This window comes from Salmo salar, chromosome 24 (assembly GCF_965601325.2).
Source record: "Salmo salar chromosome 24, fSalSal1, whole genome shotgun sequence".
NCBI lineage: Eukaryota > Metazoa > Chordata > Actinopteri > Salmoniformes > Salmonidae > Salmo > Salmo salar.
The window spans coordinates 49,389,823-49,461,911 of record NC_138314.1 but is presented as its reverse complement, the minus strand read 5'-3'; the positions used below and the strand labels follow the sequence as shown (position 1 = coordinate 49,461,911).

At 44.4% G+C, this 72,089-nt stretch overlaps 2 protein-coding genes across 2 annotated transcripts in view; both read left to right on the top strand.

The window, feature by feature from the left end:
- Positions 1 to 34,755: 34,755 nt before the first annotated feature.
- Positions 34,756 to 49,596, top strand: LOC106585990 (E3 SUMO-protein ligase PIAS2-like). The gene is given in 14 exon segments (XM_082968775.1): positions 34,756 to 34,766; positions 36,539 to 36,656; positions 36,658 to 36,847; positions 37,189 to 37,276; positions 38,018 to 38,068; positions 38,180 to 38,270; positions 40,214 to 40,348; positions 40,493 to 40,598; positions 40,680 to 40,753; positions 41,210 to 41,370; positions 41,747 to 41,880; positions 44,585 to 44,771; positions 44,892 to 45,031; positions 45,702 to 49,596. Coding segments are annotated over 14 exon segments (1,716 nt in total). The 3' UTR covers positions 45,932 to 49,596.
- An 8,927-nt stretch (positions 49,597 to 58,523) lies between these two features.
- cfap299 (cilia and flagella associated protein 299) overlaps positions 58,524 to 72,089 on the top strand; it is a 259,519-nt gene continuing 245,953 nt past the window's right edge. The window contains exons 1-2 of the mRNA XM_045706947.2: positions 58,524 to 58,682; positions 68,951 to 69,081. Of these exons, the coding sequence (XP_045562903.1) occupies positions 58,572 to 58,682; positions 68,951 to 69,081 (242 nt within the window). The 5' untranslated portion in view covers positions 58,524 to 58,571. The remainder of the gene's footprint in view (positions 58,683 to 68,950; positions 69,082 to 72,089) is intronic.

Sequence of the window (72,089 nt, the reverse complement as noted above, 5' to 3'; positions counted from 1 at the left end):
GGGACAGTAGCTATATACAGGGTCAGTAGCTATATACAGGGTCAGTAGCTATATACAGGGTCAGTAGCTATATACAGGGACAGTAGCTATATACAGGGTCATTTCCAGGGTCAGTAGCTATATACAGGGTCAGTAGCTATATACAGGGTCAGTAGCTATATACAGGGTCAGTAGCTATATACAGGGTCAACAGCTATATACAGTGTCAGTAGCTATATACAGGGTCAGTAGCTATATACAGGGTCAGTAGCTATATACAGGGTCAGTAGCTATATACAGGGTCAGTTCCAGGGACAGTATCTATATACAGGGTCAGTAGCTATATACAGGGTCAGTAGCTATATACAGGGTCAGTAGCTATATACAGGGTCAGTAGCTATATTCAGGGTCAGTAGCTATATACAGGGACAGTAGCTATATACAGGGTCAGTTTCAGGGTCAGTAGCTATATACAGGGTCAGTAGCTATATACAGGGTCAGTAGCTATATACAGGGTCAGTAGCTATATTCAGGGGCAGTAGCTATATTCAGGGTCAGTAGCTATATTCAGGGTCAGTAGCTATATACAGGGTCAGTAGCTATATTCAGGGTCAGTAGCTATATTCAGGGTCAGTAGCTATATACAGGGTCAGTAGCTATATACAGGGTCAGAGGCTATATACAGGGTCAGTTCCAGGGACAGTAGCTATATACAGGGTCAGTAGCTATATACAGGGTCAGTAGCTATATACAGGGTCAGTAGTTATATACAGGGTCAGTAGCTATATACAGGGACAGTAGCTATATACAGGGTCAGTAGCTATATACAGGGTCAGTAGTTATATACAGGGTCAGTAGCTATATACAGGGTCAGTAGCTATATACAGGGTCAGTAGCTATATACAGGGTCAGTAGCTATATACAGGGTCAGTAGCTATATTCAGGGTCAGTAGCTATATACAGGGTCAGCAGCTATATACAGGGTCAGTAGCTATATACAGGGTCAGTAGCTATATACAGGGACAGTTCCAGGGTCAGTAGCTATATACAGGGTCAATAGCTATATACAGGGTCAGTAGCTATATACAGGGTCAGTAGCTATATACAGGGTCAGTAGCTATATACAGGGTCAGTAGCTATATACAGGGTCAGTAGCTATATACAGGGTCAGTTCCAGTGACAGAAGTTATATACAGAGTCAGTAGCTATATACAGGGTCAGTAGTTATTTACAGGGTCAGTAGCTATATACAGGGTCAGTAGCTATATACAGGGTCAGTTCCAGGGTCAGTAGTTATATACAGAGTCAGTAGCTATATACAGGGTCAGTTCCAGGGGCAGTAGCTATATACAGGGTCAGTAGTTATATACACATCAGTTCCAGGGTCAGTAGCTATATACAGGGTCAGTTCCAGGGACAGTAGTTATATACTAGGGTCAGTAGCTATATACAGGGTCAGTAGCTATATACAGGGTAAGTTCTAGGGTCAGTAGCTATATACAGGGACAGTAGCTATATACAGGGTCAGTAGCTATATACAGGGTCAGTAGCTATATACAGGGTCAGTAGCTATATACAGGGACAGTAGCTATATACAGGGTCATTTCCAGGGTCAGTAGCTATATACAGGGTCAGTAGCAATATACAGGGTCAGTAGCTATATACAGGGTCAGTAGTTATATACAGGGTCAGTAGCTATATACAGTGTCAGTAGCTATATACAGGGTCAGTAGCTATATACAGGGTCAGTAGCTGTATACAGGGTCAGTAGCTATATACAGGGTCAGTAGCTATATACAGGGTCAGTAGCTATATACAGGGTCAGTAGTTATATACAGGGTCAGTAGCTATATACAGTGTCAGTAGCTATATACAGGGTCAATAGCTATATACAGGGTCAGTAGCTATATACAGGGTCAGTAGCTATATACAGGGTCAGTAGCTATATACAGGGTCAGTAGCTATATTCAGGGTCAGTAGCTATATACAGGGTCAGTAGCTATATACAGGGTCAGTAGCTATATTCAGGGTCAGTAGCTATATACAGGGTCAGTAGCTATATACGGGGTCAGTAGCTATATACAGGGTCAGTAGCTATATACAGGGTCAGTAGCTATATACAGGGACAGTTCCAGGGCCAGTAGTTATATACAGGGTCAGTTCCAGGGACAGTATCTATATACAGGGCCAGTTCCAGGGTCAGTAGCTATATACAGGGTCAGTAGCTATATACAGGGTCAGTAGCTATATTCAGGGTCAGTAGCTATATACAGGGTCAGTAGCTATATACAGGGTCAGTAGCTATATACAGGGACAGTTCCAGGGTCAGTAGTTATATACAGGGTCAGTAGCTATATACAGGGTCAGTAGCTATATACAGGGTCAGTAGCTATATACAGGGACAGTAGCTATATACAGGGTCAGTTCCAGGGACAGTAGCTATATACAGGGTCAGTAGCTATATACAGGGTCAGTAGCTATATACAGGGACAGTAGCTATATACAGGGTGAGTAGCTATATACAGGGTCAGTAGCTATATACAGGGTAAGTTCTAGGGTCAGTAGCTATATACAGGGACAGTAGCTATATACAGGGTCAGTAGCTATATACAGGGTCAGTAGCTATATACAGGGTCAGTAGCTATATACAGGGACAGTAGCTATATACAGGGTCATTTCCAGGGTCAGTAGCTATATACAGGGTCAGTAGCAATATACAGGGTCAGTAGCTATATACAGGGTCAGTAGTTATATACAGGGTCAGTAGCTATATACAGTGTCAGTAGCTATATACAGGGTCAGTAGCTATATACAGGGTCAGTAGCTGTATACAGGGTCAGTAGCTATATACAGGGTCAGTAGCTATATACAGGGTCAGTAGCTATATACAGGGTCAGTAGTTATATACAGGGTCAGTAGCTATATACAGTGTCAGTAGCTATATACAGGGTCAATAGCTATATACAGGGTCAGTAGCTATATACAGGGTCAGTAGCTATATACAGGGTCAGTAGCTATATACAGGGTCAGTAGCTATATTCAGGGTCAGTAGCTATATACAGGGTCAGTAGCTATATACAGGGTCAGTAGCTATATTCAGGGTCAGTAGCTATATACAGGGTCAGTAGCTATATACGGGGTCAGTAGCTATATACAGGGTCAGTAGCTATATACAGGGTCAGTAGCTATATACAGGGACAGTTCCAGGGCCAGTAGTTATATACAGGGTCAGTTCCAGGGACAGTATCTATATACAGGGCCAGTTCCAGGGTCAGTAGCTATATACAGGGTCAGTAGCTATATACAGGGTCAGTAGCTATATTCAGGGTCAGTAGCTATATACAGGGTCAGTAGCTATATACAGGGTCAGTAGCTATATACAGGGACAGTTCCAGGGTCAGTAGTTATATACAGGGTCAGTAGCTATATACAGGGTCAGTAGCTATATACAGGGTCAGTAGCTATATACAGGGACAGTAGCTATATACAGGGTCAGTTCCAGGGACAGTAGCTATATACAGGGTCAGTAGCTATATACAGGGTCAGTAGCTATATACAGGGACAGTAGCTATATACAGGGTGAGTAGCTATATACAGGGTCAGTAGCTATATACAGGGTCAGTAGCTATATTCAGGGTCAGTAGTTATATACAGGGTCAGTAGCTATATACAGGGTCAGTAGCTATATACAGGGTCAGTAGCTATATACAGGGTCAGTTCCAGGGTCAGTAGTTATATACAGGGTCAGTAGTTATATACAGGGTCAGTTGCTATATACAGGGTCAGTAGCTATATACAGGGTTAGTTCGAGGGACAGTAGTTATATACAGGGTCAGTAGCTATATACAGGGTCAGTAGCTATATACACGGTCAGTTCCAGGGTCAGTAGCTATATACAGGGTCAGTAGCTATATACAGGGTCAGTAGCTACATACAGGGCCAGTAGCTATATACAGGGCCAGTAGCTATATACAGGGTCAGTAGCTATATACAGGGCCAGTAGCTATATACAGGGTCAGTAGCTATATACAGGGTCAGTAGCTATATACAGGGCCAGTAGCTATATACAGGGTCAGTAGCTATATACAGGGTCAGTAGTTATATACAGGGTCAGTAGCTATATACAGGGTCAGTAGCTAAATACAGGGTCAGTTCCAGGGACAGTAGCTATATACAGGGTCAGTAGCTATATACAGGGTCTGTAGCTATATACAGGGACAGTAGCTATATACAGGGACAGTTCTAGGGTCAGTAGCTATATACAGTGCCAGTAGCTATATACAGGTTCAGTAGCTATATACAGGGTCAGTAGTTATATACAGGGTCAGTAGCTATATACAGGGTCAGTTCCAGGGTCAGTAGCTATATACAGGGTCAGTAGCTATATACACGGTCAGTTCCAGGGTCAGTAGCTATATACAGGGTCAGTTCCAGGGTCAGTAGTTATATACAGGGTCAGTAGCTATATACAGGGTCAGTAGCTATATACAGGGTCAGTAGCTATATACACGGTCAGTTCCAGGGTCAGTAGCTATATACAGTGTCAGTAGCTATATACAGGGTCAGTAGCTACATACAGGGCCAGTAGCTATATACAGGGCCAGTAGCTATATACAGGGTCAGTAGCTATATACAGGGCCAGTAGCTATATACAGGGCCAGTAGCTATATACAGGGTCAGTACCTTTATACAGGGTCAGTAGTTATATACAGGGTCAGTAGCTATATACAGGGTCAGTTCCAGGGGCAGTAGCTATATACAGGGTCAGTAGCTATATACAGGGCCAGTAGCTATATACAGGGTCAGTAGCTATATACAGGGTCAGTAGTTATATACAGGGTCAGTAGCTATATACAGGGTCAGTAGCTATATACAGGGACAGTAGCTATATACAGGGTCAGTTTCAGGGTCAGTAGCTATATACAGGGTCAGTAGCTATATACAGGGTCAGTAGCTATATACAGGGTCAGTAGCTATATTCAGGGTCAGTAGCTATATACAGGGTCAGTAGCTATATACAGGGTCAGTAGCTATATACAGGGACAGTTCCAGGGTCAGTAGTTATATACAGGGTCAGTAGCTATATACAGGGTCAGTAGCTATATACAGGGTCAGTAGCTATATTCAGGGTCATTAGCTATATACAGGGTCAGTAGCTATATACAGGGTCAGTAGCTATATACAGGGACAGTAGCTATATACAGGGTTAGTAGCTATATACAGGGTCAGTAGCTATATACAGGGTCAGTAGCTATATTCAGGGTCAGTAGCTATATTCAGGGTCAGTAGCTATATACAGGGTCAGTAGCTATATACAGGGTCAGTAGCTATATACAGGGTCAGTTCCAGGGACAGTAGCTATATACAGGGTCAGTAGCTATATACAGGGTCAGTAGTTATATACAGGGTCAGTAGCTATATACAGGGACAGTAGCTATATACAGGGTCAGTAGCTATATACAGGGTCAGTAGCTATATACAGGGTCAGTAGCTATATACAGGGTCAGTAGCTATATACAGGGCCAGTAGCTATATGCAGGGTCAGTAGCTATATACAGGGTCAGTAGCTATATACAGGGTCAGTAGCTATATACAGGGTCAGTAGCTATATACAAGGTCAGTAGTTATATACAGGGTCAGTAGCTATATACAGGGTCAGTAGTTATATACAGGGTCAGTAGCTATATACAGGGTCAGTAGCTATATACAGGGACAGTTCCAGGGTCAGTAGTTATATACAGGGTCAGTAGTTATATACAGGGTCAGTAGCTATATACAGGGACAGTAGCTATATACAGGGTCAGTAGCTATATACAGATCAGTTCCAGGGTCAGTAGCTATATACAGGGTCAATAGCTATATACAGGGTCAGTTCCAGTGACAGAAGTTATATACAGGGTCAGTAGCTATATACAGGGTCAGTAGCTATATACAGGGTCAGTAGTTATTTACAGGGTCAGTAGCTATATACAGGGTAAGTAGCTATATACAGGGTCAGTAGCTATATACAGGGTCAGTTCCAGGGTCAGTAGTTATATACAGAGTCAGTAGCTATATACAGGGTCAGTTCCAGGGTCAGTAGCTGTATACAGGAACAGTAGCTATATACAGGGTCAGTAGTTATATACACATCAGTTCCAGGGTCAGTAGCTATATACAGGGTCAGTTCCAGGGACAGTAGTTATATACAGGGTCAGTAGCTATATACAGGGTCAGTAGCTATATACAGGGTCAGTTCTAGGGTCAGTAGCTATATACAGGGACAGTAGCTATATACAGGGTCAGTAGCTATATACAGGGTCAGTAGCTATATACAGGGTCAGTAGCTATATACAGGGACAGTAGCTATATACAGGGTCATTTCCAGGGTCAGTAGCTATATACAGGGTCAGTAGCTATATACAGGGTCAGTAGCTATATACAGGGTCAGTAGCTATATACAGGGTCAACAGCTATATACAGTGTCAGTAGCTATATACAGGGTCAGTAGCTATATACAGGGTCAGTAGCTATATACAGGGTCAGGGTCAGTAGCTATATACAGGGTCAGTAGCTATATACAGGGTCAGTAGCTATATTCAGGGTCAGTAGCTATATACAGGGTCAGTAGCTATATACAGGGACAGTTCCAGGGTCAGTAGTTATATACAGGGTCAGTTCCAGGGACAGTATCTATATACAGGGTCAGTAGCTATATTCAGGGTCAGTAGCTATATACAGGGTCAGTAGCTATATACAGGGTCAGTAGCTATATACAGGGTCAGTAGCTATACACAGGGTCAGTAGCTATATACAGGGACAGTTCCAGGGTCAGTAGTTATATACAGGGTCAGTTCCAGGGACAGTATCTATATACAGGGTCAGTAGCTATATACAGGGTCAGTAGCTATATACAGGGTCAGTAGCTATATTCAGGGTCAGTAGCTATATACAGGGTCAGCAGCTATATACAGGGTCAGTAGCTTTATACAGGGTCAGTAGCTATATACAGGGACAGTTCCAGGGTCAGTAGCTATATACAGGGTCAATAGCTATATACAGGGTCAGTTCCAGTGACAGAAGTTATATACAGGGTCAGTAGCTATATACAGGGTCAGTAGCTATATACAGGGTCAGTAGTTATTTACAGGGTCAGTAGCTATATACAGGGTCAGTAGCTATATACAGGGTCAGTTCCAGGGTCAGTAGTTTTATACAGAGTCAGTAGCTATATACAGGGTCAGTTCCAGGGTCAGTAGCTATATACAGGGTCAGTAGTTATATACACATCAGTTCCAGGGTCAGTAGCTATATACAGGGTCAGTTCCAGGGACAGTAGTTATATACTAGGGTCAGTAGCTATATACAGGGTCAGTAGCTATATACAGGGTAAGTTCTAGGGTCAGTAGCTATATACAGGGACAGTAGCTATATACAGGGTCAGTAGCTATATACAGGGTCAGTAGCTATATACAGGGACAGTAGCTATATACAGGGTCAGTAGCTATATACAGGGTCAGTAGTTATATACAGGGTCAGTAGCTATATACAGTGTCAGTAGCTATATACAGGGTCAGTAGCTATATACAGGGTCAGTAGCTGTATACAGGGTCAGTAGCTATATACAGGGTCAGTAGCTATATACAGGGTCAGTATCTATATACAGGGTCAGTAGTTATATACAGGGTCAGTAGCTATATACAGTGTCAGTAGCTATATACAGGGTCAATAGCTATATACAGGGTCAGTAGCTATATACAGGGTCAGTAGCTATATACAGGGTCAGTAGCTATATACAGGGTCAGTAGCTATATTCAGGGTCAGTAGCAATATACAGGGTCAGTAGCTATATACAGGGTCAGTAGCTATATACAGGGTCAGTAGCTATATTCAGGGTCAGTAGCTATATACAGGGTCAGTAGCTATATACAGGGTCAGTAGCTATATACAGGGACAGTTCCAGGGCCAGTAGTTATATACAGGGTCAGTTCCAGGGACAGTATCTATATACAGGGCCAGTTCCAGGGTCAGTAGCTATATACAGGGTCAGTAGCTATATACAGGGTCAGTAGCTATATTCAGGGTCAGAAGCTATATACAGGGTCAGTAGCTATATACAGGGTCAGTAGCTATATACAGGGACAGTTCCAGGGTCAGTAGTTATATACAGGGTCAGTAGCTATATACAGGGTCAGTAGCTATATACAGGGTCAGTAGCTATATACAGGGACAGTAGCTATATACAGGGTCAGTTCCAGGGACAGTAGCTATATACAGGGTCAGTAGCTATATACAGGGTCAGTAGCTATATACAGGGACAGTTCCAGGGTCAGTAGTTATATACAGGGTCAGTAGCTATATACAGGGTGAGTAGCTATATACAGGGTCAGTAGCTATATACAGGGTCAGTAGCAATATTCAGGGTCAGTAGTTATATACAGGGTCAGTAGCTATATACAGGGTCAGTAGCTATATACAGGGTCAGTAGCTATATACAGGGTCAGTTCCAGGGTCAGTAGTTATATACAGGGTCAGTAGTTATATACAGGGTCAGTTGCTATATACAGGGTCAGTAGCTATATACAGGTTCAGTTCGAGGGACAGTAGTTATATACAGGGTCAGTAGCTATATACAGGGTCAGTAGCTATATACACGGTCAGTTCCAGGGTCAGTAGCTATATACAGGGTCAGTAGCTATATACAGGGTCAGTAGCTACATACAGGGCCAGTAGCTATATACAGGGCCAGTAGCTATATACAGGGTCAGTAGCTATATACAGGGCCAGTAGCTATATACAGGGCCAGTAGCTATATACAGGGTCAGTAGCTATATACAGGGTCAGTAGTTATATACAGGGTCAGTAGCTATATACAGGGTCAGTAGCTAAATACAGGGTCAGTTCCAGGGACAGTAGCTATATACAGGGTCAGTAGCTATATACAGGGCCAGTAGCTATATAAAGGGTCAGTAGCTATATACAGGGTCAGTAGTTATATACAGGGTCAGTAGCTATATACAGGGTCAGTAGCTATATACAGGGTCAGTAGCTATATACAGGGACAGTAGCTATATACAGGGTCAGTAGCTATATACATGGTCAGTAGTTATATACAGGGTCAGTAGCTATATACAGGGTCAGTAGCTATATACAGGGTCAGTAGCTATATACAGGGCCAGTAGCTATATACAGGGCCAGTAGCTATATACAGGGTCAGTAGCTATATACAGGGTCAGTAGCTATATACAGGGTCGGTAGCTATATACAGGGACAGTTCCAGGGTCAGTAGTTATATACAGGGTCAGTAGCTATATACAGGGTCAGTAGCTATATACAGGGTCAGTAGCTATATACAGGGACAGTAGCTATATACAGGGACAGTAGCTATATACAGGGTCAGTAGCTATATTCAGGGTCAGTAGCTATATACAGGGTCAGTAGCTATATACAGGGTCAGTAGCTATATACAGGGTCAGTAGCTATATACAGGGTCAGTAGCTATATACAGGGTCAGTTCCAGGGACAGTAGCTATATACAGGGTCAGTAGCTATATACAGGGTCAGTAGCTATATACAGGGTCAGTAGTTATATACAGGGTCAGTAGCTATATACAGGGTCAGTAGCTATATACAGGGTCAGTAGTTATATACAGGGTCAGTAGCTATATACAGGGTCAGTAGCTATATACAGGGTCAGTAGCTATATACAGGGTCAGTAGCTATATACAGGGCCAGTAGCTATATACAGGGCCAGTAGCTATATACAGGGTCAGTAGCTATATACAGGGTCAGTAGCTATATACAGGGTCAGTAGCTATATACAGGGTCAGTAGCTATATACAGGGTCAGTAGTTATATACAGGGTCAGTAGCTATATACAGGGTCAGTTCCAGGGTCAGTAGCTATATACAGGGTCAGTAGCTATATACAGGGTCAGTAGCTATATACAGGGTCAGTAGCTATATACAGGGCCAGTAGCTATATACAGGGTCAGTTCCAGGGTCAGTAGTTATATACAGAGTCAGTAGCTATATACAGGGTCAGTTCCAGGGTCAGTAGCTGTATACAGGAACAGTAGCTATATACAGGGTCAGTAGTTATATACACATCAGTTCCAGGGTCAGTAGCTATATACAGGGTCAGTTCCAGGGACAGTAGTTATATACAGGGTCAGTAGCTATATACAGGGTCAGTAGCTATATACAGGGTCAGTAGCTATATACAGGGTCAGTAGCTATATACAGGGCCAGTAGCTATATACAGGGCCAGTAGCTATATACAGGGTCAGTAGCTATATACAGGGTCAGTAGCTATATACAGGGTCGGTAGCTATATACAGGGACAGTTCCAGGGTCAGTAGTTATATACAGGGTCAGTAGCTATATACAGGGTCAGTAGCTATATACAGGGTCAGTAGCTATATACAGGGACAGTAGCTATATACAGGGACAGTAGCTATATACAGGGTCAGTAGCTATATTCAGGGTCAGTAGCTATATACAGGGTCAGTAGCTATATACAGGGTCAGTAGCTATATACAGGGTCAGTAGCTATATACAGGGTCAGTAGCTATATACAGGGTCAGTTCCAGGGACAGTAGCTATATACAGGGTCAGTAGCTATATACAGGGTCAGTAGCTATATACAGGGTCAGTAGTTATATACAGGGTCAGTAGCTATATACAGGGTCAGTAGCTATATACAGGGTCAGTAGTTATATACAGGGTCAGTAGCTATATACAGGGTCAGTAGCTATATACAGGGTCAGTAGCTATATACAGGGTCAGTAGCTATATACAGGGCCAGTAGCTATATACAGGGCCAGTAGCTATATACAGGGTCAGTAGCTATATACAGGGTCAGTAGCTATATACAGGGTCAGTAGCTATATACAGGGTCAGTAGCTATATACAGGGTCAGTAGTTATATACAGGGTCAGTAGCTATATACAGGGTCAGTTCCAGGGTCAGTAGCTATATACAGGGTCAGTAGCTATATACAGGGTCAGTAGCTATATACAGGGTCAGTAGCTATATACAGGGCCAGTAGCTATATACAGGGTCAGTTCCAGGGTCAGTAGTTATATACAGAGTCAGTAGCTATATACAGGGTCAGTTCCAGGGTCAGTAGCTGTATACAGGAACAGTAGCTATATACAGGGTCAGTATTATATACACATCAGTTCCAGGGTCAGTAGCTATATACAGGGTCAGTTCCAGGGACAGTAGTTATATACAGGGTCAGTAGCTATATACAGGGTCAGTAGCTATATACAGGGTCAGTTCTAGGGTCAGTAGCTATATACAGGGACAGTAGCTATATACAGGGTCAGTAGCTATATACAGGGTCAGTAGCTATATACAGGGTCAGTAGCTATATACAGGCACAGTAGCTATATACAGGGTCATTTCCAGGGTCAGTAGCTATATACAGGGTCAGTAGCTATATACAGGGTCAGTAGCTATATACAGGGTCAGTAGCTATATACAGGGTCAACAGCTATATACAGTGTCAGTAGCTATATACAGGGTCAGTAGCTATATACAGGGTCAGTAGCTATATACAGGGTCAGGGTCAGTAGCTATATACAGGGTCAGTAGCTATATACAGGGTCAGTAGCTATATTCAGGGTCAGTAGCTATATACAGGGTCAGTAGCTATATACAGGGACAGTTCCAGGGTCAGTAGTTATATACAGGGTCAGTTCCAGGGACAGTATCTATATACAGGGTCAGTAGCTATATTCAGGGTCAGTAGCTATATACAGGGTCAGTAGCTATATACAGGGTCAGTAGCTATATACAGGGTCAGTAGCTATATACAGGGTCAGTAGCTATATACAGGGACAGTTCCAGGGTCAGTAGTTATATACAGGGTCAGTTCCAGGGACAGTATCTATATACAGGGTCAGTAGCTATATTCAGGGTCAGTAGCTATATACAGGGTCAGCAGCTATATACAGGGTCAGTAGCTTTATACAGGGTCAGTAGCTATATACAGGGACAGTTCCAGGGTCAGTAGCTATATACAGGGTCAATAGCTATATACAGGGTCAGTTCCAGTGACAGAAGTTATATACAGGGTCAGTAGCTATATACAGGGTCAGTAGCTATATACAGGGTCAGTAGTTATTTACAGGGTCAGTAGCTATATACAGGGTCAGTAGCTATATACAGGGTCAGTTCCAGGGTCAGTAGTTATATACAGAGTCAGTAGCTATATACAGGGTCAGTTCCAGGGTCAGTAGCTATATACAGGGTCAGTAGTTATATACACATCAGTTCCAGGGTCAGTAGCTATATACAGGGTCAGTTCCAGGGACAGTAGTTATATACTAGGGTCAGTAGCTATATACAGGGTCAGTAGCTATATACAGGGTAAGTTCTAGGGTCAATAGCTATATACAGGGACAGTAGCTATATACAGGGTCAGTAGCTATATACAGGGTCAGTAGCTATATACAGGGACAGTAGCTATATACAGGGTCAGTAGCTATATACAGGGTCAGTAGTTATATACAGGGTCAGTAGCTATATACAGTGTCAGTAGCTATATACAGGGTCAGTAGCTATATACAGGGTCAGTAGCTGTATACAGGGTCAGTAGCTATATACAGGGTCAGTAGCTATATACAGGGTCAGTATCTATATACAGGGTCAGTAGTTATATACAGGGTCAGTAGCTATATACAGTGTCAGTAGCTATATACAGGGTCAATAGCTATATACAGGGTCAGTAGCTATATACAGGGTCAGTAGCTATATACAGGGTCAGTAGCTATATACAGGGTCAGTAGCTATATTCAGGGTCAGTAGCTATATACAGGGTCAGTAGCTATATACAGGGTCAGTAGCTATATACAGGGTCAGTAGCTATATTCAGGGTCAGTAGCTATATACAGGGTCAGTAGCTATATACAGGGTCAGTAGCTATATACAGGGACAGTTCCAGGGCCAGTAGTTATATACAGGGTCAGTTCCAGGGACAGTATCTATATACAGGGCCAGTTCCAGGGTCAGTAGCTATATACAGGGTCAGTAGCTATATACAGGGTCAGTAGCTATATTCAGGGTCAGAAGCTATATACAGGGTCAGTAGCTATATACAGGGTCAGTAGCTATATACAGGGACAGTTCCAGGGTCAGTAGTTATATACAGGGTCAGTAGCTATATACAGGGTCAGTAGCTATATACAGGGTCAGTAGCTATATACAGGGACAGTAGCTATATACAGGGTCAGTTCCAGGGACAGTAGCTATATACAGGGTCAGTAGCTATATACAGGGTCAGTAGCTATATACAGGGACAGTTCCAGGGTCAGTAGTTATATACAGGGTCAGTAGCTATATACAGGGTGAGTAGCTATATACAGGGTCAGTAGCTATATACAGGGTCAGTAGCTATATTCAGGGTCAGTAGTTATATACAGGGTCAGTAGCTATATACAGGGTCAGTAGCTATATACAGGGTCAGTAGCTATATACAGGGTCAGTTCCAGGGTCAGTAGTTATATACAGGGTCAGTAGTTATATACAGGGTCAGTTGCTATATACAGGGTCAGTAGCTATATACAGGTTCAGTTCGAGGGACAGTAGTTATATACAGGGTCAGTAGCTATATACAGGGTCAGTAGCTATATACACGGTCAGTTCCAGGGTCAGTAGCTATATACAGGGTCAGTAGCTATATACAGGGTCAGTAGCTACATACAGGGCCAGTAGCTATATACAGGGCCAGTAGCTATATACAGGGTCAGTAGCTATATACAGGGCCAGTAGCTATATACAGGGCCAGTAGCTATATACAGGGTCAGTAGCTATATACAGGGTCAGTAGTTATATACAGGGTCAGTAGCTATATACAGGGTCAGTAGCTAAATACAGGGTCAGTTCCAGGGACAGTAGCTATATACAGGGTCAGTAGCTATATACAGGGCCAGTAGCTATATACAGGGTCAGTAGCTATATACAGGGTCAGTAGCTATATACAGGGTCAGTAGCTATATACAGGGTCAGTAGTTATATACAGGGTCAGTAGTTATATACAGGGTCAGTAGCTATATACAGGGTCAGTAGTTATATACAGGGTCAGTAGTTATATACAGGGTCAGTAGCTATATACAGGGTCAGTAGCTATATACAGGGTCAGTAGCTATATACAGGGACAGTAGCTATATACAGGGTCAGTAGCTATATACATGGTCAGTAGTTATATACAGGGTCAGTAGCTATATACAGGGTCAGTAGCTATATACAGGGCCAGTAGCTATATACAGGGCCAGTAGCTATATACAGGGTCAGTAGCTATATACAGGGTCAGTAGCTATATACAGGGTCGGTAGCTATATACAGGGACAGTTCCAGGGTCAGTAGTTATATACAGGGTCAGTAGCTATATACAGGGTCAGTAGCTATATACAGGGTCAGTAGCTATATACAGGGACAGTAGCTATATACAGGGACAGTAGCTATATACAGGGTCAGTAGCTATATTCAGGGTCAGTAGCTATATACAGGGTCAGTAGCTATATACAGGGTCAGTAGCTATATACAGGGTCAGTAGCTATATACAGGGTCAGTAGCTATATACAGGGTCAGTAGTTATATACAGGGTCAGTAGCTATATACAGGGTCAGTAGCTATATACAGGGTCAGTAGCTATATACAGGGCCAGTAGCTATATACAGGGCCAGTAGCTATATACAGGGTCAGTAGCTATATACAGGGTCAGTAGCTATATACAGGGTCAGTAGCTATATACAGGGTCAGTAGCTATATACAGGGTCAGTAGTTATATACAGGGTCAGTAGCTATATACAGGGTCAGTTCCAGGGTCAGTAGCTATATACAGGGTCAGTAGCTATATACAGGGTCAGTAGCTATATACAGGGTCAGTAGCTATATACAGGCCCAGTAGCTATATACAGGGACAGTAGCTATGTACAGGGTCAGTAGCTAAATACACGGTCAGTTCCAGGGTCAGTAGCTATAAACAGGGTCAGTTCCAGGGTCAGTAGCTATATACAGGGTCAGTAGCTATATACAGGGTCAGTAGCTATATACAGGGTCAGTTCCAGGGTCAGTAGCTATATACAGGGTCAGTTCCAGGGTCAGTAGCTACAATTGAATTCGGAAGTTTACATACACTTAGGTTGGAGTCATTAAAACTTGTTTTTCAACCACTCCACAAATGTCTTGTTAAGTGTGCCTTGAATTCTAAGTAAATCACTGTCAGTGTCACCAGCAAAGCACCAGCAAATTACCCCTAATACAATCACACCACCTCCTCCATGCTTCATGGTGGGAACCACACATGCAGAGATCATCTGTTCACCTACTCTGAGTCTCACAAAGACAAGGCGGTTGGAACCAAATATCTCAAATTTGGACCCATCAGACCGAAGGACAGATTTCCACCAGCTTAATGTCCATTGCAAGTCTCTTCTTCTCGTTGGTGTCCTTTAGTAGTGGTTTCTTTGCAGCAATCTGTCCATGAAGGCCTGATTCACTCAGTCTCCTCTGAACAGCTGATGTTGAGATGTGTCTGTTACTTGAACTCCGTGAAGAATTTATTTGGGCTTCTATCTGAGGTGCAGTTAACTCGAATGAACTTATCCTCTGCAGCAGAGGTAACTCTGGGTCTTCCTTTCCTGTGGCGGTCCTCATGAGAGCCAGTTTCATCATAGTGCTTGTGTAACCGATGTGAAATGGCTAGTTAGTTAGCGGTGGTGCGCGCTAATAGCATTTCAATCAGTGACGTCACTCGTTCTGAGACTTGAAGTAGGGTTTCCCCTTGCGTTGCAAGGGCCGCGGCTTTTGTGGCGCGATGGGTAATGATGCTTCGGTGGGTGTCAGTTGTTGATGTGTGCAGAGGGTCCCTGGTTCGAGCCCAAGTTGGGGCGAAGAGAGGGACGGAACCTACACTGTTACACTTGGTGGTTTTTGCGACTGCACTAGAAGAAACTTTCAAAGTTCTTGAAATGTTCCTGATTGACTGACCTTCATGTCTTAAAGTAATTATGGACTGTGATTTCTCTTTGCTTATTTGGACCTGGTCTTTTACCAAATAGGGCTATCTTCTGTATACCACCCCTGCCTTGTCACAACACAACTGATTGGCTCAAATGCATTAAGAAGGAAAGAAATTGCACAAATTAACTTTTAACAAGGCACACCTGTTAATTGAAATGCATTCCAGGTGACTACCTCATGAAGCTGGTTGAGAGAATACCAAGAGTGTGTGAAGCCGTCATCAAGGCAAAAGGTGGCTACTTTGAAGAATCTAAAATCTAAAATATATTTTGATTTGTTTAACACATTTTTGGTTACTACATGATTCCATATGTGTTATTTCATAGTTTTGATGTCTTCACTTTTATTCTACATTGTAGAAAATAGTAAAAATAAAGAAAAACCTTTGAATGAGAAGGTGTGTCCAAACTTTTAACTGATACTGTATATTTTTCTGTTTATCTTTCACTCTGCATTGTTGGAAAAGTACCCGTAAGACCCACTTCGGTTTCCATGAAAGAAACTGGACCATGAAGGAAGTTGTTGGTAGGTTTGGTAGTAGGGTTGGAGTTTTGCCTCTAAATAAAGGTTTTACCTCCCTCTTGTGTTGAAAAGAAAGCACTTCTGGTCCAGGAGTTGGAAAAAAATAACATCTTGCCATATAGTCTTGTAACTTGTAACTTCTAGTTCCGACCGTGCAGTAATATCTAACAAGTAATCTAACCTAACAATTCCACAACAACTACCTTATAAGTGTAAAGGAATGAATACGAATATGTACATATAAATATATGGATGAGTGATGGCCTTGCGGCATAGGCAAGATGCAGTAGATGGTATAAAATACAGTATATACATATGAGATGAGTAATGTAGGGTATGTAAACATTATATAAAGTGGCTAGTGATAAATTGATTACATACATTTTTCCATTATTAAAGTGGGTGGAGTTGAGTCAGTATGTTGGCAGCAGCCACTCAATGTTAGTGATGGCTGTTTAACAGTCTGATGGCCTTGAGATAGAAGCCATATAGTATTGTAACATTGCCATATAGTCTTGTAATATAGCCATATAATCTTGTAACATAGCCATATATTTTTTATACATAGCCAAATAGTCTGGTAACATTGCCATATATTCTGGTAATATAGCCATATATTCTGGTAATATAGCCATATATTCTGGTAACATTGCCATATATTCTGGTAACATTGCCATATATTCTGGTAACATTGCCATATATTCTGGTAATATAGCCATATATTCTGGTAAAATAGCCATATATTCTGGTAATATAGCCATATATTCTGGTAATATAGCCATATATTCTGGGAAAATAGCCATATATTCTGGTAACATTGCCATATATTCTGGTAATATAGCCATATATTCTGGTAATATAGCCATATATTCTGGTAACATTGCCATATATTCTGGTAACATTGCCATATATTCTGGTAACATTGCCATATATTCTGCTAATATAGCCATATATTCTGGTAACATAGCCATATATTCTGGTAATATAGCCATATATTCTGGTAATATAGCCATATATTCTGGGAATATAGCCATATATTCTGGTAATATAGCCATATATTCTGGTAACATTGCCATATATTCTGGCAACATAGTCATATATTCTGGTAATATTGCCATATATTCTGGTAATATAGCCATATATTTCTGGTAACATAGCCATATATTCTGGTAATATAGCCATATATTCTGGTAATATAGCCATATATTTCTGGTAACATAGCCATATATTCTGGTAATATTGCCATATATTCTGGTAATATAGCCATATATTTCTGGTAACATAGCCATATATTCTGGTAATATAGCCATATATTCTGGTAACATTGCCATATATTCTGGCAACATAGCCATATATTCTGGTAACATTGCCATATATTCTGGTAATATTGCCTACATTAATTTGATAACTTCTATTACCAATGTTATGACCCTTATGCAGCATTCACATTGATGATTCAATGATTCATTCAATAATTCAATGCTGATCAAGTCTCAAGTTTTTTGCTTAACTGAGTTAGAATACCTCATAATAAACTGTAGACCACACTATCTACCTGTCACTGCTCTCTAGGAGTGGTGGGGAGGGGGTGAAGTCAGGCGCAGGAGACCAAATATGCACTAGCAGAGCATTTTAATTCCAGAGTCCAAAAACACCATGAACAGGCCGTCAAAACAAACCAGACAAAATAGTCCACCCAAAAAGGGCCGGGACGCAGTCCAGAAAGAAACGCAAGTCCACAATAGACAAAGAAAATCAAACGCAACCCCAAAACCCACAACAGGTAACAACCAAACAATCCCGCACGAACCCAACCTAGAAAAGCGAGACTAAATAACCCACTAATAACCAAAACAGGTGCAACAAAAGGCAGATAAAAACCGATAAAAGACGACGACGACCGCCGAGCGCCGCCCGAACAGGGAGAGGAGCCACCTTCGGTAGAAGTCGTGACACTACCAAGAGAGTTTTCATCTATACTATTCGTAGCTGTCTATTTACCACCACAAACCGATGCAGTAAGACCGCACTCAACGAGCACTAGGGCCATAAGCAAAGAAGAAAATGTTCACCCAGAAGCAGCTCTCCTATTGGCCGGTGACTTCAATGCAAGACAACTGAAATCCGTTTTTACCTCATTTCTACCAGCATGTCACCTGTGTAACTAGAGGGAAAACAACTCTATATCACTTTTACTCCACACACAAGGCTCTTCCTCGCCCTCCATTTGGTTAATCTGACCAGAATTCTATCCTCCTGATCCCTGCTTACGAGCAAAAACTCAAAACAGGAAGTACCAGTACATGTTAAGCTTCAGGACTGCTTCACTAGCACAGACAGGAATATGCTCCGGCTTCATTAATAAGTGCATCGATGACGTTGTCCCCACAGTGACCATACGTACATATCCTAACCAGAAGCCATGGATTACAGGCAACATTCAAACTGAACTAAAGACTAGAGCTGCCGCTTTCAAGGAGAGGGACACTAATTCGGACATTTATTTAAAAAAAAATCTCGTTACAACCTGATTCAAACCACCAAACAAGTAAAGCATAAATACAGGACTAAGATCAAATCCTACTATGCCAGCTCTGACGCTCGTCGGATGTGGCAGGGCTTTTAAACAAACTATCACGGATTACAAAGGCAAACCCAGCCGTGAGCTCCCAGTGACTTGAGCCTACCAGACGAGCTAAATGCCTTCTATGCTCGGTTCAAGGCAACTGGACATCCTGACGGGCCGCCCCCAGTTGGTGAGGGTAGGCAACGACACATCCACCATGCTGACCCTCAACACCGGGGGCCCCTCAGGCATGCGTGCTTAGTCCCCTCCTGTACTCCATATTCACCCACGACTGCGTGGCCAGGCACGACTCCAACACCGTCATTAAGTTTACCGATGACACAACAGTGGTAAGCCTGATCACCGACGACGATGAGACGGCCTATAGGGAGGAGGTCAGTGACCTGGCAGTGTGGTGACAGGACAATAACCTCTCCCTCAACGAGGAGCTGATCGTGGACTACAGGAAATGGAGGGCTGAGCACGCCCCCATCCACATCGACGGGGCTGTAGTGTAGCGGGTTAGTGCACTTCTAAGTTCCTGTGTGTCCACATCACTAAGTGTGGAACCAACAGGACCCTGAACTGATTCTACCCCCAAAGCCATAAGACTACCAAATAGCTAACTGGACTATCTGCATTGACCAAGTTATCGTTACTCATTGTGTATTTATTCCTCATGTTATCATTTTTTTACTATAGTTTCCTGTCTGCCTGGTTGGGAAGGGCTCATAACGGCCGTAAGTTTCACTGTTATTCTACAACATTTCATTTGATGTAACACTACATATTTATTATTTACTGGATTGTTGATATAGCTCACGCTAATATATCTACTACTGTACATAGAATTCCTCATAAAATGCGTAATGTTACACCGGGTTGTTAATTGGACATTTCTTGATTTCTTGTTGCTTTTTCAGTTCATTTTTTTTTTTTATTATTATTTGTGTACCTGTTTGACATTTTATTGCATTATTAGTAACTAGTACGGGGGGGAAAAATGTATGAAATGTATGCATTCACTACTGTAAGTCGCTCTGGATAAGAGCATCTGCTAAATGACTAAAAATGTAAAAATGTAAATGTAGTAACATAAGCATTTCGCTGCACCCTCTATAACATCTGCTAAACTGTGTATGCGACTAATAAACTTTGATTTGATGTGATTTTGAGTCATGATGGCAGAACGAAAAAGGATGTAATTGTTTTCAACTACTAAAAGTTGGCGGCAAAAGTTTAATTTGACCATGACCAAACCGTTTTTTTTTTTTTTTCTTCTTCTATGGTATAATGGTGGTCCGCAAACAAACGCTGTGCCACCACCTACTGGATGGGGTGAAAACAGATCAACTTTAACGCAGAAAGAAATAGGGGAAGGGGAAAAACATGTTCCAAAAGTAAACTAAAATAAATAAATCCTTCAGTCGGATTGAAATGTCGATTCAGATCCCTACAGAGGCTCGGGTGTCTGAGAGGAAGGAACCACTTCAACGTTTTGAACATTTTCCCTGCAACGTTTTGGCCATGAAGATCCCAAAATATTTTCACCATCTTTACAATGATGTGTAGTTTCTTCCATTTGTTTTATGAGTTTGTGCAATTTATCACATGCGCAATAAACAAAACATAGTCCATTATTCTTCACTATGAGTATGTCATGATCCCGTGATTAACGGCATTTCACTGCAGGCTGTGGGGCATCCACTACCATCTCATTTCCACTCGCTCCTTCGGCTATTTGTACTGCCTCTACATAGGAGACCTGTTGGATAGCCCTGATCCTAGCTACTGCGACCTCCTTCACCCTTTACAGGGTACTCTGTGAACTCGGGAAACAATGGCAGCACAGTGCTTCCACAGACTCTTTACCAATGCATACATTATGTATTCCTTTGGTGAACATTTGGCCACGTGTCCAAACTGTTTACAATTCTAACACTGCAGCATTTTTCTTTTTTTGTACATATGGTCTCACCGCATATCTCACATACCCAAGTTTTTCCATGAGTCAGGGAAAAACATTTAATCAAACAACAGTAAAATGTAAATTGACTGTTCTCCTTCTTTCCGTCTATCATTCGGGTCGACTTGCATCTATCGCTCGCTCCCTAATGGCATGTTCCAAACTGGAAATGTTTATTTCATCAATTTTAGAATAAAGCTGTAACGTAACAAAGTTGATTGATTTTGGTTGAACAAGTCAAGGGGTCTGAATACTTTCCTAATGCACTGTAGATATAGTTGAAATCGGAAGTTTACATACACTTAGGTTGGAGTCATTAAAACTCGTTTTTCAACCACTCCACAAATTTCTTGTTAACAAACTATAGTTTTGGCAAGTCGGTTAGGACATCTACTTTGTGCATGATACAAGTAATTTTTCCAACAATTGTTTCCAGACAGATTATTTCACTTAAAATTCACTGTGTCACAATTCCAGTGGGTCAGAAGTTTACATACACTAAGTTGACTGTGCCTTTAAACAGCTTGGAAAATTCCAGAAAATTATGTAATGGCTATAGATGATTTTGATAGGCTAATTGACATCATTTGAGTCAATTGGAGGTGTACCTGTGGATGTATTTCAAGGCCTACCTTCAAACTCAGTGCCTCTTTGCTTGACATCATAGGAAAATCAAAAGAAATCAGCCAAGACCTCAGAAAAAAAATTGTAGACCTCCTCAAGTCTGGTTCATCCTTGGGAGCAATTTCCAAACGCCTGAAGGTACCATGTTCATCTGTACATTCAATAGTACGCGAGTATAAACACCATGGGACAACGCAGCCGTCATACCACTCAGGAAGGAGACATGTTCTGTCTCCTAGAGATGAACGTACTTTGGTGCGAAAAGTGCAAATCAATCCCAGAACAACAGCAAAGGACCTTGTGAACATGCTGGAGGAAACACAGTAAAACGAGTCCTATATCAACATGACCTGAAAGGCCACTCAGCAAGGAAGAAGCCACTGCTCCAAAACTTCCATAAAAAATACAGACTACGGTTTGCAACTGCACATGGGGACAAAATATTGTACTTTTTGGAGAAATGTCCTCTGGTCTGATGAAACAAAAATAGAACTGTTTAGCCATAATGACCATCGTTATGTTTTGAGGAAAAAGGGGGAGGCTTGCAAGCTGAAGTACACCATCCCAACCGTGAAGCACGGGGGGTGGCAGCATCATGTTGTGGGGGTGCTTTGCTGCAGGAGGGACTGGTGCACTTCACAAAATAGATGGCATCATGAGGGAGGAAAATTATGTGGATGTATTGAAGCAACATCTCAAGACATCAGTCAGGAAGTTGAAGCTTGAACGCAAATGGGTCTTCCAAATGGACAATGACCCCAAGCATATTTCCAAAGTTGTGGCAAAATGGCTTAAGGACAACAAAGTCAAGGTATTGGAGTGGCCATCACAAAGCCCTGACCTCAATCCTATTGAATATTTGTGGGCAGAACTGAAAAAAGCGTTTGAGAGCAAGGAGGCCTACAAACCTGACTCAGTTACACCAGCTCTGTCAGGAGGAATGGACCAAAATTCACCCAACTTATTGTGGGAAGCTTGTGGAAGGCTACCTGAAACATTAACCAAATTAAACAATTTAAAGGCAATGCTACCAAATACTAATTGAGTGTTTGTAAACCTCTGACCGACTGGGAATGTGATGAAAGAAATAAAAGCTGAAATAAATCATTCTCTCTGATATTATTCTGACATTTCACATTCTTAAAATAAAGTGGTGATCCTAACGGACCTAAAACAGGGAATTTTTATGAGGATTAAATGTCAGGAATTGTGAAAAACTGACTTTAAATGTATTTCGCTTAGGTGTATTTAAACTTCCGACTATCTCCCAATGTAATTTCTTATAATGTGTCTTTTACCTCTGGTGTTACTAACATCATGCCTTTCGTTTCCTTTTCAAGACTTACCCTGCAGCAGGTAGAAACACTTGAACTGACCAACGGTGTGTCCATGTGAAAACAGTGCTTCAGGTTTACCTCCATTTTGAGGCCATTAAAAGTAACGGTTTTTCCTTCTCATGCCGTAAATGTGGGAACCATCACAGTGATCAACACCAGTAGTGATTATGGACCTTGACCATGTTTTACTGTGACATGAAATCTGTTGTGTTGAATTGACCATGTTACACTGCGACATGAAATCTGTTGTATCGAAGTGATGAATCCGTTGTATTGAATTGATGAATCCGTTGTATTGAATTGATGAATCCGTTGTATTGAATTGATTAATCCGTTGTATTGATTAATCCATTGTATTGATTAATCCGTTGTAATGAATTGATTAATCCATTAATAGGGTCACAGCAGAACATGTTGCTAGGGACACAGCAGAACATGTTGCTAGGGTCACAGCAGAACATGTTGCTAGGGTCACAGCAGAACATGTTGCTAGGGACACAGCAGAACATGTTGCTAGGGCCACAGCAGAACATGTTGCTAGGGCCACAGCAGAACATGTTGCTAGGGCCACAGCAGAACATGTTGCTAGGGCCACAGCAGAACATGTTGCTAGGGCCACAGCAGAACATGTTGCTAGGGACACAGTAGTTAGCTACTGCCATCAGTTGTTGTTGTGTTGTTATCATATTATGCCTATTCCACCGTTTGTAGAATGCATACTGGCATTTGAATATAACAAGGGAAAAGGGAATCCGTGGACACATTTACATGTAGATGCATGAACTCTGATCAGAATACTACAGCTGTATGAACAAACGGTCAAGTCTAGACACGGCGGGGACATAAGAAGTTCATGGATTGGACACAGGTCTCTGATCTCGCTGGTGAACGGTAGCTGACAGTGTCGGCTAGAGACGACGGCCAGGAGCTTCCTGCAGGAAGTTGTAGTCTTGCTGACGTCTTCTCTGTTGTTAATTAGCATTTAAAATTGTTGAGAGCAAATTGAGGTGAATATATATTGATAAAACACACCTTGTCCGAGAGAGAATTACACGGTTATCAAAACATCACACCAGGGTGAGACTACACCAAACACAGACCGGGTTATCAAAACATCACACCACAGTGAGACTATACCAAACACAGACCGGGTTATCAAAACATCACACCAGGATGAGACTATACCAAACACAGACCGGGTTATCAAAACATCACACCAGGATGAGACTATACCAAACACAGACCGGGTTATCAAAACATCACACCAGGTTGAGACTATACCAAACACAGACCAGGTTATCAAAACATCACACCAGGATGAGACTATACCAAACACAGACCAGGTTATCAAAACATCACACCAGGATGAGACTATACCAAACACAGACCAGGTTATCAAAACATCACACCAGGGTGAGACTATACCAAACACAGACCAGGTTATCAAAACATCACACCAGGATGAGACTATACCAAACACAGACCAGGTTATCAAAACATCACACCTGGGGCCTGTTGCACAAAACTAGGATAAGGGATTAAGCCAGGATATCTTGGTGATCCTGGCTCAATTGATCCGTAATCCGGTTGCACTAAAGATGGATAGGGGGCAGGAGGATATGTTATGGTATAAATTACCATGGAGATTTATTCTGTGGAGCTAGCCTGCTCCAGACCAGGCTAAATTCCAGGATCTATTTAATCTCATCCCTAATGTCAGTCAGCAGTCACCACAAATGGAAACCAATAGTTATTTCACTGCTCACTATACATTGTTATCACATAACTAGACCCACTGTCATTATTTAAACGTTTGTGATCATTAATTTCAATGATTTTGGATAAAAAATAATTTTTAGATTATGTTGCTATCATTAGATAATTTACAGTTTCCCATAGACTATAAGGCTATATATAAAATGATAGAATATTAGGGCCACAGAGGGGAAAAAAACACAAGTAATAATATTGTAACCGGTTGTTTTAAAGGAGGACAGTTGTTAAAATGACAGATGTGGGGCATTTCGTGAAATTGTACTTCAGTATGGTTTCATAAACAAAGACATGCTGATGTGCCAGAATATTAAGTATCACATTGTCATAAGTATCAAAACAATATGTAGCTTTTCTGCAGAAAGAACCAGCCTCATAAATTTATGACTTTATCCTTTTTCTTCAGTGTGGCCCTAGTACTCTGTCATATAAACAAATACACATTCCATATGAATATAAAAACACAATGTGTAACATTATGTTCCTTTATTGAATAAGGACAAAACAAAGCAGGTAAACCATCAGCTCCTTTCGAAACTGAAGTCACAGTGACTACAAGATGGAAAGCACAGAATCCAAGCATATTATACAAAATGATACATACACATTCAAAGGTCTGTATATAACACACCCTGCATGTCTGCACACTAAAATAAATGCAGGACAAATCCATACACATCAACTGAACAGACAAATGAATGGATGCAGTAGCCTCCCTGCAGCCTTGTATTACACACAGTATACCGCACAAACATCATAAGAGGCCAAATTCGTAAAAAAACGAACCCAAAAAAACCCCAATTCCTCTGCCACCGCAGGACATATTTAACCAAAATTGAAAGCACACATACTAACTAAAATAATTCAACACATATTGGTCCCTCAGCAGCCGACCACTGTCGTCATCAGGGAAGATTGCCGAATTGTCCCAGTCCATGGCTGGTGGCACTCTGGGGGCCCTCTCCTTCCTCAGGCAGGCCACATTGTGGAGGACAGCACAAGCCACAGTAATATCACATGCCCTAACAGGGCTGACCCTTAATTTGTGAAGGCAGTGAAAGCGTGCCTTCAGGAGGCCAAAGGTAATTTCAACTCTGGCCCTGGTCCTGGCATGGGCATGGTTGTAGGCCTGCTGTGCTTCCTGGGGGTCTGTGAAAGGTGTCAGGAGAAAAGGCTGGCAGCCATACCCCCTGTCTCCCAGCAGCACACCAGAGAATTCACCTGTCAACACAAAATCTCATCATTACTACCTCATAAACACTGTGATATTCTTGACACAGCCATGATGGTTATAAATAGGGGTTGTGTGGCTTACCTTGTGATAGGCACTGATAGATTTCAGAGGCCCGAAAGATTCTGGAGTCATGGACTGAGCCAGGCCATTTTGCCACAACATTGCTGATCACACAGTCAGCATTGCAGACCATCTGAAATCATAAGATGAGGAATATTACACCAATCAATGCACATCACTGGCAATGCAGAGTGTTCGTCAATGGACAATATCAAAAAGTTATGTTCACCTGAACATTAATGCTGTGAAAGGATTTCCTATTCACAAAATCGGCCTCATGGGCACCTGAGGGGGCTTTTATCCTTATGTGTGTGCAGTCCACTGCACCAATGACATTGGGGAAACCTGTCACACAAAGTAATGAGTATCCTACTATGTGTTAACAGTTGTCCTGTAATTTGTAGATCCTCTTACCTGCAATCCTATAGAACTCCTCTTTGATGTCACAGAGTCTTCTGTGGCCAGGGAAGGAGATGAAGACATCTGCTAATGCTTTGATAGCCAGACACACACTCCTTATTGTGCGGCAAATTGTGGCCTTGTTCAGCTGTTCTGCATCCCCCACTGAGTACAGGAAGGCTCCACTAGAAAAAAAGCGCAAGGCCACACAAACCATTTGCTCCACACTCAGTGCATGGCTCCGTGCAGTGCGGTGCTTAATCCTGGGACCCAGTAGTCTGCATAGATACCTGATGCCATCTGCAGAAAACCTGTATCTTTCATATAGATGGTCATCAGGGAAGGCCAGTGGGTCCAACCGGTCCCTGAAGACCCTTTCTCGCCTGAAGGCTCTCCTTAGCACAAGTGCTTCTTCATCCACCACATCTCGCACGAATGGGCATGCCATTGTCAGAGCAGAAAGGAACACACAATTTTGGGCCTTCATATAGGCTAGTGGCCACACCTGGTGCTGGGGGGGTGGGCAAAAGAGGGCGATGCCTTATAACGATGACTTGGTTGTACTGATTGCTGGGAAAATAAAAAAAACCTTAGAAAGATGCCACCGTCCTGTGTGCTCACAATAAGAGCTCATATGTCATGGCTCACTTGACTTTACGAGAATATACCTAATTTTTATTTTGAGCTGTGTCATCTTCTTGGAGCTGGGGGAGGAAAGAAAAATAATGATTAATACATTTGTGTTACAGTTAGCATACAGTGTACATTGAAGGCATATCTCACCTCCCTCTCAAGTTTTTTTTTTCAAGGTCCAGTTTCCTAATTGTCCTCTTTTTTATTTCGGACTCCAGTGCAAGATTTTCCATCTTTTTCTTCTTGTACTGAATGTCTATGTCTGCCAGTTCTATTTGGCGCCGGAGGTGGTTGCCATACAACTTTCTGATAGCTTGTGAGCTCTGTGAACACAATACAATTAGCGCAGCTGGAATTTGGCAGGATGTGGTGTCCTTTTATTAATACGCACTATGTTGCCAGGCTGGTTTTCCCACTGTATAGCATCTGGGTCCTGTAAAAGAAATTAGATTTTTTGATTTTGATGAGGACTCCTCACCATTGTAGAGTAAATAGTACTTTCACAGTCTTAACATGATACCTCATGCCTTCTGGAATCCAGAGAGATGGTCTCCTCCTCATCATCGTCTCCATCATGTGCTGTTGCTGCTGCACTGGGGCCTTCACCCTATCACATTTAATCGGATTCATATTGAAGCTAGTAGACAAGACATGCCAGGCCTACAGTATGCCTTTGATGGAGTACTCACTGGATCAGCATCGTCTGGTGCTTGTGCTGGTGGCTCTAACAGGAACACAGTGCTGCCAGACACTGCAAGGCAATAGGTAAACCAAAGTCAGACAGTCCAAATTGATTCAATATGAATGTGGTTGTATCCCATGTAGAGATGGAAGGACATACCTTGAATGAAGCGGGTGGCATCTTGGGAGGAACCTATGCTCGTCTCTTTCCCCCCAGGGATCCCCTCTAAGACGGGCCTGCCTTTATTTAGCTCCAAGGCCATGTCCTCTGCTGGGGTAAGGTCAGCCTTTGGTGACCCACCACCCATGCCTTGTCTGTGGGTATTCTTTTTCACTGCTAAAACAGTACAGACAATGTGTGAGCAGGCACCTTCTGGGTACAATATATGCTTGTGCTTTGTTAAATATTAGTCAGGGACCATACCATTCTGCAGAATGTTCTTGTATTTGATTTTCACCTGCTGCCATGTCCGTTTTGGCCCGTTCATGTTTAATCTACACACACACACACACACACACACACACACACATTTAATGGAGTCACACTGCAAAAAATTACTTGGTATTTTTGTCTTGTTTTCAGTAAAAATATCAAAAAATCTATCATAGCTTTATACAGTGTGATGGAGTTACTTTACACAATTTCACTCATATCTGCAGTGCATTTCAATTAAAAATTTAACCGTTTCATAATTACAGTACAACTGCATTTTTGGAGATGTGAATTAAATATTTGAATTGTAATTGTGATGTTTCAGCGGAGCGGTGACTGTGTAATTGTGCACTACTTACGCATTCAGGCGGTCTGCAATACTTTGCCACGCTTTTTCTCTTTGCTTTATCACTGTGGCGGTGTTGCCTTTCTTCTTAATTATATATTTTACCTCCTCGTATGCCTCCATGAGGATTTGTGCTTCCGACGGGGAAAAGTACGCGGCTCTAGTTGCCATGGTAAATCAGTTAATCTGTGATCTGTGGCGGGGTCTATTTGAGTGAGCCGTGAGCGCGCACCTATCCAGGATTGGTTTCACCTGGCTTAATGAATCCGTGTCTGCTCATCCTGGCTTGGTCTTTGTGCAACCAATTAAGCCTGGACGCACATGTTTTGGCTTCATTGAGCTCAGCTGAGTCATTTATCCTGGATGTCTTAATTCTACTTTTGTGCAACAGGCCCCAGGATGAGACTATACCAAACACAGACCAGGTTATCAAAACATCACACCAGGATGAGACTATACCAAACACAGACCAGGTTATCAAAACATCACACCAGGGTGAGACTATACCAAACACAGACCAGGTTATCAAAACATCACACCAGGTTGAGACTACACCAAACACAGACCTTATATGAAGTAGTTCTAAAATCCCAGACTAAAAAAATGAATCGTGAAAAAACGATTGGAACCATTGCCGGGTTTTACCGCTAGGTTTTATGGGTATTATGACGTGTCTACTGTGCCGGACTATAAACATTGGGTTGTTATTTTACCTGAAATGCACAAGGTCCTTTTTTTTTTCATTCATTTTTTCAGGCTGCGTTTCAAACTGAAAGTAGACAGCCCTCAGCGCTAAACCCTTGGGGGAATCAGTAGGCGTATATTAATAATTATCTAGCTAATATAAGTAGCATTTCAATCATACTTGACTGTAACGCATATAAAACGTCCACACAAAAAAAAAATAACCTACCGCGGAATGAACGAGTGACGAGTTTCCGGCCAACAGGCGGTCCGTTTAAAAACAACTTCCTTCCGCCCTCACCTGACGTCATCAGGAGTATCCGTTTAATTTGAGGGCTGAGGAAGTGGGGAATAGGGTGTGTTTTAAATAAAGTGTTTGGACTGTAAAACCTTAAGTTTCTTTATTCAATACCCGGTCCAGCTGGTGGACGTAACGCAACCCGTTAACCTCGGCTGCTAACCGCCGTTTAAAAAAACCACACGGAAGACGATACGGTCTCCATGACGCCGAAGGGTCTACGGTCCAGACCGACGGGAAAGTGGCGGAATTTGAACAGCTACTGGTAGGTCAAATATTGATTTCGCTGTTTTTATAAAGGTGTAGTGTAAGTTTTTAAGGTTTACAGACGCTGGATTTTGCTTTAAGTAATGAGGCATTTCTGTAGTTTTTTTTACCTAGTTAACGTGCCGTTTCCTAGCAACAATTAGCCATCGGGTTAGTAAAGCCAAATCACTAAATAGTTTAGTAACTACCTAATATAGCTAAACGTTATTTTACTGCGTATAACAGGCAACATGTTATCTGTTAACTATATTGACATTGTAATGTGTGGACTAGCATAGCTAGCTAACGTTACTACCATTTCCAGTGTATGCTAGCTACGTTAGCTAGACATGGACAGCTGGTGGCTAGCTAGCTACACATGGGTATAAAATAAGGCCGGGGACTTTCAAAGGATTGAGCTTGTAGACAAGGTTTTTTCCAGGCCGACATTATTAACTTTGCAAACATTACTGTAATAGAATAATCAAATAAGATACTTTAGTTAGCTACATTAACGCTAACTCGTATAGCTAGCTAGCTAACGTTAACTAGCCACCAATCGATTTAGATGTGTATTTATTACACCGATTGTGTTGCGAAACGTTTTGCAAACAACAGCAAAAACATTTACTCAGCTCTCTTCAACGTTACCTTAAAGCTGTTGGGTTCATAAATGGAAGTTGTAAAACATGTGTTTAATTGTATGGTTTCAATGCGTTGACATTCCAATCGGAATAGTCTGCAAAAAAAGGTATGTGGCACAAACTACCTATATCTATAAATGATCTGTTCTTCCATACTCCTAAAGTGGAGTCCCGACTTGTTCCAGAAACGTATATTTGTATTTAAACTCGTCCCGCTTAAAGTGTCAGTATGAATAAGGGCCCTGACAGAGAGAGTGGTTTCTACACGCGGTACCAGAATTCACTGCTGTTCCTGAATTAGATTGTTTCATTTTGCCGCTTTTCTCTACACCCCTCAACGTTTCAATACCGCAAAGTCTGCTTCATATGAGGCTTTATTAAACTGTCCTTTCCTGTACTAGTTATTATTGGTAATTATTTCATCTATATTATTATCTGAAAGAGGTATTAGCATGTGAGAGAGAGGGCGGTAAACCTCAGACCGTAATCCAGTGTGAGAGCGGACTATGAGCATCTATTACATTCCGGCTAACGCTGACATCCTAAATACTTTAAGTTAATTTCATTTATCACCACTGGACAAGTAGCCTACAGATGCCTGCCTCGTCACCTACGGTGAGGAATTTTCCTCATCCAACGCGGTTAGTATTATGGGTTGGATAGGGTTTTATCCTGGTCGAGACAGAGGATAATGTGGATAAAGTGATGTAAGGAACACAGTGAGGTCGTTTGTGCGTGTAATCAGCTATATTGTATGCAGAGACCGAGGCATGAGTGAAGCGAGGTTGTTGATAACATTATCTTAGACAATGGAGCAACACTTTATTATCTAGGTTTGTGTTGGTGGCATCTACTGGCTGACAAGTTACCGTTCTCCTTCCAAAACGTCTTCACAAATATTAACTTCAAGTATTACTATACATAGGAAAGTAACAACCCAAATTGTGCTCTTTTAGTCTACATTATTCTACCTATTAGGCTACAGGTTGTTGAAATAATCAAATCATGTTTTCCCTAGCCAACAACCATTTGGCCAAATGATCAAGCTGAACTACGAGAATACGTTACAAATCAAGTAATAACAAAAGTGAATTACATTTCTTCTGTTTTATTTCAGAAATGGAGCCCAGGTATCAATTTCCAGTTTAAAAAATAAAAAATTCTTTATTCAGTTTATAAGCTTCTGTGTTTGCACCCCATTTATTGATTAATCCCCAATCACAGTAATATTTCCTCCATCATATCCCCCCATGATATCCTCTCCCATTTCCATCCCCCCACAAATGAAATAACCCTCCACAAAAACCCCACTAAAATGGTTTCAACCATTTCTGTCAACCCTGTTCAGGCTATGGTTTGGTAGGTTTTTGGGTGATCTGTGAGGTGTATATAACTTTTTATTTACTTTGTGATTGGTCAAGAACTGTTAAAAAAAAGAAAAAATATATAAAAGAAAAAAACACAAACTTGTCCGGTCATGTTCTCTGGTTCTTGTATACACTGTAACAAGCACATGCAGATTTGTAATAGTCTGAAAAGTGGCCAAACTAAGTTGATATTTTCTGGGAAATGGGCGCAGCCATCTTTGACTTTGTTTATTTGCGTTTTGTGCCGCGTTCAAAACAACAGGGAACTCTGAAATCTCTGACTTCCGAGATTAAAATAACTGGGGGGAAAATGATTTGTACGGTCGTCCAACTAGGAATTCCAACTTTCTAGAGCTCCGACCTGAAGAGCACTGATGTCATGATTTTACCTTTTAATTTTCCAGAGTTCCCAAAGGTAAAATCATGACATCAGTGCTCTTCAGGTCGGAGCTCTAGAAAGTTGGAATTCCTAGTTGGACGACCGTACAAATCATTTTCCCCCCCAGTTATTTTAATCTCGGAAGTCAGAGATTTCAGAGTTCCCTGTTGTTTTGAACGCGGCAATATAGTGAATGGCATTCTGGGATTAGGGAGTTTTCACTTGTCAAATATAAACATACATGGCTGCCATCATAAAGAATGTAGCTTAGCTGACCCGCATTTCTTTTCTCAACAACATTACATGAATCCCTGGTGCTCACCAAGAGATGTTGTACATAACAAGTCTAGCTGTTAGGTCGCTTACTTATGTTCCGTTATTTCAGTCATGCTTTCTGTACCAATCACATATTTGAGGTTGTACGCTGCAAGGGCCACTCAACAATGATCACAAATATGTGATTTTTACGTGTCAAAGGGTTAAAAGAGAGACATGACTTCAACTTCTGTTTGAAGAACAAAATGGAACTCGACCGCGTTTGGCGAAAAAAAAAAAAAACGGTTACGGTTTTCTGTTGCGAAATGTTTTGCATCAATAGCCGTAATGAATACACCCCAGATGAGTTGTTATTCGTCTCGCTAGGTTTGCTAGCTAAGTTGATCAGTTGTTGGGACAGGGCTTTCCAACCCTGTTCCTGGAGAGACCCCGCTGTAGGGTTTTTCTTCTCCAACCCCAGTTGTAACTAACTTGCTTCAGTTTATTAACTAGCAAATTATTAGAATCAGGTGCGCTAGATTAGGGTTGGAGTTAAAACCTACAGGAGGGTATCTCTCCAGGAACAGGGTTGGAGTTAAAACCTACAGGAGGGTCGCTCTCCAGGAACAGGGTTGGATTTTGATCTGGTCTAATGGCTCTTGCCTCATTCTCAACATTTTAGATACTTGGCGCTCACATGAAAACAGGAAGTACATGTGTAACAGTGCTCAAGCATGGCCCATATAATGGTCAGCTGGGGCCTTCTTCCTGTTCTGCTGGGGCCTTCTTCCTGTTCTGCTGGGGCCTTCTTCCTGTTCTGCTGGGGCCTTCTTCCTGTTCTGCTGGGGCCTTCTTCCTGTTCTGCTGGGGCCTTCTTCCTGTTCTGCTGGGGCCTTCTTCCTGTTCTGCTGGGGCCTTCTTCCTGTTCTGCTGGGGCCTTCTTCCTGTTCTGCTGGGGCCTTCTTCCTGTTCTGCTGGGGCCTTCTTCCTGTTCTGCTGGGGCCTTCTTCCTGTTCTGCTGGGGCCTTCTTCCTGTTCTGCTGGGGCCTTCTTCCTGTTCTGCTGGGGCCTTCTTCCTGTTCTGCTGGGGCCTTCTTCCTGTTCTGCTGGGGCCTTCTTCCTGTTCTGCTGGGGCCTTCTTCCTGTTCTGCTGGGGCCTTCTTCCTGTTCTGCTGGGGCCTTCTTCCTGTTCTGCTGGGGCCTTCTTCCTGTTCTGCTGGGGCCTTCTTCCTGTTCTGCTGGGGCCTTCTTCCTGTTCTGCTGGGGCCTTCTTCCTGTTCTGCTGGGGCCTTCTTCCTGTTCTGCTGGGGCCTTCTTCCTGTTCTGCTGGGGCCTTCTTCCTGTTCTGCTGGGGCCATCTTCCTGTTCTGCTGGGGCCATCTTCCTGTTCTGCTGGGGCCATCTTCCTGTTCTGCTGGGGCCATCTTCCTGTTCTGCTGGGGCCATCTTCCTGTTCTGCTGGGGCCTTCTTCCTGTTCTGCTGGGGCCTTCTTCCTGTTCTGCTGGGGCCTTCTTCCTGTTCTGCTGGGGCCTTCTTCCTGTTCTGCTGGGGCCTTCTTCCTGTTCTGCTGGGGCCTTCTTCCTGTTCTGCTGGGGCCTTCTTCCTGTTCTGCTGGGGCCTTCTTCCTGTTCTGCTGGGGCCTTCTTCCTGTTCTGCTGGGGCCTTCTTCCTGTTCTGCTGGGGCCTTCTTCCTGTTCTGCTGGGGCCTTCTTCCTGTTCTGCTGGGGCCTTCTTCCTGTTCTGCTGGGGCCTTCTTCCTGTTCTGCTGGGGCCTTCTTCCTGTTCTGCTGGGGCCTTCTTCCTGTTCTGCTGGGGCCTTCTTCCTGTTCTGCTGGGGCCTTCTTCCTGTTCTGCTGGGGCCTTCTTCCTGTTCTGCTGGGGCCTTCTTCCTGTTCTGCTGGGGCCTTCTTCCTGTTCTGCTGGGGCCTTCTTCCTGTTCTGCTGGGGCCTTCTTCCTGTTCTGCTGGGGCCTTCTTCCTGTTCTGCTGAGGCCTTCTTCCTGTTCTGCTGAGGCCTTCTTCCTGTTCTGCTGGGGCCTTCTTCCTGTTCCGCTGGGGCCTTCTTCCTGTTCCGCTGGGGCCTTCTTCCTGTTCCGCTGGGGCCTTCTTCCTGTTCCGCTGGGGCCTTCTTCCTGTTCCGCTGGGGCCTTCTTCCTGTTCCGCTGGGGCCTTCTTCCTGTTCCGCTGAGGCCTTCTTCCTGTTTTTGTTCTGTGGGGGCTGTGGATCTATGTAGGAGGGATGCGATTGAACATCTTCCTGTTCTGTTCTGTGGGGGCTGTGGATGGAGTATGTGGGAGGGATGGGACTTCAAATCACACATGGGGAGGGGGTATTATCAAATGTATCATCAAAATAGTTGTATTCTGGGTAGTTTCACAATGTCAGTTCGCCATTAAGTTCTAAAATACATGTTTTGTGTGTTTGCTTTTAATAATAAGTTGATAACCTGGCTGTGCCATGTAAGGATCCAATTACATTTAGTCATTTTATAAACCTCTTTGTTAAAATATTTTCTTGAATATATTGCCTAGATGTGACAAGTTGTGCTATATATCTGTATTAATTTAAAAGCTAACTTTTTACAATTGCGTCCTAGTTAGCCTACGTAGTTTTCCATTTAATATATTTTTACATTTTACATTTTAGTCATTTAGCAGATGCTCTTATCCAGAGCGACTTACAAATTGGTGCATTCACCTTATAATATCCAGTGGAACAACCACTTTACAATAGTGCATCTAAATCTTTTAAGGGGGGGGTTAGAAGGATTACTTTATCCTATCCCAGGTATTCCTTGAAGAGGTGGGGTTTCAGGTGTCTCCGTTTTTACAATTTCAAAATGCGGCTAATTTTAATAATTTGAATGAAATACAACATGGCATCAGAATCTGAGTTTGCCTTTAGTGGCAAGATGGCCAATAGAGATTACACTGTTAACCTCTTACATCTAGACGTTCCGCTAGCGGAACACCTGCTCCAATATCCAATGATGGGCGTGGCGCGAATTACAAATTCCTCAAAAATACAAAAACTTCCATTTTTCAAACATATGACTATTTCACAGCCATTTTAAAGACAAGACTCTCCTTTATCTAACCACACTGTCCGATTTCAAAAAGGCTTTACAACGAAAGCAAAACATTAGATTATGTCAGCAGAGTACCAAGCCAGAAATAATCAGACACCCATTTTTCAAGCTAGCATATAATGTCACAAAAACCCAGAAGACAGCTAAATGCAGCACTAACCTTTGATGATCTTCATCAGATGACACACCCTAGGACATTATGTTATACAATACATGCATGTTTTGTTCAATCAAGTTCATATTTATATCACAAAACAGCTTTTTACATTAGCATGTGACGTTCAGACCTAGCATACTAGCATAAACTTCCGGAGGAATTTGCTAACATTTTACTAAATTACTCACGATAAACCTTCACAAAAAGCATAACAATTATTTTAAGAATTATAGATACAGACCTCCTCTATGCACTCGATATGTCCGATTTTAAAATAGCTTTTTGGTGAAAGCACATTTTGCAATATTCTAAGTACATAGCCCAGTTATCACGGGCTAGCTATTTAGACACCCGGCAGGTTTAGCCTTCACCATAATCATATTTACTATTATAAAAGTTTGATTACCTTTTGTTGTCTTCGTCAGAATGCACTCCCAGGACTGCTACTTCAATAACAAATGTTGGTTTGGTCCAAAATAATCCATCGTTATGTCCAAATTGCGGCGTTTTGTTCGTGCGTTCCAGACACTATCTGAAAGGGTAAAGAAGGGTCGTGCGCAATTCGTGACCGTACTTCGAAGCATGTCAACCGCTGTTTAAAATCCATTTTAAATCCAGGCGACTAGCCTCGTCGTTCCTTACGCCGTTCAAACAGGCGACTAGCCTCGTCGTTCCTTACGCCGTTCAAACAGGCGACTAGCCTAACCCTAACCCTACTGTTTAAACAGATGAACGTTGCTTCCTTACATTGACCTTGTATCCTCGTGTCTTCCAGAGCATGGTATCAAGTTTTCGGAGTGTCGGAGCTACACCTTTTACCGGGCGAAACACGAGGGGTCGCAAGCACCCCCTGAAGAACGCCTCCTGCAGTCCAGCCCAAAATCAAGGACCTTATTCAACAGTGCCACCCCAGGGAGTTAGACGGTATTCTCCCTGACTTAGGGTCCAAGTCACCCTTTCTTCTAGGCAGCGGAATCTGACCTGGTCTCTGATTCACTGGTCCTGTCTGGTGATTCGCTGGTGCTCGACGAGGAGACCAATAAGGAGTTGAGGATGAACCTCCAGCAGGCAGCACCTCTCATCCCTCCGGTCCACCCAGACATACAGATGAAGTCTCTACCGTTCTACGACGTGTTGGATATTCTCGTCAAACCCTCCAGCCTGGGTCAGTGTCTCTCTGGTAAATCAATCTTAGTGGACCTCGTCCATATTACCGAGCTTTATATTACTGGTGACGTGAACGATTTACTACTAGACTCTGATTAGGTGTCGATCTGTCTGTTTTCTTGTTGTCTATTCCATTTTTTGGAGCGTGAAACCATCCCGTAGTCTCAAGTTCTCATAGATCCAATGTTGGATTGGTGTTGCCAGTATCATTAATATCTTTCTGGTAATCTGGATACTGACCAGCCAGGCTTGATATTACTGACCAAAGACTGCAATGAAGCGTCTGAATGTGACATGATGCAAAAACAAACAACCAATCTGACGTGTTTATTTTATTAGGAGCCAGTAGTGTTCAGAGGTACAACCAAGATAAGTTCTTCATCTTCGCCTTGACGCCTCAGCAAGTCAGGGAGGTGTGCATCTCCAGGTATGGCCTCCTCTATTTTTCTATGCAGCTATGCTCTGCTCTACTCCTGCTCTGCTCTACTCCACTATACTCTAGTGTACCCTGCTATACTCCTGCCCTGCTCTTCTCCTACCCTACTCTATCGTACCCTATCCTACCCTGCTGTTCACTACCCTACTCTACCGTACCATATCCTACCCTGCTGTACCCTTATCCTACCCTGTGGTACCCTATCCTGCCCTGCTGTACCCTATCCTACCCTGCTACATCCTACCCTACTGTATTGTACCTTATCCTACCCTACTGTGCCCTACTCTATCCTACCCTGCTGTACTGTACCCTATCCTACTCTACTCTACCCTACTGTATCATATCCTACCCTGCTGTACCCTACTGTATTGTACCGTATCCTATCCTACTCTACTGTACCCTATTCTACTCTACTGTACCCTATTCTACTCTACTGTACCCTGCTGTATTGTACCGTATCCTATCCTACCCTGCTGTACCCTAACCTACCCTACTGTACCCTATCCTACTCCACTGTATCGTACATTATCCTACCCTACTATATCCTATCCCACCCTACCCTGCTCTATCGTGTCCTATCCTACCCTGCTGTACCCTATTCTACTCTACTGTATCGTACATTATCCTACCCTACTATATCCTATCCCACCCTACCCTGCTCTCGCACCACTACTGAGTCCTCCTGCAACATTCCATTCTGTTTCTAAATGTATTGGTTGTTCTTTGTTAAAGGGATTTTTTACCCGGCGGCAGAAGAGACTACATGGTTCAGATACAGCTGAGGTGAGGATCATTCCAGTACGCATGTAAGGCACGTCGAGCCCCAGGAACAGATTCACTAAAAACGGCTTTCTGGGAAATGTTTCTTTCTGCTCCCCTCTTTTTTTTTTTTAGGTTCTGTCTTTCAGAAACCAGTTGTCCCCAAGAAGACAACTACCCAAACAGTCTCTGCATTAAAGTGAATGGGAAGCTGTTCCCCCTTCCGGTATGGTACTGGTTTCTCTTGTTCGTTATAATCTAAACGGCAAAACTCATCCTAGATCAGCGCCGTCTATTGTGAGACTATTTGTGAATATGGGCCCTGATATAAATCATAAACATTATTTTATTTCTATGCAGTTATATGAATAACATAAATTAACTTTTATTTTTATTTTTTATTAACGTACAGTGGTTCTTCCTTTTTTTTAATATATTTTTTTAAAAGTTGGACAGCTTGCATGGCGCCGTAGAATTCTATGGCGCGTTATTGAACAGTCAGCCATTGTTGCCACCACCAGAGGGCGTCTTTGAGAAGGGAAGTTATTGACATGGCATGGAGCTGTAGGCTTAAGAGTCCTGTTTACTGTAGCTGGTTTAGCGTAACTTATTTATTGGCATAAAGGCCTACTTTATAAGGCTACATATAGATGACTTGTATGCTTTATCTTTAAATACAGTCGAGCATTTTAGTTATAAAAACAAAATAAAAAAACGGGAGCCTTTAATTAAACGATGAATAAACCGTAACATGTCGGCTAAAGCGATTTAATTCGCGAATGTATTTGACTGTTTAATTTTGGCTTTGAAACTTTAAATCCTCTTTTTGTTAGAACAGACTATATGGGATTGATTATAATTTGTTTTTAAATTATTATTGTATTCGTTGTGGTGTTTATAATGTTAGAAATTTTGCTTAATTAAATTATTAATATTATGGTGTTTCTATTCCAAGAAAAACTAAAAATTGTCCATTAGGACAATATGGCGCTGTACAACGTGGCCGGTAGGGAGTAAGCCTAGGCTACTGAGTGAAGAGCGAAATGATCCTAACATTTCCACACCCTAATTCTAGTCTAACCAATACCCAAACAGTGATTCGGTGAAAATAAAAATCTGATTGATTTATCAAGACCAGTCCCCATGCTTGTCTCAGAGCAGTGTGAAACGGTGCTGAAATAGTTGACCACTAGTAGGTTATTGCTTCAAATCCTAACGATTGGATGACTTTGGGTGTTTCAGTAAGCAACAATTTGTTGCCTTTATTAGCCTACTTTATTCCAATATTTCTGTCATTCAGTGATATTTATTCCCATAGTAATTCGTTATGGATCCATTCAGATGAGGTTAGATAACAGTGCATGTGGTGGGCTGTGCAAAGAGATGGGTGAAGTGACATGCCTCGCAAACATCCATTTAAGACATTTAAACTCCCTAAATTAATCAAGAGTCTATTGTCCTGCTGGTAGCCCATCGAGGGTCTATTGTCCTGCTGATAGCCCATCGAGAGTCTATTGCATTTTTTGTGAGGGCCAATCTGGTCTGTGATAGTAAGTTCCTTAAGTACTCTAAAGTTGTACATTTCTATCGAATACATTGCCAGTTTGCCCTTTTTTTGGCCGTTAGGCCAAATCTGACTGCCCACATCATCTATCAGTAGTCTAACGTCGGCAAAGAAGGACTCCGTATTTCAGAAACTCCCTTTAATATAGATGTGCTGTCACTACTTCCACTCTGTGGTAAATAAAGACTGTAAATAACAAACCGTGATTTTATTTTTGTTTTTAGAGGGAGAGAAACCAAAAGCCCACTGTGCCTATTTTTCGATAATTGTCAGTCCACGTGTCAAGTGTAACCGAGCCGTTTTGTATTTACCCAAGTTCCCTCTACACTCCAGGACTGCCGCCAGTTAATTTATTTTCCTGATGCGGAACTCTTGTACCAGAGGAGAGAGATTTTCAGACTGAAGCATTCACACCTCCATTAATTTACTGTGCCACAGTTTAGACTACCGATAGATCAGTGTTCTAACTCCCCCTTGTGGTAGTGTGGTGCAATGACAGAATGCCACCATCTACCACTAACGGTCGCAGCATAAAGCTCAAAACCTTTTTTTTTTAAAGGAAAAACTTGATGGGAAAGTTTGGTAATGCTGTATTTTGTTTTTAGGGTTACGCCCCTCCCCCTAAAAATGGAGTGGAACAGAAAAGACCAGGAAGACCTCTAAACATCACCTCATTGGTCAGATTGTCCTCTGCAGTACCCAATCAGATCTCTATAACGTGGGCACCTGAGATCGGAAAGGTAAGCGCTAGCATTGAGGATCAACACACTCTTCAGTATTTTATTTATAGCGGTGGCAACTTTCTGCGTTTTTTTTTTTTTATAGCAGTCATCAGCCTGATAATGTTCAAGCAGACGTATAATTACATTTCTGACGCGTTTCAGACGTACTCCGTGTTGGTGTACCTGGTGAGACAGCTCACCTCACCTCTACTGCTGCAGAGGCTCAGGATGAAGGGCATTAGAAACCCAGACCACTCCAGAGCGCTGAGTAAGCACGCGCACGCGCTCATATGGTTACACGTTACTGTGTTTAATCTGCAATGACCCTGATATCATCTTCCTCTTGCAGTAAAAGAGAAGCTGACAGCAGACCCTGACAGTGAGATTGCTACAACCAGTCTAAGAGTATCTCTCATGTGCCCCGTAAGTAAAAGCTGCTGGAGAGCAAGTGCATTTGATAGTCACTTTGATATCATTTAATAACGGAAAGATTTACTGATTTGTTAACTCTCCTTCTGCTTCTTTCACTATCCTTCTCTCCCATATTTCTCCTCCATATCTCTCGCCCATATCTCGCTCGCTCTTCCATATCTCACTCTCGCTCTCTCTCTCCTCCATATCTCGCTCTCTCTCTCCTCCATATCTCGCTCTCTCTCTCCTCCATATCTCGCATCTCTCTCTCCTCCATATCTCGCTCTCTCTCCTCCATATCTCGCTCTCTCGCTCCTCCATATCTCGCTCTCTCTCTCCTCCATATCTCGCTCTCTCTCTCCTCCATATCTCGCTCTCTCTCTCCTCCATATCTCGCCTCCATCTCTCTCCTCCATATCTCGCTCTCTCTCTCCTCCATATCTCTCGCTCTCTCCCATATCTCTCCAGCTGGGTAAGATGCGTCTGACAGTGCCGTGTCGAGCTCTCACCTGTTCCCACCTGCAGTGTTTTGACGCAGCCCTCTACCTGCAGATGAATGAGAAGAAACCCACCTGGGTCTGTCCTGTCTGTGACAAGAAGGCCCCTTACGAGAGCCTGATCATCGACGGGTTGGTACCCCTCTAATAATGATCATCATAATACCTGGGTCTCTCCTGTCTGCGAGACAAAGGCTGCTTACCAGAGCCTCGTCATCGACAGGTCAATGAGGGGGAAACTACTGTTAGACTTCTCATTCTATTTTTTTTATTTAAATAACATTTTCAATTGATTTTACCGGCCGGTTATTGCAGCGGCAATGATCTTTTTTTATAGTTTTTTTTTTTTTAGCTAAGGTTCAAAAACAGCTCTGAATGTTGTGTAGAACTGTAGTCTTCTGTGGAATGTCCAGCGGAAGGTTATTGGGAACATTTTGGGAGTCTCTGTCCCTCTGAATGTTGTGTAGAACTGAAGGTTATTGGGAGTTTCTGTCCCCCTGTCTGACAGGTTGTTCATGGAGATTCTGAACGACTGCTCTGATGTGGATGAGATCAAGTTCCAGGAGGACGGGACCTGGTGCCCCATGAGACCAAGGAAGGAGGCTCTCAGTGTGTCCTCAACCTGTATCCCAAAAATAGAACGTAAGTCAAGATATATATCTATCTCTAGTATCTCTCTCTCTGTCTGTCTGTCTGTCTGTCTGTCTGTCTCGCTCTGTCTCGCTCTGTCTGTCTGTCTCGCTCTGTCTGTCTGTCTGTCTGTCTGTCTGTCTGTCTGTCTGTCTGTCTGTCTGTCTGTCTGTCTCTCTGTCTGTCTGTCTGTCTGTCTGTCTGTCTGTCTGTCTGTCTATCTCTCTCTCTATCTCTCTCTCTATCTCTCTCTCTATCTCTCTCTCTATCTCTCTCTCTCTCTCTAGAGGTAAATAACTATAAATCATTGGATGGGGGTATCCATGTGTTCCAGGCATTACAGTGACCCGTCACTGCTATAAATATCTATAGTATACCTACTAGTGATGGGGGGGAAATCCATAGTCACATCACTGTTTTTGGGGCATTTAGCCACCCTTATCTTTCTTATTCTTGCACTAATTTTTATTTTGGTTTCACATTAGGGCGTAGAAACATTTATAGCCATAACAGTCCACAGACAGGTGCATGTCTAATGGTATATCTACTGACCTAGACACACACACACACACACACACACAGAGAGAGTGGACTCATCCTGCCGACTACACTATGAAATGTTATAATGGGCACAAATGTTCTAGAAAATTCACAATAGGCGTAACCGTAGCGACAGTAAATATTAGGCCGTAGCACCCAAAAAAATAAACAGACATGTGCACGTCTAATGACGTGTACACACACACACACACACAGAATGTATAATGGGCACGTGTTTACTGGAAAATGTCCCACAGATTTGAACGTTCTTACCACGACGGCAGCTCTGTGTTTTGGCTTCATATCACTCATTATTACGCCCAGGATTGGGATTTACACCGGGTTAACAACTGGCACCATGTATTCACATCTCTGTATTTAGACAACCACATTACTAGAGGGTGGGGACCCCCCTAGTGGGCGGGGCTAGAGGGCGGGGACCCCCCTAGTGGGCGGGGCTAGAGGGCGGGGACCCCCTAGTGGGCGGGGCTAGAGGGCGGGGACCCCCTAGTGGGCGGGGCTAGAGGGCGGGGCCCCCCCTAGTGGGCGAGGCTAGAGGGCGGGGCTAGAGGGCGGGGCCAGTTTACTGCGTCTTTCTGTGGAATTCTCCCAGAGCATCCATTGTTGAGTCACCTAACACCCCACATATAAAATTGCCGAATTCCTTAATTTCTACCGTTTTTTTAACCCGTTGTTTAACTTCTATGGGCTGTCCCACCCCTGGTACACCCTATCAACAGCAGGTGAAATATCAAGAACGCCAAATTTGATAACAATTTAAATGTCATAATTCAAATTTCTCAAACATAAAACTATCTTACACCCTTTGAAAGATAAACATCTCCTTAATCTAACCACGTTGTCCGATTTCAAAAAGGTTTTACGGCGAAAGCATAAAGTTAGATTATGTTAGGAGAGTACATTGACAATAGCTGTGTAATGTTTTGTCAATGCAAAGACAGGCGTCACCAAAAGCAGAAAACCAGCTAAAATTATGCACTAACCTTTGACAATCTCCATCAGATGACACTCCTAGGACATTATGTTAGACAATACATGCATTTTTTGTTCTATCAAGTTCATATTTATATCCAAAAACAGCATTTTACTATGGCATTGATGTTGAGGAAATCGTTTCCCTCCAATAACCGCCAGTCAATCAGCACAACAAATTAAATAATGACTATTCGAAACCATTGGTAAAATATTATATTGTCATTCAAAGAATTATAGATTAACATCTCGTGAACGCAACCGCATTGCCAGATTTAAAAATAACTTTACTGGGAAATCACACTTTGCAATAAACGAGGTCCTGTGCTCAGAAAAATAGGCTAGGCGATACAGACTAGGCGCCATGTTGGAGAGATCTAAAATCAAATATACTATTGTCAATAATCCATTACCTTTGATTATCTTCATCAGAAGGCACTTCCAGGAATCCCAGGTCCATAAATTATGAGCTTTTTCGAACAAAACTACATTTGTTATGTCCAAAAAGCTCCGTGTTGTTAGCGCGTCCAGTAGGTCTCTACTCAAAAACATGAACGTCGCCCGCCGGACTTGTCTTCATCAAAGAGGGGAAAAAATATATTTACGTTCGTTCAAACATGTCAAACGTTGTATAGCATAAATCATTAGGGCCTTTTTCAATCAGAAATTCAATAATATTCAAGGCGGACGATTGCGTTCTCTTTTAAAACGTATCGTAACGAGAGTACCCAACATGAACTCGTGCGCCAGAGTCTTATCGGCCACCAACTTTCCAAGTCTCTTGTTCGGTCAGTTTTCACAGTAGGAGACTCAAACCACTTTGTAAAGACTGGTGACATCTAGTGGATGGCGTAGGAAGTGCTCAATGATTAATAAGTCCCTGTGTGTTTCAATGGCGTAGGCTTAAAAGTAATTCAACACATCAGATATACACTTACTGTCAGAATTTGTCTCAGGGTTTTGACTGCCATATGAGTTCTGTTCTACTTACAGACACCATTGAAACAGTTTTAGAAAATTCAGAGTTTTCTATCCAAATCTATTAATAATATGCATATTCTAGCTTCTGAGTTGGTGTAGGAGACAGTTAAAAATGGGCACATATTTTTTTCAAAATTGTCAATGCTGCCCCTAGCCCCAACAGGTTATTAATACATTTTAAACCCAAACTCGTCCCCCTCAGCACGTCAGTGTGCAGTGGTCCCTCCCCACAGAGAGCCCAGCTCGACCAATAAGAAGGCAGACGTGATCGACCTGACCCTAGAGAGCTCGTCGGAGGACGAGGACGACGACGAGGAGGAGGAGCCTGACCCGCCACTGAAGAAGCGGTGCCTCTACATGTCCAAGACGGAGGACGTCCATGCCAAGGGGTGAGTGAACTTTAATTAGTCTTTAAGGGGTCAATATGACCTCCAATCAACCAATGAATCAATCAACCTCTCGATGTTGTGTCTTAATCGATCTCTGCCTTGACTGTTTCTAATCCTCAGGCTGTTGTCCTATCAGCCGTCGACGTGTCTGCCGAACGTGCACGCCCTGGACACATCCTCCTACCTGACCAGCTCACTGGCCGACTATACTGTCCCCTTCCACCAGTCCCCCCTGTCCTCCGTCCCTACGGACATGCAGAGTAAGTCCCCCTCCTGTCCTCCGTCCCTACGGACGTGCAGAGTAAGTCCCCCTCCTGTCCTCCGTCCCTACGGACATGCAGAGTAAGTCCCCCTCCTGTCCTCCGTCCCTACGGACATGCAGAGTAAGTCCCCCTCCTGTCCTCCGTCCCTACGGACATGCAGAGTAAGTCCCCCTCCTGTCCTCCGTCCCTACGGACATGCAGAGTAAGTCCCCCTCCTGTCCTCCGTCCCTACGGACATGCAGAGTAAGTCCCCCTCCTGTCCTCCGTCCCTACGGACGTGCAGAGTAAGTCCCCCTCCTGTCCTCCGTCCCTACGGACGTGCAGAGTAAGTCCCCCTCCTGTCCTCCGTCCCTACGGACGTGCAGAGTAAGTCCCCCTCCTGTCCTCCGTCCCTACGGACATGCAGAGTAAGTCCCCCCCTGTCCTCCGTCCCTACGGACGTGCAGAGTAAGTCTTAGTCCCTGTAATCAGGAGAGAAAATGCATTGAGGGGAATCCTGCAGCCGTTTTTCCTGTGAATATCCTGAAAACCTCGTTTTTGTCCTCTTCGTCCTGCCGATCATAACAACGACGCGTTTTGTCTAAATGTCTGGTAATAACCATGTTTGTGACGTAGCTGTGAGTTGAGAGTGAAACATCTTTCCCCTCCCTTCCTCCGTCTCACCCAGGTCTGGATCTGTTCTCGCTGATCCAAGGTGACCCGCAGCATTACAGACCTCCCATGTTCATGGATAGCCTGACCAGCAGCCTACAGGGCGTCGCCACCAGCGCCGGTCTGGTGTCCTCTTCTAGCCAATACGATCCCAGCTCCCACCTCTTCTCCTCCCCTTCTTACCAACCTGGGGTCATTACAGGGGGAGGGTCCAACAGCATCTCGGACATCATCTCATTGGACTGATTCTCTGGTCCCTGTGAGCTCATTGGACTGATTCTCTGGTCCCTGTGAGCTCATTGGACTGATTCTCTGGTCCCTGTGAGCTCATTGGACTGATTCTCTGGTCCCTGTGAGCTCATTGGACTGATTTTTGTCTTGTCACTCAAAGGAGCCTTCAATCGGGTTGTGTCCCGAAATGGCATCCTAATCCCTATATAGTGCACTACTTTTGGCCTTCCAGCAGAAAGTAGTGCACTATATATGTACGGAATAGAGTCTGGGTCAGAAATGGCACCATGTCCACTGGCCTTCACCACTGGGGGACAGACTGTGGGGGGCCCTTCACCACTGGGGGACAGACTGTGGGGGGCCCTTCACCACTGGGGGACAGACTGTGGGGGGCCCTTCACCACTGGCCTTCACCACTGGGGGACAGACTGTGGGGGGCCCTTCACCACTGGGGGACAGACTGTGGGGGGCCCTTCACCACTGGCCTTCACCACTGGGGGACAGACTGTGGGGGGCCCTTCACCACTGGGGGACAGACTGTGGGGGGCCCTTCACCACTGGCCTTCACCACTGGGGGACAGACTGTGGGGGGCCCTTCACCACTGGGGGACAGACTGTGGGGGGCCCTTCACCACTGGGGGACAGACTGTGGGGGGCCCTTCACCACTGGGGGACAGACTGTGGGGGGCCCTTCACCACTGGGGGACAGACTGTGGGGGGCCCTTCACCACTGGGGGACAGACTGTGGGGGGCCCTTCACCACTGGGGGACAGACTGTGGGGGGCCCTTCACCACTGGGGGACAGACTGTGGGGGGCCCTTCACCACTGGGGGACAGACTGTGGGGGGCCCTTCACCACTGGGGGACAGACTGTGGGGGGCCCTTCACCACTGGGGGACAGACTGTGGGGGGCCCTTCACCACTGGGGGACAGACTGAGGGGGCCCTTCACCACTGGGGGACAGACTGTGGGGGGCCCTCACCCCCAGACTCCGTGTTGACTGACTGAGGAGGCCCCCAGACTCCGTGTTGACTGACTGAGGAGGCCCCCAGACTCCGTGTTGACTGACTGAGGAGGCCCCCAGACTCCGTGTTGACTGACTGAGGAGGCCCCCAGACTCCGTGTTGACTGACTGAGGAGGCCCCCAGACTCCGTGTTGACTGACTGAGGAGGCCCCCAGACTCCGTGTTGACTGACTGAGGAGGCCCCCAGACTCCGTGTTGACTGACTGAGGAGGCCCCCAGACTCCGTGTTGACTGACTGAGGAGGCCCCCAGACTCCGTGTTGACTGACTGAGGAGGCCCCCAGACTCCGTGTTGACTGACTGAGGAGGCCCCCAGACTCCGTGTTGACTGACTGAGGAGGCCCCCAGACTCCGTGTTGACTGACTGAGGAGGCCCCCAGACTCCGTGTTGACTGACTGAGGAGGCCCCCAGACTCCGTGTTGACTGACTGAGGAGGCCCCCAGACTCCGTGTTGACTGACTGAGGAGGCCCCCAGACTCCGTGTTGACTGACATGGAAGCAGGAAGCGGGACTCTGGTTGACGGCGTGGATTGTTTGGAAGGGTTTCGTGTCAGTACCTAGGAGGAGTTATCCAAGGCAGCTCGTTGTTGTGTTACTAACTAATTAGGGGTTCAAGGAGCAACACTGTAAAACCCCATTGTACGATCAGAGTATTTCATACCCACTGATATATTACATATTTTGTTATAGCCTAAATTCAGAATGGATGAAATTGATTTTTTTTTTTTTTCCCCCCCCTGCCCGTCTACCCCATAATGTCAGTGAAAACATATTTTTAAACATTTGTCCAAATTTATTGCAAATGAAATACAAAAATAAATAATTTTCATATGTATTTTTACCCCTGAGTCAATACATGTTAGAATCACATCAGTCTTTCTGGGTAAGTCTCTAACAGTGATTACAGCTGTGGGTTTTTCTGGGTCTTTCTGGGTAAGTCTCTAACAGTGATTACAGCTGTGGGTTTTTCTGGGTCTTTCTGGGTAAGTCTCTAACAGTGATTACAGCTGTGGGTTTTTCTGGGTCTTTCTGGGTAAGTCTCTAACAGTGATTACAGCTGTGGGTTTTTCTGGGTCTTTCTGGGTAAGTCTCTAACAGTGATTACAGCTGTGGGTTTTTCTGGGTCTTTCTGGGTAAGTCTCTAACAGTGATTACAGCTGTGGGTCTTTCTGGGTCTTTCTGGGTAAGTCTCTAACAGTGATTACAGCTCTGGGTCTTTCTGGGTCAGAGCTTTGCACCTGGATTGTAAAATATTTGCACATTTTTGTTATTTTTCATATTTTTCTTCAATCTCTGTCAAGTTGGTTGTTGATCATTGCTTGACAGCCATTTTCAAGTCTTGCCATTTTGATTTTCAAGCAGATTTGTCAAAACTGTATCTCGGCCACTCAGGAACATTCACTGTGTTGGTGAGCAACCCCACCGTAGATTTGGCCTTGTGTTTTCAGGTTATTGTCCTGCTGAAAGGTGAATTAGTCTCTGTGTCTGGGGGAAAGCAGACTGATTTTGCCTGTGCTTAGCTCCTATTCCGTTTGTTAAAATCTCCCTAGTCCTTGCTGATGACAAGCATACCCATAACATGGTGCAGCCATCACCATGCTTGAACATATGAAGTGGTACGGAATAGTGTGAGGTGTTAGATTCACACCAAACATAACACTGTGTATTCAGGACATAAACTTTTATTTCTTTCCCACCATTTCTTTATTTTTTTCAGTATTACTTTAGTGCCTTTTATTGCAAACATGTATATTTTGGGAATATTTTAATTCTGTACAGAATTCCTCCTTTTCAATGTTGTTGATCCATCCTCAGTTCTCTCCTAATCACAGCCATTAAACTCTGTAACTGTTTTAACGTCACCATTGCCATCATGTTTCCTTCCTCTCCGGCAAAGGAGTTAGGAAGGACGCCTGTGTCTTTGTAGTGACTGGGTGTATCGATATCCATCCAAAGTGTAATTACACTGAACAAAAATATGAAACGCAACATGTAAAGTGTTGGTCCCATTTTTCAAGAGCTGGAATAAGAGCCCTGAAATGTTCCATATGCTTATGCAAATTTGTTTATATCCTTGTTACTGAACATTTCTCCTTTGCCAAGATAATCCATCCACCTGACAGGTGTGGAATTTCAAGAAGCTGATTAAACAGCATGATCATTACACAGGTGCACCTTGTGCTGGGTACAATAAAAGGACACTCTAAAATGTGCAGTTTTGTCACACAACACAATGCCACAGACGTATCAAGTTTTGAGGGAGCGTGCAACTGGCATGATGACTGCAGGAATGTCCACCAGAACTATTTGCCAGAGAATTGAATGCTAATTTCTCTACCATAAGCCACCTCCGTTTTAGAGAATTTGGCAGTTAGTCCAACCGGCCTCAACTGCAGACCACATAATTTAAAAAAATATATTTTGTATTGAACATGTAACCATGACCTGGGAGATTGTCTGAGACCAACCACCCAGAGAGCTGTTTTTCTGATCTGCTCCCCTACTTTTTTTTTTTTTTGGGGGGTATCTGTGACTAACTGATGCATATCTGTATTCCCAGTCATGTGAAATCCATAGATTAGGGCCTAATTAATTTATCTCAATTGACTGTTTTCCTTAAATGAACTGTAACTCAGTAAAATCTTTGAAATTGTTGCATGTGGTTTTTATTTTTGTTCACTGTACATCACGTTGTCTGTTTGATGTTGAGTTCTGATATTTGGCAAGCGTGGTAAGGAGTACAAAAGTAGGTCATCCTAGGGCGGCGTGTCCAATTTGTCCTGGCGGTGGCACAGTCGGTCCACAGATTGAACCCTGGCAACTCTGCAGTTTTTATTATTATTATTATTATGCAAATGTAGTGAAAAAATGCCAAATCCTCTGAGATGAGCCCTAGAAGGTTGCATGATGGTAATGGACGACAGGCGGAACTCAATTGGCCATGTATGTGTTGATTGACAAATGTCTCTCAATGCAATGTTTTCCTGGCTGGCGTCTCAAACAACATGGCCAATAAACATTCACGTGGGTGTGGTCTTGCGCATAAATCAAGACGCATTCATATTGTAACAAAACTTAGTGCAGATGTTCACGGTTGAGACTCGACATATGCAGGGACATTCAGATCGACCACACGGGGGCGCTATACATCTCTCCATCTGTTCAGCTATACATCTCCATCTGTTCAGCTATACATCTGTTCAGCTATACATCTCTCCATCTGTTCAGCTATACATCTCTCCATCTGTTCAGCTATACATCTCTCCATCTGTTCAGCTATACATCTCTCCATCTGTTCAGCTATACATCTATACATCTGTTCAGCTATACATCTGTTCAGCTATACATCTCTACATCTGTTCAGCTATACATCTCTCCATCTTTTCAGCTATACATCTCTCCATCTGTTCAGCTATACATCTGTTCAGCTATACATCTCTACATCTGTTCAGCTATACATCTCTCCATCTGTTCAGCTATACATCTCTCCATCTGTTCAGCTATACATCTGTTCAGCTATACATCTCTACATCTGTTCAGCTATACATCTCTCCATCTTTTCAGCTATACATCTCTCCATCTGTTCAGCTATACATCTGTTCAGCTATACATCTCTACATCTGTTCAGCTATACATCTCTCCATCTTTTCAGCTATACATCTCTCCATCTGTTCAGCTATACATCTATACATCTGTTCAGCTATACATCTCTCCATCTGTTCAGCTATACATCTCTCCATCTTTTCAGCTATACATCTCTCCATCTGTTCAGCTATACATCTCTTCATCTGTTCAGTTTAGCCGCATGTTGGACGGGCAAAACCATTAATGTAAGCTCATAGTCGACATATTGCTTGAGCTCGAGGCCTAGAAAATATTGTTTGAACTTTGTAGTGACCTGGGTGTCTTTTTAAAGAGATTTTCTTCCCTCACAAAATGTAAAAATCACAAAGTATTCTCCGTGTTATAGCCTAACTAGACGCTATAGAGGCCTGGGGAAAGTTTATTGTGAATTCACATGGGATTTTATACATTTGTATTATTGTAACTATGAATGGCTGTTTAACCTTTTTTTAAGGAAAATTGTTAAATTGTCACATCCCTAGTACATAGATGCTACATACCAAAATGTGGTGCCAGTCGGTCTAGCAGTTCTGGAGAAGACATTTTAAAAGTAGTCAACATCGTTGAAAATGGACCAATAGCATATAGCATCATGTGTTCGATGTTGAGTTCTGATATTTCGTAGTACAGAAGTAGCTCATCCTAAGGCTAAGTGTCCAATGCGTCATGATAGTGGCCCTATGGTGCCCGAAGCTTCAATCCGGCATGGCTGTTTGCAGCTATATTTAACAGTGGATTTGTGTTCTCCTCTCTCTGTCACAGCAATAATAGGTTTCTACACCTACTGACCCGACATTGACCACAAATCTTTTTTTCAAATGCCATGTTTCCCAAAACGTTGAAAATATGCTTTGTATTTAGTTTTACCTTTATTTACGTACCATACATAATTACTTTTGCCATCTTGTATTTGTATGTATTATGGATATCCATTTGCTGCTGCCTGGTGGTCCAGCAAAATGAAGGCAATTACACCATTTTTTTAAGCATTAACCTCTACAGGATTGGTGTGTGTGTGTGTCCCACCCCCTGCGGGACGGTGAGCTAACGTAGGCTAATGTGATTAGCATGAGGTTGTAAGTAACAAGAACATTTCCCAGGACATAGACATATCTGATATTGGCAGAAAGCTGACATTCTTGTTAATCTAACTGCACTGTCCAATTTACAGTAGCTATTACAGTGAAATAATACCATGCTATTGTTTGAGGAGAGTGCACAGTTATGAACTTAAATGTATTAATAAACCAATTAGGCAGTATTGATACAACATTTTGAACAGATATACAATGGTTCATTGGATCAGTGCAATCTAGTGGCCAAAATCTAAATTGTGCCTGGGCTGGAATAATAATTGATGGCATTTCTCTTGAATTTCAAAAGGTGATGGTAAAAAAAAAAATGTTTTTAAATACACATTTTTTCTTTGTATTATCTTTTACCAGATCTAATGTGTTATTCTCCTACATTAATTTCCACAAACTTCAAAGGGTTTCCTTTCAAATGGTATCAAGAACATGCAAATCCTTGCTTCAGCTCCTGAGCTACAGGCAGTTAGATCTGGGTATGTCATTTCAGGAGAACAAGGGGCTCCTTGAGGTTAACATAAATTCACAACAGATTTCACGACATATTAAGTGTGTTACCTCAGACCTCTACTGGCTGAGGGGTCATTATGGCTGAGGGGTCATTATGGCTGAGGGGTTATTATGGCTGAGGGGTTATTATGGCTGAGGGGTTAGATGCTAAGGAGTTAGATGGCTGAGGGGTTCTTATGGCTGAGACTTGATGGCTATTAATATACCATGATGAATTTGATGGATTGGAAATTATTTCCTCACCTTAGCTTCTGGTTTTAGCTACTGGCTCCCTTAACAAACCCTTAATTCTATGAGCTAACATTTCACATGATCAATGCATAATCAATAAAAATGCTAAAGAAAAGTAGAGCCTATTTTTCAAATGGAGAAGGTTTCTATTGTGACGTGACAGATGAGCATCTTATGTGTGAGCCTGAAAAACCAGTGATAATTGGTCATGGTTATATTGGGCTCAAGTTTGTGAGTTCAAAGACAACTTTGGTAGCATTATAAAATTTGGAGAAATCAGTTTTTTTAGTTAGCTACAGAATGAGAGAAGGGCTGTTTCTCTGAACCTACGACTGTAGGCTCAACCAAGCCAGTTTCTCTCCCTAGGGTGTTCACCCATGATGAAAGGGGGGCTGAAAACGTTTGGGAAGCACTGATCTAGCTAACCATTAGCATAAATACAGATTGTCCTTGTTGATCTTTTTGGCCTTCCTGTGACATCGGGTGCTGTAGATATCCTGGAAGGTGTGATATGTTGGGCAGAGCGCAGCACCCTCTGGAGAGCCCTGCGGTTGCGGGCGGTGCAGATGCCGTACCGGGCGGTGTTACAGCCCGACAGGATGCTCTTGATTGTACCCCTGTATTGAGGATCAGCGAAGTGGAGGTGTTGTTGCCTACCTTCACCACCTGGGGGCGGCCCGTCAGGAAGTCCAGGACCCAGTGGCACAGGGCGGGATTCAGACCCAGGGCTCCTTAATGATGAGTGATCTGCATCTGACTCCAGAATGATCTGTTCTGCAATTTGTAGTCTGACATTTCAGATTTACATATGATAATTTATCACAAACCATTTTTCTTAACTGTAGCTTAAAACCTGTTGGGGCTAGGGGGCAGTATTTGCACGGCCGGATAAAACGTACCCAATTTAATCTGGTTACTACTCCTGCCCAGAAACTAGAATATGCATATAATTAGTAGATTTGGATAGAAAACACTCTAAAGTTTCTAAAACTGTTTGAATGGTGTCTGTGAGTATAACAGAACTCATATGGCAGGCCAAAACCTAAGATTCCATACAGGAAGTGCCCTGTCTGACAATTTTTTTGTCCTTCTGTAGCCTCTCTATCGAAAATACAGCATCTGTGCTGTAACGTGACATTTTCTAAGGCTTCTATTGGCTCTCAGAAGGAGCCAGAAAGTGTAATGAGATGTCTGCAGTCTCTGGGCAAAGAACAGCAGCAGAGTTTGTGTCACGGTTGTTGTTGGTAGAAATGGAGGACCAAAACGCAGCAGGTACGTGAATGCTCATCTTGATTTTTAATTATCTTCAAAAATGAACATACAAAATAACAGAACCGAAAAAAACAACTAACAAACAGTCTGGCAAAGCAAAGCTCAACACAGAACAATCACCCACAAATCACACACAAACACACCCTAATATATGGGGCTCTCAATCAAAGGCAGATAGACAACACCTGCCTTCAACTGAGAGTCCCAACCCCAATTAACCAAACATAGAAACACACACACCAGACTAACCATAGAATACAAACACATAGACCATCAACCAAAAACCCAGAAATACTAAATCAAACACCCTTTACACAAACACACCACCCCGAACCACATAAAACAAATACCCTCTGCCACGTCCTGACCAAACTACAAAAACAATTAACCTTATACTGGCCAGGACGTGACAGTTTGTTACTGGTCAGCCTGGGGACAGTGAGACTGGAGGTGCGCGTGCACGAGACTTCTCCATTTTGTTCTTTCAGTCTTTGAACGAATACAACGTCGCCCGGTTGGAATATTATCGCTATTTTACGAGAAAAATCGATTAAAAATTGATTTTAAACAGCGTTTGACATGCTTCGAAGTACGGTAATGGAATATTTTTACTTTTTCTGTCACGAAATGCGCTCGCGCGTCACCTTTCGGCTTGTCACCTGAACGCACGAACAAAACGGAGCTATTTCAATATAACTATGGATTATTTCGAACCAAAACAACATTTGTTGTTGAAGTAGAAGTCCTGGGAGTGCATTCTGACGAAGAACAGCAAAGGTAATCCAATTTTTCTTATAGTAAATCTGAGTTTGGTGAGGGCCAAACTTGGTGGGTGTCAAATTAGCTAGCCGTGATGGCTGGGCTATCTACTCAGAATATTGCAAAATGTGCTTTCGCCGAAAAGCTATTTTAAAATCTGACACCGCGATTGCATAAAGGAGTTCTGTATCTATAATTCTTAAAATAATTGTTATGTATTTTGTGAACGTTAATCGTGAGTAATTAAGTCAATTCACCGGAAGTTTGCGATGTGTATGCTAGTTGCTAGTTCTGAACATCACATGCTAATGTCAAAAGCTGTTTTTTGATATAAATATGAACTTGATTGAACAAAACATGCATGTATTGTGTAACAATGTCCTAGGAGTGTCATCTGATGAAGATCAAAGGTTAGTGCTACATTTAGCTGTGGTTTGGGTTTATGTGACATTATATGCTTGCTTGAAAAATGGCTGTGTGGTTATTTCTGACTATGTACTCTCCTAACATAATCTAATGTTTTGCTTTCGCTGTAAAGCCTTTTTGAAATCGGACAGTGTGGTTAGATTAATGAGTCTTATCTTTCAAATGGTGTAAAATTTGAGAACTTTGAATTATGACATTTTGTGGTTTTAAATTTGGCGCTCTGATGTGTCACTGGCTGTTGAATAGTGCGGAACGATTTCGTCCCACCTACCCTAGAGAGGTTAAACAATCGAGCTAACATTTGAGCTAACATAGTCTAAGTAACAAGAACATTTCCCAGGACATAGACATATCTGAAATTAGCAGAAAGCTTAAATTCTTGTTAACCTTGCTCTGCTCCTTACTCCGCTGCTTGGTCTTCTTGTGGTGGGTAATTCTGTAACGGCTGTCGGGAGAGAGAGTAGACCAAGGCGCAGCAGAGTTAATGTTCATCATGATTTTAATTTACTAAAGAACACTACACAAAACAAGAAAACTGACAGCCAAACAGTCCTGTCAGGTGCAAAACACTCAACAGAAACAATTACCCACAAAACCCAAAGGAAAAACATGCTCCTTATGTGTGACTCCCAATCAGCAACAACGAACTTCAGCTGTGCCTGATTGGGAGCCACACACGGCCCAAAACAAAGAAATACAAAAAACCTAGAAAACGAACATAGAACGCCCACCCAATGTAACACCCTGGCCTAACCAAAATAAAGAACAAAAAACCCCTCTCTATGGCCAGGGCGTTACAGTACCCCCTCCCAATACACCAGCTACACCCACCATCATGTTACACTGTTGATTTCAGCATTTCACTGTGAGGTCTACTACACCTGTTGTATTCAGCATTTCACTGTGAGGTCTACTACACCTGTTGTATTCAGCATTTCACTGAAAGGTCTACTACACCTGTTGTATTCAGCATTTCGCTGTGAGGTCTACTACACCTGTTGTATTCAGCATTTCACTGAAAGGTCTACTACACCTGTTGTATTCAGCATTTCACTGTAAGGTCTACTACACCTGTTGTATTCAGCATTTCACTGAAAGGTCTACTACACCTGTTGTATTCAGCATTTCACTGTGAGGTCTACTACACCTGTTGTATTCAGCATTTCACTGTAAGGTCTACTACACCTGTTGTATTCAGCATTTCACTGTGAGGTCTACTACGCCTGTTGTATTCAGCATTTCACTGTGAGGTCTACTACACCTGTTGTATTCAGAATTTCACTGTAAGGTCTACCTACACCTGTTGTATTCAGCATTTCACTGTGAGGTCTACTACACCTGTTGTATTCAGCATTTCACTGTGAGGTCTACTACACCTGTTGTATTCAGCATTTCACTGTGAGGTCTACTACACCTGTTGTATTCAGCATTTCACTGTAAGGTCTACTACACCTGTTGTATTCAGCATTTCACTGTGAGGTCTACTACGCCTGTTGTATTCAGCATTTCACTGTGAGGTCTACTACACCTGTTGTATTCAGAATTTCACTGTAAGGTCTACCTACACCTGTTGTATTCAGCATTTCACTGTGAGGTCTACTACACCTGTTGTATTCAGCATTTCACTGTGAGGTCTACTACACCTGTTGTATTCAGCATTTCACTGTGAGGTCTACTACACCTGTTGTATTCAGCATTTCACTGTGATGTCTACTACACCTGTTGTATTCAGCATTTCACTGTAAGGTCTACTACACCTGTTGTATTCAGCATTTCACTGTGAGGTCTACTACACCTGTTGTATTCAGCATGTCACTGTGAGGTCTACTACACCTGTTGTATTCAGCGTTTCACTGTAAGGTCTACTACACCTGTTGTATTCAGCGTTTCACTGTAAGGTCTACTACACCTGTTGTATTCAGCATTTCACTGTAAGGTCTACTACACCTGTTGTATTCAGCATTTCACTGTAAGGTCTACTACACCTGTTGTATTCAGCATTCCACTGTAAGGTCTACTACACCTGTTGTATTCAGCATTTCACTGTGAGGTCTACTACACCTGTTGTATTCAGCATTTCACTGTGAGTTCTACTACGCCTGTTGTATTCAGCATTTCACTGTGAGGTATACTACACCTGTTGTATTCAGCATTTCACTGTAAGGTCTACCTACACCTGTTGTATTCAGCATTTCACTGTAAGGTCTACTACACCTGTTGTATTCAGTATTTCACTGTGAGGTCTACTACACCTGTCGTATTCAGCATTTCACTGTGAGGTCTACTACACCTGTTGTATTCAGCATTTCACTGTGAGGTCTACTACACCTGTTGTATTCAGCATTTCACTGTAAGGTCTACTACACCTGTTGTATTCAGCATTTCACTGTAAGGTCCTACACCTGTTGTATTCAGCATTTCACTGTGAGGTCCTACACCTGTTGTATTCAGCATTTCACTGTGAGGTCTACTACACCTGTTGTATTCAGCATTTCACTGTGAGGTCTACTACACCTGTTGTATTCAGCATTTCACTGTAAGGTCTACTACACCTGTTGTATTCAGCATTTCACTGTGAGGTCTACTACACCTGTTGTATTCAGCATTTCACTGTGAGGTCTACTACACCTGTTGTATTCAGCATTTCACTGTGAGGTCTACTACACCTGTTGTATTCAGCATTTCACTGTGAGGTCTACTACACCTGTTGTATTCAGCATTTCACTGTGAGGTCTACTACACCTGTTGTATTCAGCATTTCACTGTGAGGTCTACTACACCTGTTGTATTCAGCATTTCGCTGTGAGGTCTACTACACCTGTTGTATTCAGCATTTCACTGAAAGGTCTACTACACCTGTTGTATTCAGCATTTCACTGTAAGGTCTACTACACCTGTTGTATTCAGCATTTCACTGAAAGGTCTACTACACCTGTTGTATTCAGCATTTCACTGTGAGGTCTACTACACCTGTTGTATTCAGCATTTCACTGTAAGGTCTACTACACCTGTTGTATTCAGCATTTCACTGTGAGGTCTACTACGCCTGTTGTATTCAGCATTTCACTGTGAGGTCTACTACACCTGTTGTATTCAGAATTTCACTGTAAGGTCTACCTACACCTGTTGTATTCAGCATTTCACTGTGAGGTCTACTACACCTGTTGTATTCAGCATTTCACTGTGAGGTCTACTACACCTGTTGTATTCAGCATTTCACTGTAAGGTCTACTACACCTGTTGTATTCAGCATTTCACTGTGAGGTCTACTACACCTGTTGTATTCAGCATTTCACTGTGAGGTCTACTACACCTGTTGTATTCAGCATTTCACTGTAAGGTCTACTACACCTGTTGTATTCAGCATTTCACTGTGAGGTCTACCTACACCTGTTGTATTCAGCATTTCACTGTGAGGTCTACTACACCTGTTGTATTCAGCATTTCACTGTGAGGTCTACTACACCTGTTGTATTCAGCATTTCACTGTGAGGTCTACTACACCTGTTGTATTCAGCATTTCACTGTGAGGTCTACTACACCTGTTGTATTCAGCATTTCACTGTGAGGTCTACTACACCTGTTGTATTCAGCATTTCACTGTGAGGTCTACTACACCTGTTGTATTCGGCGCATGAGACTAATAAAGTTGGATTCGATTTGAATGAGTGAGAGCGCGTTGCTATGGTAATCGGCTAACGTCGGTACAACGGTAACGGTATGGAGGAGGATAACGCTGCCGCGGCTCTCGACAATATCGTGACAGAATTTCACACCTACGAAGATTTCCTCGACTCTCAAATTACGTCGTTGGACTTGTATTATCTCGAGGTAAGGCTTAAAAGTGTTTGCAAATGTGTTTTGATCAGTTGCTGCCAGCGTTTACCACCACTCGACGGGTTTGGCAAGTCAAACTTATTTTTTGCTAACGTTACGTCGCTACAGCATCTAAACACTAGCGATAGATTAACACAGCTTGTCATATGCAGTGGACATTACTTGGTGGATATTACTATTGTGACCCCCTTGCGCAATGCAACAAAGTCTCGTCCTAAAGTTGTATGTAGTGTACCTTGAGACATGTTTGTTGTGGTAGTGAACATGACCCGGCGGTAGGTGGCAGTATAGGCCTTGACTTCAGCGAGTCAGTCATTGGTACGTTCATTGAGTAACAAAGTCAAATGCTGTGTTCGTATACGAACATACTGTATACTACATACATACATGAGTATATACTGTTAGTTCCTTTTAGTAACGTTATACTGTTGGGGCAGCAGGTAGCCTAGTGGTTAGAGCGTTGGGCCAGTAACCAGCAGGTAGCCTAGTGGTTAGAGGGTTGGGCCAGTAACCAGCAGGTAGCCTAGTGGTTAGACCGTTGGACTAGTAACCAGCAGGTAGCCTAGTGGTTAGAGGGTTGGGCCAGTAACCAGCAGGTAGCCTAGTGGTTAGAGGGTTGGGCCAGTAACCAGCAGGTAGCCTAGTGGTTAGAGCGTTGGGCCAGTAACCAGCAGGTAGCCTAGTGGTTAGAGCGCTGGGCCAGTAACCAGCAGGTAGCCTAGTGGTTAGAGGGTTGGGCCAGTAACCAGCAGGTAGCCTAGTGGTTAGAGCGTTGGACTAGTAACCAGCAGGTAGCCTAGTGGTTAGAGCGTTGGGACAGTAACCAGCAGGTAGCCTAGTGGTTAGAGCGTTGGGACAGTAACCAGCAGGTAGCCTCGTGGTTAGAGTGTTGGACTAGTAACCAGCAGGTAGCCTAGCGGTTAGAGCGTTGGGCCAGTAACCAGCAGGTAGCCTAGTGGTTAGAGGGTTGGGCCAGTAACCAGCAGGTAGCCTAGTGGTTAGAGCGTTGGACTAGTAACCAGCAGGTAGCCTAGTGGTTAGAGCGTTGGGACAGTAACCAGCAGGTAGCCTAGTGGTTAGAGCGTTGGGCCAGTAACCAGTAGGTAGTCTAGTGGTTAGAGCGTTGGGCCAGTAACCAGCAGGGTAGCCTAGCGGTTAGAGCGTTGGGCCAGTAGACCAGCAGGTAGCCTAGCGGTTAGAGCGTTGGGCCAGTAACCAGCAGGTAGCCTAGCGGTTAGAGCGTTGGGCCAGTAACCAGCAGGTAGCCTAGCTGGTTAGAGCGTTGGGCCAGTAACCAGCAGGTAGCCTAGTGGTTAGAGCGTTGGGCCAGTAACCAGCAGGTAGCCTAGTGGTTAGAGCGTTGGGCCAGTAACCAGCAGGTAGCCTAGTGGTTAGAGCGTTGGGTTCAGTAACCAGCAGGTAGCCTAGTGGTTAGAGCGTTGGGTTCAGTAACCAGCAGGTAGCCTAGTGGTTAGAGTGTTGGGCCAGTAACCAGCAGGTAGCCTAGCGGTTAGAGCGTTGGATCAGTAACTGAAAGGTTGCTAGATTGAATCCCCGAGCTGACAAGGTAAAAAAATCGGTCGTTCTGCCCCTGAACAAGGCAGTTAACCCACTGTTCCCCGGTAGGTCGTCATTGTAAATACGAATTTGTTCTTAACTGACTTGCCTAGTTAAAAAACAAAACAAATGGTGTCCTTTCAGTTGAGCGTAATATGCTTGTCTACCGGAAGTTGATGCCATGGCAACGCAACCTCTTCCTAGTGTAACAGTATAGCTTCCGTCCCTCTCCTCGCCCCTACCTGGGCTCGAACCAGGGACCCTCTGCACACATCAACAACTGACACCCCCACGAAGCATCGTTACCCATCGCGCCACAAAAGCCGCGGCCCTTGCAGAGCAAAGGGGAACAACTACTTCAAGGTCTCAGAGCGAGTGATGTCACCAATTGAAACGCTATTAATGCGCACCCCGCAAACTAGCTAGCCATTTCACATCGGTTACACTAGCTTGTTGGCATTAACACATTACTGGCTAGACATCTTACTACTTTGGGTGTGTTGGTAAATTCATTCTAGAGTGCCAGAGTGTCCTCTGGGCGATTGTAAATTCAAAGCTAATATTCACTTTAAAGTGGGCCTTGTTTCAGCACCACCTCCCAGCTTCAATATAATATTCACTTTAAAGTGGGCCTTGTTTCAGCACCACCACCCAGCTTCAATATAATATTCACTTTAAAGTGTGCCTTGTTTCAGCACCACCACCCAGCTTCAATATAATATTCACTTTAAAGTGGGCCTTGTTTCAGCACCACCTCCCAGCTTCAATATAATATTCACTTTAAAGTGGGCCTTGTTTCAGCACCACCTCCCAGCTTCAATATAATATTCACTTTAAAGTGAGCCTTGTTTCAGCACCACCTCCCATTGACAGTTGGGTCATTCCTTGGCAGAGAATGTTTATGTTAAATGACAGTGATTAGCATCATGGAAACACCATTTATTTCCTGAAAAGGGGCTAATTTTTATCTCTCTAATCAATCCAAGAAAAAATAAATAAAATTGTTTATTGGGCAAAATTAGTTTATAGGGCTAAATTATACTGAACAAAAATATACACGCAACATGCAACAATTTCAAAGATTTTACTGAGTTACAGTTCATATCAGGAAATCAGTCAATTAAAAGAAATAAATTAGGCCCTAATCTATGGATTTCACATGACTGGGAATACAGATATTCATCTGTTGGTCACAGATACCTTTAAAAACAAGTTAAGGGTGTGGATCAGAAAACCAGTCAGTATCTGGTGTGACCATTTGCCTCATGCAGCGCGACACATCTCCTTCACATAGAGTTGATCAGGCTGTTGATTGTGGCCTGTGGAATGTTGTTCCACTCCTCCTTCAATGGCTGTGTGAAGTTTCTGGATATTGGTGGGAACTGGAACAGGCTGTCGATCCAGAGCATCCCAAACATGCTCAATGGATGACATGTCTGGTGAGTATGCAGGCCATGGAAGAACTGGGACATTTTCAGCTTCCAGGAAGTGTCCAGATCCTTGTGACATGGGGCTGTGCATTATCATGCTGAAACATGAGGTGATGGTGGTGGATGAATGGCACGACAACGGGCCTCAGGATCTTGCCAAGGTATCTTTGTGCATTCAAATTTCCATTGATAAAATGCAATGGTGTTGGTTGTCCGTAGCTTATGCCTGCCCCATACCATAACCCCACCTCCACCATGGGGCCCATACCATAACCCCACCTCCACCATGGGGCCCATACCATAACCCCACCTCCACCATGGGGCCCATACCATAACCCCACCTCCACCATGGGGCCCATACCATAACCCCACCTCCACCATGGGGCCCATACCATAACCCCACCTCCACCATGGGCCCCATACCATAACCCCACCTCCACCATGGGGCCCATACCATAACCCCACCTCCACCATGGGGCCCATACCATAACCCCACCTCCACCATGGGGCCCATACCATAACCCCACCTCCACCATGGGGCCCATACCATAACCCCACCTCCACCATGGGGCCCATACCATAACCCCACCTCCACCATGGGGCCCATACCATAACCGCACCTCCACCATGGGGCCCATACCATAACCGCCCCTCACCATGGGGCCCATACTATAACCCCACCTCCACCATGGGGCCCATACCATAACCCCACCTCCACCATGGGGCCCATACCATAACCCCACCTCCACCATGGGGCCCATACCATAACCCCACCTCCACCGTGGGGCCCATACCATAACCCCACCTCCACCGTGGGGCCCATACCATAACCCCACCTCCACCGTGGGGCCCATACCATAACCCCACCACCACCATGGGGCCCATACCATAACCCCACCTCCACCATGGGGCCCATACCATAACCCCACCTCCACCATGGGGCCCATACCATAACCCCACGTCAACCATGGGGCCCATACCATAACCCCACCTCCACCATGGGGCCCATACCATAACCCCACCTCCACCATGGGGCCCATACCATAACCCCACCACCACCATGGGGCCCATACCATAACCCCACCTCCACCATGGGGCCCATACCATAACCCCACCTCCACCATGGGGCCCATACCATAACCCCACCTCCACCATGGGCCCATACCATAACCCCACCTCCACCATGGGGCCCATACCATAACCCCACCTCCACCATGGGGCCCATACCATAACCCCACCTCCACCATGGGGCCCATACCATAACCCCACCTCCACCATGGGGCCCATACCATAACCCCACCTCCACCATGGGCCCCATACCATAACCCCACCTCCACCATGGGGCCCATACCATAACCCCACCTCCACCATGGGGCCCATACCATAACCCCACCTCCACCATGGGGCCCATACCATAACCCCACCTCCACCATGGGGCCCATACCATAACCCCACCTCCACCATGGGGCCCATACCATAACCCCACCTCCACCATGGGACCCATACCATAACCCCACCACCACCATGGGGCCCATACCATAACCCCACCTCCACCATGGGGCCCATACCATAACCCCACCACCACCATGGGGCCCATACCATAACCTCACCTCCACCATGGGGCCCATACCATAACCCCACCACCACCATGGGGCCCATACCATAACCTCACCTCCACCATGGGGCCCATACCATAACCCCACCTCCACCATGGGGCCCATACCATAACCCCACCTCCACCATGGGGCCCATACCATAACCCCACCTCCACCATGGGGCCCATACCATAACCCCACCTCCACCATGGGGCCCATACCATAACCCCACCTCCACCATGGGGCCCATACCATAACCCCACCTCCACCATGGGGCCCATACCATAACCCCACCTCCACCATGGGGCCCATACCATAACCCCACCTCCACCATGGGGCCCATACCATAACCCCACCTCCACCATGGGGCCCATTCCATAACCCCACCTCCACCATGGCCCATTCCATAACCCCACCTCCACCATGGGGCCCATACCATAACCCCACCTCCACCATGGGGCCCATACCATAACCCCACCTCCACCATGGGGCCCATTCCATAACCCCACCTCCACCATGGCCCATACCATAACCCCACCTCCACCATGGGGCCCATACCATAACCCCACCTCCACCATGGGGCCCATACCATAACCCCACCTCCACCATGGGGCCCATACCATAACCCCACCTCCACCATGGGGCCCATACCATAACCCCACCTCCACCATGGGGCCCATACCATAACCCCACCTCCACCATGGGGCCCATACCATAACCCCACCTCCACCATGGGGCCCATACCATAACCCCACCTCCACCATGGGGCCCATACCATAACCCCACCTCCACCATGGGGCCCATACCATAACCCCACCTCCACCATGGGGCCCATACCATAACCCCACCTCCACCATGGGGCCCATACCATAACCCCACCACCACCATGGGGCCCATACCATAACCCCACCTCCACCATGGGGCCCATACCATAACCCCACCTCCACCATGGGGCCCATACCATAACCCCACCACCACCATGGGGCCCATACCATAACCCCACCTCCACCATGGGGCCCATACCATAACCCCACCTCCACCATGGGGCCCATACCATAACCCCACCACCACCATGTTCACAATGTTGACATTGGCAAACCACTCACCCACATGACGCCATACAAGTTGTTTGCTATCTGCATTTGAAACCGGTATTAATCCCGTCAATATTTTTGACTGTCCCGTTTTCTAAATTTAAAAAGAAAAATCATTCATTTTCATCCCTGTCAAAGGGGGTGGTATTTGTCAGTGAATATGTCAGTGAATATGAGAAATGTCATACATTCAGCTCCTAGGCCTATAATGCTATTTGTTTAACAGCTTCACCAGTAGATGGGACTAATGACTATTGCTGAGAAGTTACACAACGTTCAGCTGAATAGCCGTGTCGTGCTGGAACACCTGTGTCTACAGAGAAGGTAGAACACAACATGTATCTAACCTGGTTATCAACCCTGGACAAACAATATCAAACTCTATCACCTCCCTCACTTTCAGGTGTGGACCCACTGCAGTCAACACAGGTCTTAGGCTAAACCTGCACAGTCATGACTTATGTCGGTATTGATTAAGTGTGTTGTTGCCAATGGTTTTTCTATGGACACTTTACCAGACTTCTGATGTTTGATAGTATTTAGACCTAGGTTAGTCAAGTGTACATTTCAGAAAATCTAACTAGGGTTTTTCCCCACAGTCAGGTTTTAAAAGAGTTGGTATATTGAGGTTTTTAGCATTATGATATTCAAAATGTCAAAAAAATAAATAAATTAGGCCGAACTCTCTAAATACATTGCAGTGGTTTGCCCTATAACATCTATGCCAACAGGAAGCCCCCGACAAACCAGTCAAAAGTTTATTTAGATAACATTTTTTTGGTTTGAGTCCATTCAGCAATATAATCCCAGTTGTTTAAAACAGGCAAATCAAGTTTGAAATAGCCGAACTCGGAACAGTCAAATGGACTCAGTCAATGAGCGTTGACATGACAACGGATGAAGACAGTGAACACCACCTCACTGACAGAATAAAGCTATTTTAGAAACAATAGAACTCATTTGCTTGAAATGGTTTGACACATGAAAGGTGAAAGAAATAGAAACTTTACCTGACTTGTCTGGATGCTGAGGCCTGAGGACTGGCTGGATGAGGACTGGCTGGATGAGAACTGGCTGGATGAGGACTGGCTGGATGAGAACTGGCTGGATGAGGACTGGCTGGATGAGGACTGGCTGGATGAGGACTGGCTGGATGAGGACTGGCTGCCTGAGGACTGGCTGGATGAGGACTGGCTGGATGAGGACTGGCTGGATGAGGACTGGCTGGATGAGGACTGGCTGGATGAGGACTGGCTGGATGAGGACTGGCTGGATGAGGACTAGCTGCCTGAGGACTGGCTGGATGAGGACTGGCTGGATGAGGACTGGCTGCCTGAGGACTGGCTGCCTGAGGACTGGCTGGATGAGGACTGGCTGGATGAGGACTGGCTGGATGAGAACTGGCTGGATGAGGACTGGCTACCTGAGGACTGGCTGGATGAGGACTGGCTGCCTGAGGACTGGCTGGATGAGGACTGGCTGGATGAGGACTGGCTGGATGAGGACTGGCTGGATGAGAACTGGCTGCCTGAGGACTGGCTGGATGAGGACTGGCTGCCTGAGGACTGGCTGGATGAGGACTGGCTGGATGAGAACTGGCTGGATGAAGACTGGCTGGATGAGGACTAGCTGCCTGAGGACTGGCTGGATGAAGACTGGCTGGATGAGAACTGGCTGGATGAGGACTGGCTGGATGAGAACTGGCTGCCTGAGGACTGGCTGGATGAGGACTGGCTGGATGAGGACTGGCTGGATGAGAACTGGCTGGATGAGGACTGGCTGGATGAGGACTGGCTGGATGAGGACTGGCTGGATGAGGACTGGCTGCCTGAGGACTGGCTGGATGAGGACTGGCTGGATGAGGACTGGCTGGATGAGGACTGGCTGGATGAGGACTGGCTGGATGAGGACTGGCTGGATGAGGACTGGCTGGATGAGGACTAGCTGCCTGAGGACTGGCTGGATGAGGACTGGCTGGATGAGGACTGGCTGCCTGAGGACTGGCTGGATGAGGCCTGGCTGGATGAGGCCTGGCTGCCTGAGGACTGGCTGGATGAGGACTGGCTGCCTGAGGACTGGCTGGATGAGGACTGGCTGGATGAGGACTGGCTGGATGAGGACTGGCTGGATGAGGACTAGCTGCCTGAGGACTGGCTGGATGAAGACTGGCTGGATGAGGACTGGCTACCTGAGGACTGGCTGGATGAGGACTGGCTGGATGAGGACTGGCTGGATGAGGACTGGCTGGATGAGGACTGGCTGGATGAGGACTGGCTGGATGAGGACTGGCTGGATGAGGACTGGCTGGATGAGGACTGGCTGGATGAGAACTGGCTGGATGAGGACTGGCTGGATGAGGACTGGCTGGATGAGAACTGGCTGGATGAGGACTGGCTGGATGAGGACTGGCTGGATGAGGACTGGCTGGATGAGGACTGGCTGGATGAGGCCTGGCTGGATGAGGCCTGGCTGCCTGAGGACTGGCTGGATGAGGACTGGCTGCCTGAGGACTGGCTGGATGAGGACTGGCTGGATGAGGACTGGCTGCCTGAGGACTGGCTGGATGAGGACTGGCTGGATGAGGACTGGCTGGATGAGAACTGGCTGGATGAGGACTGGCTACCTGAGGACTGGCTGGATGAGGACTGGCTGCCTGAGGACTGGCTGGATGAGGACTGGCTGGATGAGGACTGGCTGGATGAGGACTGGCTGGATGAGAACTGGCTGCCTGAGGACTGGCTGGATGAGGACTGGCTGCCTGAGGACTGGCTGGATGAGGACTGGCTGGATGAGGACTGGCTGCCTGAGGACTGGCTGGATGAGGACTGGCTGGATGAGGACTGGCTGGATGAGAACTGGCTGGATGAAGACTGGCTGGATGAGGACTAGCTGCCTGAGGACTGGCTGGATGAAGACTGGCTGGATGAGAACTGGCTGGATGAGGACTGGCTGGATGAGAACTGGCTGCCTGAGGACTGGCTGGATGAGGACTGGCTGGATGAGGACTGGCTGGATGAGAACTGGCTGGATGAAGACTGGCTGGATGAGGACTGGCTGGATGAGGACTGGCTGCCTGAGGACTGGCTACCTGAGGACTGGCTGGATGAGGACTGGCTGGATGAGGACTGGCTGGATGAGGACTGGCTGCCTGAGGACTGGCTGGATGAGGACTGGCTGGATGAGGACTGGCTGCCTGAGGACTGGCTGGATGAGGACTGGCTGCCTGAGGACTGGCTGGATGAGGACTGGCTGGATGAGGACTGGCTGGATGAGGACTGGCTGGATGAGGACTGGCTGGATGAGGACTGGCTTAGCTTAGTTCGGGTAGAAGAATGACATGTGGCACAAGCCTTGATCCAACAAGCCACAGGCCTGGGTTGAAGTTGAAAGGAGAGCTCTGTTTAGATGCCTGGGCATGGTGATGTGTATATATCAAGCTATGTCCTTACCACAGATTTCACCACAAGCATGCTGCCTCCCTTAACCTAACTCCATAACCTCCGTTATGCACACACACACACACACACACACACACACACACACACACACACACACACACACACACACACACACACACACACACACACACACACACACACACACACACACACAATATATTTTTTAAATCTACAATTCATCTTTAGCAGACTGTCCATTATGTTTTGCATTGTCTGCTTCAGCCTCCAATCAAAAAGAAGCTCAACGTGTGTGTGTGTGTGTGTGTGTGTGTGTGTGTGTGTGTGTGTGTGTGTGTGTGTGTGTGTGTGTGTGTGTGTGTGTGTGTGTGTTTATATATGTGTATAGTGGTGGGGGTTATTAGTGGGTCGTCCCTCCCCCCTCCCTGTCTGTCTGTATGAGCAGATGTCCGTTCATTGCACCTGTAGGATGAGGAGTAAGGATGGTTACCTGTCTGTTTATATATTTCATTGCTCCACCTGTCTGTCTGACCAGATCTCGGTTCATTGCTCCACCTGTCTGTCTGACCAGATCTCCTTTCATTGCTCCACCTGTCTGTCTGACCAGATCTCCTTTCATTGCTCCACCTGTCTGTCTGACCAGATCTCGGTTCATTGCTCCACCTGTCTGTCTGACCAGATCTCCTTTCATTGCTCCACCTGTCTGTCTGACCAGATCTCCTTTCATTGCTCCACCTGTCTGTCTGACCAGATCTCCTTTCATTGCTCCACCTGTCTGTCTGACCAGATCTCCTTTCATTGCTCCACCTGTCTGTCTGACCAGATCTCGGTTCATTGCTCCACCTGTCTGTCTGACCAGATCTCCTTTCATTGCTCCACCTGTCTGTCTGACCAGATCTCCTTTCATTGCTCCACCTGTCTGTCTGACCAGATCTCCTTTCATTGCTCCACCTGTCTGTCTGACCAGATCTCGGTTCATTGCTCCACCTGTCTGTCTGACCAGATCTCGGTTCATTGTTCCACCTGTCTGTCTGACCAGATCTCGGTTCATTGCTCCACCTGTCTGTCTGACCAGATCTCGGTTCATTGCTCCACCTGTCTGTCTGACCAGATCTCGGTTCATTGCTCCACCTGTCTGTCTGACCAGATCTCTTTTCGTTGCTCCACCAGGATGAGGAGTTGGCTCGCCAACTGGTGGAACTGGGCTACAGGGGCAGCGGAGAGGTCCTGAAGAGGGAGGAATTTGAGACCAGGAAAGCAGCTGCAGAGGCCTCCAGGCTCTCCAAGAGGAGCCAGCAGAAGTAAGTCAGTTAGACAGTGAAGCTATCTGTCAATTAGGGGCCACAGTGCTCTCCAAGAGGAAGGCCACAGTGCTCTCCAAGAGGAAGGCACTGTCTGACTGTCAACTGGTGGCCACAGTGCTCCCCAAGGGGAAGGCCACAGAGCTCTCCAAGGGGGAGGCCACAGTGCTCTCCAAGAGGAAGGCCACAGTGCTCTCCAAGGGGGAGGCCACAGTGCTCTCCAAGGGGGAGGCCACAGTGCTCTCCAAGGGGGAGGCCACAGTGCTCTCCAAGGGGGAGGCCACAGTGCTCTCCAAGGGGGAGGCCACAGTGCTCTCCAAGAGGAAGGCCACAGTGCTCTCCAAGAGGAAGGCCACAGTGCTCTCCAAGAGGAAGGCCACAGTGCTCTGCAAGAGGAAGGCCACAGTGCTCCCCAAGGGGGAGGCCACAGTGCTCCCCAAGGGGAAGGCCACAGTGCTCTCCAAGGGGAAGGCCACAGTGCTCTCCAAGGGGGAGGCCACAGTGCTCTCCAAGAGGAAGGCCACAGTGCTCTCCAAGGGGAAGACATTGTCTGTTTGGGCTTTTGTCATTGTGTGTGTTTTTTGTACTTACAGTGCTGGATTTGACTTCATTGTAGAAAGGAAAATGTTGTGATGGTTTCAGCTTGATACGACATCTGCAGCGATCACGATCTCTGTGAATGAACTACAGGTTGCAATTTCCAAAACGAGAATTTCAACACCACAATACGTTTGTACATTTTAATCAAAACAAATGCAATTCTCATTTAACAATCTCAACATTAGACTCCTAAACTTCCCTAGCGACACCAGGGAATCAAGACGCTGGGAGTTCTAACAAGGTTAATAAATTAGGATTGACCTAATTCCCGTGGAGACACGAGGAACCTCGAGTTAACCGACCCTGTGAGGTATCTTTTATGTTTTTAATACTTCAACAAAGAAGTTAGGTAAGACGGAAGCTTGTGTAGTAATAGTGAAGAGATCTAAGGGCACTTTAATGAGGACCAGCTAACCCTTTTCATAAAGGATGCAGTGACGCGTATTAAAACTGTTACCTGTGATGAAGTGAAAGGCTGTATTTTAGATGCCATCCAACTGGTTTAAGAGTAGCGAAAGGCATTCTGGTAAATGGTGTCACCATTGACTGTACTATCTGCTTCCTGCTGTTTAGGAAGATACAAGATCTATCTCTGATAAAGAAGCCCACTATAAATCTGAGCTTTTTTTTTTTAAACTAGCTCATCAGTATGTTTAAAAAAAAAAAAATAACTTTGATCCTTGTCAATCCAAATGCCCCGATTTTATTTATAGGCGGCAACCCAATCGATTCGAGAACCAGAATTCAAAAAGGCACTCGCACATCTGAGCAATCTTTTTTTTTGCAGGTGCATGGCGACCGTTGAACAAGGAAACCTGCACACTGCTCTTGATAGTATCACGGATATTTAATAAGCTTTACGTATCGTCCTCACGGCCTTCGTCAGAGCTTTCGAGAACCATACAATTAATAAATATGTAGGACATTCTTGTGAGAACTAGAGAGAACAACATGTATTTAGTCTTCGCCCACATTAAATACAAATTGTAAACTAACCAGGGCTTTCTGGAAGGCAACAAAATCAGATTGCAGCTCTAACAACGTCTGGTCTACAGTTGGGGCAATGGCATACATAACAGTATTGTCTGCTACAGATTAATATTACAAGTTTTAACCTCACTAGGGGAGGGGGCAGCATTCGGAATTTTGGATGAAAAGCGTGCCCAAAGTAAACTGCCTGCTACTCAGGCCCAGAAGCTAGGATATGCATATAATTAGTAGATTTGGATAGAAAACACTCTAAAGTTTCCGAAACTGTTAAAATAATGTCTGTGAGTATAACAGAATTGATATGGCAGGGGAAAACCTGAGGAAAATCCTTCCCCCCCCCAAAAATCCAATGCTTTTATTTTGAAATTGCTGTTTTTCCATTGAAAGCCTATCCACCATACAAAGACTTAGGACCCAGTTCACGATCTCTATGGCTTCCACAGCATGTGGCCAGTCTTTAGGCATTGTTTCAGGCTTTTACTCTGAAAAATGAGGGAGAAACAGCACTTTCAATGTGAGGACAGTGGAAATTTCCCGACATGAGTCCAGCGTGCGACCGGGAGCGCGACATTCTTGTTTCTCCTTTTCTATTGACGAGGTTATTGTCCGGTTGAAATATGATCGATTATTTATGATCGATTATTGATTTTAAACATCGTTTGACATGTTTCTACGAACTCTTATGGTACTTTTTTGATTCTTTTGTCTGTCTGTTGTGAACGCGCTTCGTTCCATTGGATTACTGAATGAAACGCACCAACAAAATGGAGGTTTTTGGACATAAAGAGGGACATTATCGAACAAAACAAACATTTATTGTGTAACTTGGAGTCTTGCGAGTGCAACCATATGAGGATCATCAAAGGTAAGTGATTAATTTTATCGCTATTTCTGACTTTTGTTACTCGTCTACTTGGCTGGTTACTGTTTGTAATGATTTGTCTGCTGGGCGCTGTTCTCAGATAATCACATGGTTTGCTTTCGCCGTAAAGCCTTTTTGAAATCTGACACTGTGGTTGGTCTTCTTTTCTCCTCTCCCCTGCAACTCTTCTTCTTAGTACACTACTTCCTCTAGTGCACTATGTTGTCAACTCTTACCCTGGTCCTTAGTGCACTACTTCCTCTAGTACACTAAGGACCAGAGGAAGAGTTGACAACATAGTGCACTACTTTCTCTTGTTCACTAAGGACCAGGGGAAGAGTTGACAACATAGTGCACTACTTTCTCTCTAAGGACCAGGGGAAGAGTTGACAACATAGTGCACTACTTTCTCACAGTTTCTCAGACAAAGTAGTGCACTATGTTGTCAACTCTTCCCCTGGTCCTTAGTGTACAAGAGAAAGTAGTGCACTATGTTGTCAACTCTTCCCTGGGTCCTTAATATACAAGACAAAGTAGTGCACTATATTGTCAACTC